This window comes from Miscanthus floridulus, chromosome 4 (assembly GCF_019320115.1).
Source record: "Miscanthus floridulus cultivar M001 chromosome 4, ASM1932011v1, whole genome shotgun sequence".
Taxonomy (NCBI): Eukaryota; Viridiplantae; Streptophyta; class Magnoliopsida; order Poales; family Poaceae; genus Miscanthus; species Miscanthus floridulus.
The window spans coordinates 100,951,123-101,022,840 of NC_089583.1; the positions used below are offsets into that span (position 1 = coordinate 100,951,123).

Consider the following 71,718-nt stretch of genomic DNA (forward strand, 5'->3'; position numbering starts at 1 on the left):
CCGTGTTTGTCTAGTATGGGAGTTGATGGCGCCCACAATACTATAGGGGAAATGTCGGCGCCTACAGCACTGCTTGGGTTCTGTCATGCCAGGAAGATCGTAGGGTACTGTCTGGCAGGTGTACAGGGTACGATCCATAGTATTGCGGTTGACTTGAGTGCCCTGCCTTACTTTCTCCATCCATTTCCTAGTCCTTACCGAGCGGGCGTCCCCGGTCGGTTTGTCCCTGTCGGCCCTGATTGCGCTAGTTGGAGAAGAGCTGTGAGCAGGGGTTCGGCGCATCCCCGATCGGAGATGCTGGTCGAAGTCAGAAGTGGTGTTTGGCTAGGCCTTCCAATCGGAGAGGCCGTTTCAGAGGCGGGCCAGAGTCAGAGGCGAGGCCTTTCGGTCGGAGAGGCAGGCCAGAGTCAGAAGCGGGCACCGTTCCTTCTCGGCCAGGCCTTCCGGTCGAAGACTAGATCGCCCTTCTGTGTCGTTTTAGGTATTTGGGCTGGCCCATGAGTTGCGCGTTGTTTGCAACATTGTCTGTTGGGCTAAGCCTTTGTTGGGAAGGTGGTCCATGAGGGACCCCGGGTTTATGAACCCGACATATAACATCTAGCAAGTTTCAAGCCTTCCACATATGCTACTTGTTATTGTGTTGAGTTTGGTCAAATCTTGTTGACCCTTGTTGAGAGATTTATCATACTCCCAAGATCAAGATCACGTACACCCACATATACATGCTGCTCCTACACTAGGATTACGCAAAAACATGCTTCCATCCAGATCCACTAAAAATTCTACTCTTACACTGGGAGTAGACAAAAATATGTTTGTTAGGCACATACTCCATGTTATAAAAAGATAATGATCTCTCCAAATACGTGGTTTAGAAAAAGAGACATGGGCTATGCAAAAAGTTTTTTTTTAAAAATGGACACGTGAAGGTCCAAGTATAAAAAATGATGAGCACATGAAGGATCATGTATTGAAAAAAGAGAAGGGAGAAAGATAGCCATGTTTCAAAATAATAAGTTATAGAGAGAGTTCATATCTACAAAAGGAGTATAGTTTTAGTTCACATTTTTCCACACACATGCACATCTTGATCTAAGAGTATGACACTTCTCTCCTTGGATCCTCGATTTGACTTTACAACATATGCAATACAAGTATGTTATTTTGTTTATCCCTACTAAAGCTCCACATAAACCTTTCTAGAAGTAGGAGAAAACAAAAGAAGGCAAAACATTGCTATGCCTTGGTAAGGATTTATACACCACTGAGTGATTTGAGAGTGCCATTTGAGGAGTATAAAGTGAACTATGCTTTTGCTTGTGAAAAACTTTCAAAACTCCAAGTGCTAAGATGTGAAATTAGGAAGATGACTTGTTTCGAGAAATGTTCCACTTTTCAACAACCCAAGAAAACATGTTAGCTAACGCCACATATCCCACTTGTGTAAAGAATGTGTTGGAATAACTTTCATGTATAGTCATATATCTTAGGATGTTATGCTCATGATTACTTTTGTCTCTAAGCTTTGCTCGAGGACAAGCAAAGAAGTAAGTGTGGGAGAGCTTGTTGGCGGTCCTTAACTCCTACTTTTAACCACCAACACTCGCATAAAATCCATTCGAATGAACACCAAACCAAGAAATAGGGCTTTAGAACTAACACTTTCCACAAGTTTTGGTGATTCGTCATTTGTAGGAGGACATGTCAGAATAACATAGAAAATGTACCTAAAGTGTACAACAAATACAACAATGCAAACATCCGATATGAGCCCAAGGGGGAGGGACCCACAACCAGACAAATCAGGGCCCGAACATAAGTAGAATCATGCCAAAAGCCCAAACAACCGACGCATCTAGGCAGAACACCAATGCAAGAGTAGTCTAGGTCCACGTAGCAACCGACCAGAGGAAGGCAGTTATGGGGCGGCTCTACCTGGGTGCGCCTGCACCGCTGCCACCGCATCTCAGGCCCACTCTCCTCTAGCGGTACCATCAATGCACCTAGGGCCAGTTTTGGGGGGTTTCCTAATTTATCTCACCAAACCGACCATGGAGCACTATATAAGAAGAAGCTACCCCCTCTATTCACAACAACACACAAAAGAAGAGCAAAGCAAGAGCAAGAGCATCCCACTCCATGGGCTTAGGCCCTAGCTAGCTCTAGCAAATTAGTAGGGAGAGATGTAAGGGAGAGTTCGGGAAAGAAGTGCCAGACTTGTTGGTAACCTTCCCCCGCTTGTACCTCGATGAATACACTCTTTGTACCTCGACGGGTATCTTAGTAAGTGTTCATGGTTTCTTTGGTTATAAAAGTCTTTTGATTAGTTAAGCTATACTTCTATTTGTTTGCGGGTTCATCATCCGTCCCCATGGTGGATACTCTAGTAGAGGGCTCCCGATAAAGACGGATAACCCTGATCGACGCTAGAGTAGTAGTCGATAGCATAGACATGGTGTCTAGGCTAGAGACTACCTTCGTTTGCCTCATACTCTACAATTGAGTGGTAGGCGGCAGGTGGTGATAGCCCTGTCCGTCCTTTGTAATCCTCCATGTTCGGGTACGACGTAGAGCTATAGGCCGACATCACTTGGCAGACTAGGAGCCATCCGGTGCCCGAAGTAAGCAAGTATAAGTAGAGTTTATCTATCCTTAGACCCTAAGCCATATGAATCCTTCTCTACCCTTATCAGCTATCCTTGTGTTGACCTTGGATGAATTAGCTAGAAGAAATACCTCCGTTCCCTGTGGAAATACGATACCCTAAATTCTTTCGGATGAAAGCTACAATGATAATTCCGTATGCTTGCGGATTCATTCTATAGACGTTAAGAAATACAACAGCTACCTGCATGGCAGCGACAGTGATGATGAGACGGCGATGGCGAGGACTACGTGTGTGCTCGACTTCATGGATGGGCTCTCCTCCTGCTGTGGCGAGGTCCACGACAAGATCGAGCGGCTCAATAAGATAACGCACACCGATGAGTTTGGGTTCCTCAACAAGGCGGCGGTGGTCGCATTGTCAGACCTAGAGGAGGTGACGAAGACGCCGCCACCGCCGCAATAGCCGTGGGGTTATCGTGGATGCTCTGCATGGTGACGCAGGTGGAGGAGCTCAACATCCTGCTGGCCTGCTCCCAATATGGGCAACCAACATCATGCTGTCTGTCGGCGGCGCACGCGTAGCTCAACACCACATTCGTGTAGCAGGGCGGCGTGATGGACATGCGGGTGATGTCGCTCACCGTCCCGGCCATGTCCATGGTGTCCTTTGAGGTGCTATGTGTCCTGGCGTGGGTGCTCATCTACGGCACCATGATCGTGCCGACGCTCTAGGCCATCTCCCCCGCGCACGGCGAGCCATCGCAACTGCAGCGAATGGGTGTCGGGCGGCTGCTCATGGCGTGCACGATGGCCGTGGCGACGCCGGTGGAGATGAAGCTCCTCGACGCCGCGTGCCACGACGAGTCCATCAGCATCGCGTGGCGGATGCCACAGTACTTCGTGCTGGCCGGCGGGGAGGTGTTGTGCTACATCACGCAGCTGGAGTTCTTCTACAAGGAGGCGCGGGAGAAGATGAAGAGCATGTGCACGTCCTTCGCGCTGCTCACCGTCGCGCTGGGGAGCTACATGAGCTCGCACATATACGCTGCCGTGGACGCACTCACCGCGACCGGCGGGCGGCCTAGCTGGATCTCCAACAACCTCAACGAGGGTAAGCTTGTGAAGGAAAAGAAAATATACGGTTTTTTATAAATATAAACATAAAACGAAGGGGTATGGACTCGTTATGCACCACTGATCAAGATTTTGGACAAAAAATTGCACTTTTCAAACCTGATAGACCAAATCGACACAGCTTCACAAGTTAGTGGACTATCCATGCATTTTACTCTAACCTTTTTATATATGTTTACTGAACTTGCAAAAAGAAAAGTATGACATCAAATAAATATGTTATAAAAATATATTTTATAGTGTATCTAAAATAATAATTTGATTCATTATACTTTTTAAAAAAATTAATTAAAGTAAAAGATAATTTAAGATAACTCTATAAATTAATTTATTTAGAACATAGTGGGTTCTTTAGTACAGTGAACACAACTTGCGTTTTAAAAAATTAATCGTACTCAACTTTGATTAAATATATATAAGAAAATATTAATATTTATGGTATATAATTAGTATCATTAGATAAATCGCTGAATCTATTTTTATAATAAATTTATTTAAAGGTATAAATATTTCTAATTTTTCTAGCAACCTAGTTACATTTAGAAAAGTTTGACCATTATAGATACCATAGCAACACTTAAAAAAGATAGAGAGAGTATTTTAGATGCTCAAGTCTTGCTGCAGTTGCTATTCATTTGTTTCATTTCACTTTAGTGCAGTGCATTGTGTGGTGTGCCGTATCGAATTCTAGGTGGCTGACAAGAAGTGGTGCAGGACCAGTTCAAAAGTTTCATTTGATTCATTGAAGACAGTGTCCCGAGAGGTGAGGCACGAGCCAAAGGTTCTCCAAACACATTCTCAGACCCGGTTTGGCAGGGCTCTGGCTCTTCTGAAAATGGTTTCGGCTCTGACTCCTTTAAAGGAGCAGCTTCTCTAGAGGAGCAGTTCCTCTAGAGGAGCTGAAGCCGTTCTAGAAAACGTTTGGCAAAACGGCTCCTTCGCACTAGACGACGTGAACTCACAGCATGGAGCCGCGCGAAGCTTGTTTTTTAGGCTTCTCCTGCGCAGGCAAAAAATGGCTCCGGCACTTGACCGGCTTCCCATGCGAAGCCCTTTTCAAAACAAACGTTTGGCACAGCTCCTGCAGGAGCCGAAGCTGAAGCCCCTGCAGGAGCCCTGCCAAAGAGACTCTCAGTACCACAAGCTAGCTTTAAGACGTCTTCACTTATAATATTAACTTATCATGTACTCCCTATGTTCCAGATTGACTGTCGTTGGGGAGTAGCATTAGAATGTCTAGATTCCCTACGTTTGCCATGCATCTGGACTCCTCTGCCTACATTTAGAGAATCTTTGATGAACTCACCCAAAAGCTACAACGACGCAAACAAAGGGACAGAGGGAGTAGCTTATAGAATGGACATTTTTTTTGAATACATGTATAAGCCTAGCTCTTGATTAGAGATACTTATATTCTCTTCTATTGCATTATAAAAGAGTTAAATGTATGACAGACCTCTGAACTTGTCTAGGTATGTCAATTAGGTCCTTGAACTTTGAGAATACATTTTTCGGACCCTTAATATTGTTAAATGATACTAAGTTGATGATGTGCAAAGTGGCTGGAAGCCACTAAGTTTAATAATAAAATGGCCTCAAGCCATTTTTGTACTTGATAACAATGGTCCCAAAACAAATGGGCCATGCAATTACACGGTCTGAAAGTTCGTGAAAATAACAATAGCCAGAGTCAACGAACAAGTAAATTTTCAGCTCCCGTGGATTGAATTTTGTATTCATAGAATTGCTCAATAATGCCGAACCACTAAGGATTTAAGGTCTATTCGGTAGCAGGGGAGAAGCAGTATCACAATATAGAGCTCAACAATATATTTTAAGGGGGCGTTTGGTATAAGGAATTGGGTGTTGCATTGGCACCATTGCCTTCTTACTACTTGCATGTTTTGGTTTGGAGAATGAGATGTGCTTTTATCTGTGGTCACTTCATCTATGACATGCACATGATTGCCTTAATAACGATACATGGGTTTATCTGTTGTCAAAAAAAGAAAGATACATGGGTTTATCCAACCAAAAAAATTATGAGATGGTTTCACAATGAGTATTGGATTGTATATCAAGTGATTCCACCAATAAAAACATTCCAGAAATATGAGATGCTTTTATCTCTTAATAGTGATAGATGCTTTTATCCAACAAAGAAATATGAGATGGACTAACAATAAACCATTCTATTATATACCGAGTGATTCCTCAAATAATAACACCCCAAAGAGTTTGAAGGTGCTTATTTCCATTGAAATTATTTTCGTTAATTTCCTTATGGCGTGTCATCATGCTAGTTACCTACCTCTTGAAACTAGGCGGTCTTCTGACTTTTGTAGCTTGCTCGAACGCATAAGCGATCTCAATCAACCTTGGCTCGTAGCCCTTGAGCCCACCAAAGCATATCGCAAAGGGGACTCCCTGCCCGTCGTACCCCGCCGGCACGGCGATGCCCGGATAGCCCCCGACGGCGAGAACAGAGGAGGCGTCGCTGTTGGGCGCCACGATTGCATCCAGCTGGTGTTCCTTCATCAGCTTCTCCAACCCATTGGTGGATATCTCCTTGAGCCGCTGGATGGCAGCTCTCTCCCTGGTGCCAATGCCATTGGTTTTCTCCGCGGCAATCAGGTCTGGCTGCCCAAAATCTTTGAGTCTCTCCTGCAACACCAACACAACAACAGGAAATAGCATCATCTGATCATATATATCTTGAAAATTAACTGGAATCGCTGATGTTGATTCTGTAAAGTGGAAGGCGGAAATAGTATTTGGTTTACCTCTACAGGATGCGCTTCGTTGAATGCTATGACTTGTGCGAGGGAGCGGACTGGAGAGTGCAGTAGGTCTGACAAATAAGCATTGATGCTTAACTTGAACTCTGCAGCCATGAGCAGAGTCTCTTGCTCATATAGGTCAGTGAAATTTGTTGCAATGTCAAGATCCTTGATCACGACAGCGCCTTGTTGCCTTCCAAGAAGAGTAGACGAAGTTAATCAATAGAGTATTAACAGCCAAGTTGGCCTATTGTTAGTATAGTTTTGCTGCGAGACACCGCCATGTATTAACACAGCTGGAAGGAGTACCTCATTGTATCGAGATGCTTCTCATAAACCGCCATTTGCATGTCATCGTATCCTTCAAAAAACACATCAGGGACACCGATTCTCTTACCCCTCAATCCATGGATCCTCAGGAACTGTGTGTAACCCCCTTGCGGGATGTACTTGGACGCCGCTCCGGTGGCTTCGGCATCAAACTCATCATACCCGACGATGACGTCCAACACATAGACGGCATCGGATACTGTCCGACACATTGGTCTGCAATGACAAAACCATTATTATTTAGGCCTTGTTTGTTTCCCCTAATAACTTTAGTCCCTATCATATCGGGTGGGGAGTATTAAATATAAACTAAAAAAATAACTAATTACACAGATTGTGACTAATTTGTGAGACGAAATTTTTTTAAGATTAATTGGTCCATGATTTTATATGTTAATGATGGATTAATTAGACTTAATAAATTCGCCTCGTGGATTACTGAAGACTTGTGTAATTTATTTTATTATTACTATCTGAATACTTTCATAGTCTCATGTGACACCCGTATGTGACACCCGACATGACACATCTAAACTTTAGCTTCAGGATTTAAACTAGGCCTTACAAATTATTAGATATGTAGTACAGATCTATATTGAACTTGAAATCAGTGCTTGGAGTTTAACATCTCGAACCATGTTGGTGTCCAAAGCAACATAGCGAACACTTTGAGTTTAATATAACCGGTGGGTATTTTCTGTTTCTTACCCAATCGTGTCTTGAAGAGGCGTAATGGGGATGACACCGGACCGGCTAGTCAACCCAACACTCGGTTTGATGCCAACCACAGAGTTGAGCGACGATGGGCAGAGGATGGAGCCGTCGGTCTCGGACCCCAGTGTCACCGCTGCCATGTTGGCTGCCGCGGCAACGCCAGGCCCAGCGCTCGACCCGCACGGCGTCGCGGACAGGACGTATGGATTCTGTAATTTCACGCATCGCAGTATCAGATTTCTCTACCAATCGAAGTTTTGAAGTAGTATTAACAATACCCGCGTCTGGCCGCCGCGGGCGCTCCAGCCGGAGTCGACGGGGCGGAAGTTGGACCACTCGGAGGGGTTGGCCTTGCCGAGGATGACGGCGCCGGCGCGCCGGAGGCGGGTCACCACGCCCGCGTCGCGCCTGACGACGGAGCCGAGCAGCGCGAGGGAGCCGGCCGTGGTGTTGAGCCGGTCGCGCGTGGCGATGTTGTCCTTGAGCAGGACGGGGATGCCGTGCAGGCCGACGGCGCAGCGGCCGCGGGAGGCCGAGCGCTCGGCGTCGGCGCGCGCCGCCTGCGCGAGCGCGTCCGGGTTCACCTCGATGACGGCGTGCAGCAGCGGGTTGAGGCGGGCGATCTGGTCCAGGTAGAACCGGACGAGCGCCGTCGATGTGAGGCTGCCGTTCTTGAAGCCCTGGTGGATGGCGTCCACGGTGGCCTCCTGGAACTCGAACTGTTTGCCGGCAGCGGCCACCAGGGCCATGCCCAGGACGGTGGCGACGACCTGGAGACGCAGGTCAACCATTGCTACCTAGCTACTGGCTAGGACTGTCGTCCGGCCGATCTGCTAGTATACTACTTTAGCGCAGTGCAGTGTGTGCCGTGTGTTGTGCAGACAATGCTTGGCTGCGTGTCTTCGCCGCGTTGGCTCGTCTTATGAGTTTACTATTTCAGCGAACCAGCAAACGTTTTTCTCTCATAACACATCAGCGAACGATACTTTCAATCATAACTTTTTAGCAAAGAGCCTTTGTCGTACTTTAGATGCTCATGTGTTGTTGTCCGACCGTTAATTTGTACGTATCTTTTCACTTTGGGCTACATTTTCACATGTTCGATGAATGATAGACACAAGAAGTAAAGGATTGTAGGGCCACTTCGAGGTTTCATTTGATGATTCATTGAAGACTTTGGACTTCTCCTTAGAGATACCAAAGGTTTTGTATCTATCTATATATCTATCTATCTACGACCTTTCATCCTCTATCCTTCGTGCACGAGCTCCCTCTCCCTCCATCATGTATCAATCGACGAAAGGACAACGAGAATTTGGTTGATGAGTCATTGAAGACTTGTAGTCGTCCCGAGAGATGCCAAAGATTTTGTATCTATCTATCTATCTATTTCGACCTTTCGTCCTCCACCCTTCTTGCAAGAGCTCCCTCTCCCTCCATCATGTATGGATCGACGAAAGGGCAGCGATAATTTGTTGATGATTCATTGAAGACTTACAGTCGTCCCAAGAGATGCCAAAGGTTTTATATCTATCTATTTTGACCTTTCGTACTCCACCCTTCCTGCACGAGTTCTGTCAGTGCGGAAAGTGACCAACAAGTAAATATTTGTAGTTTTGCCGTACGTTATGATCGGAGGTGGCCTAGCACTCAATGACACAGGGTTTATACTGGTTCAGGCAACATTCACTACATCTAGTTTGAGTCAGTCGGTGACTTTATTCCTGAGCCCAGGTGCTCGAAGTTTGCTGTGGGGTTATAAACGAGAAGGAGAAAGATGGGGGGTACAAGAGCTCACAATACTGTTGAATATCAGATGCACGTGGGAGGTGGTGGTGTCTTCTTCGGGCATGGCAGACGTCGGCGCCTGCCACACTGTTGATACCTGAGGCATGCAAGGGGTTTTTACCATGTTCGTTCGGTACAGAAAAAGCCAGCGCCCAGAACACTGTCGGTGCCTAGAGGCATGTAGGGGGCCTTACTGTATGAGAGTTAATGACGCCCATAATAATGTAGAGGAAAATATCGGCGCCTACAACAATGTTTGTGTCAGGGAGGTTGCATAATACTGTTTCTGCAGGTGTACAGGGTACGATCCCTGGTATCATGGTTTGACTTGTGCGGCATGCCTTGCTTTCTCCATTCGTTCCCTGGTTCTTACCGAGCGGGCATCCCTAGTCGGATGGTTCCAGTTGGCTCTGATTGCGCCAGTCAAAGAAGAGCAGTGAGCAAGGTTTGCCGTATCCCCGGTCGGAGACGCGGATCGGAGTCGAAAGCGGCGTTGGGCCAGGCCTTCTGGTCGGAGAGGCCGTCCGGAGGTGGGCTGGATACTAGAGCGAGCGTTCCAGTTGGAGAGGTGGGCCAGAGTAGGAAGACGACCGCCATTCCTCCTCGGCCAGACCTTCTGGTCGGTGATTGAAACGCCTTTCTGGCCTGTTGTTTAGATTCCTACGCCGTCTCGCGAGTTACGCATTGTCTGCTTGGGCCGAGCCTTTGTTGGGAAGCCGGTCCGCGAGGGACCTCGGATTTATGAACCCGACAGGAGCCCCCGAGCCCCCGGGCGATTCGGGCAGAATCGTCTGGGGGATTTTTTTGTCTTGACGGATGGTGCGCGCGAGCGCACCCGCGGGTGTAGCCCCCGAGCCCTAGGGTGATTCGGGCAGAATTGTCCGGGGTTTTTTTGTGTTGCCAGCGGGGGAGGTTTTTTGTTTTGTCAGCGGGTGTGCGCGAGCGCACCCGCAGGTGTAGCCCCCGAGCCCCTGGGTGATCCAGGCAGAATCGTCTATGGGGTATTTGTCAGTGGGCATGTGTGCGTGTTTTTAGTCAAGTCGTAGTTTGTCAACCAAGGCGTCGTTGCGCAACTGATGTGGTTAGTTTTTTAGGGATCAGGCGACGCAGAACTCATGGATCCTAGCATCGGTGCGTGCTGTGGGATCGGGCGAGTCGGAGTCATGGATCCTGGCGTCGGTGCACGCCGTGGGATCGGGCGAAGCGGAACTAGCGGATCCTGGCAACGGTGCGCGCTGTGGGATCAGGCGAGTCGGAGTCGTGGATCCTAGCGTCGGTGCGTGTCGTGGGATCGGGCAAAGCAGAACTCATAGATCCTGGCGTCGGTGCGCACCGTGGGATCGGGCGAGTCGGAGTCGTAGATTGTGGTATCGGTGCATGCCGTGGGATTGAGGTAGTTTAGTTAGGGACCAAATGAGATGGAGCTCGCGGATTCTGGTGTCGGTGCGCGCCGTGGGATAAGGCGAGTCGGAGTCGTGGATCCTGATGGGGCGAGTTCGAGGTCACAGACCTAGGTAGTTTTTTGGAGTGCAGTCGAAGTGTAGCCGGATGGGGTGAGTTCGGGGTCATAGACCCAGGCATTTGGTGTGCAGGCGAAGCATAGCCAATGGATGGGGTGAGTTTGAGGTCGCAGACCCTGGCCTTGGTGCAGTCCATGCGGTCGAGGCAGTTAGTTAGTTAGTTTTGAGATCGGACGAGACGGTGCTCGCGGATCCTGGTGTCGGTGCACGCCATGGGATCGAGCAAGTCAGAGTCATGGATCCTAATGGGGCAAGTTAGGGGTCGCAGACCCAGGCATTTTGGTGTCTTGAGCCCTCGAGCCCTATTGGGCTTTAGTAGGGGGTCGATTTGAGTTGTGTGCGTTACCCCGTCCTCGGTTCCTCACAGCTAGAGGGGACTGAGTTTTGTCGCTTGTCCTGATCGCTCGGGCTCGAGTGACGCGCTCGGTGAGTTTGCTAACGGGTATGATCGAGTGGAATCCGGGTTCGTTGTTCGTGATGGGGTTGGCATAGCCCTCTTATGACATTCCACTGCTCCTTTACCTACAACCCAATAGATACCTGGGTCATTCCAGAGACCGACCCGGGTGGCCTAATGGCCTCCCCTCGATGGAGATTTTATGGGCTTGGCAGAGGTTTAGGATCGAATGAGAAGGTTGAGATGATCCTGTCTGCTAGACTGGGCGAGGGCCTCACGGGGCTCATCTACGCTTTTCTCCCCTGGCTCTATTTGACGTGGGGCGGCAAGTCCTTCGTGGGCCAGCCTTTGTACCTCGGTCGGATCATTGCTCATGTCGAATGAGGCAACTGTCGCTTCATGACGTAACACGGAGCATTGTGATGCATTTCATTGCATGTGCGATGCTTAGTTCCTGAGCCCCCAGGCGGTTCAGGGCCTGAATCGTCTGGGGGGCACGGGCGTATGGAATGAATGCGCGTATGGATGTATGAAATGATTTATAAAGAAATAGAGGGGGTCGATAGTGTTACCTTGATGACTCGAGTGACGGGGTTTGGAGAGCTCTAGTCGAAAATGTCCGACCGAGACCCATGCTCGTCATTCATGATGGACTCGGCATGGCCTACATGGGGCGTCCCTTTGCTCTCTACCTGTCTCTCAGTGTGTTTTTTCTGAACCATTTGATCGACTTAGGAAGCCCGATGGTCTCTCTCGGTGGAGATCCCGTTTTGGGTTTTTCCAAGTCCCGCCTGGGGATGCGGAGAGCTACCTGTGTGTGGTGACGCTTCGGTTTTTGCGCCTGGTCGTGCGATAGTGGTGGGCCATACCCAGGCCATGTCTCGCCTTCACTAGGCAGCATTCCGCCTGACCAGGCGTCGTTCCATCGGTCAGCGTGTGTCCCATTGGTCAGGGTGTGTCCCATCATTTCCCATCCGCATTGAATGGGGAAGGGAGAAAGTTTTTCGCTCTGATCTTTTGCCCCTCTTCGGCTATCGCGTTTCTTCCTTAAATAGGGGGAGGGAGAGGGCTTCTCGTCGTAGTCCTTTGCCTGTTCTCCAACTATTGTCTCTTCTCCTTCTTCCTCACCAAGAGTGCCTGTATGCCGTGGTGGTTTTTAAGTGAGAGAGAGGGTAAGCGAGGGGGAGGACTTATAGATCCTTTCATGAATCTGAAGTGCAATGTCGAGATGGGGGCTGCCTAGGGGTGGTGCTGGCCATCTTTGCCTGAGAAGGGACGGCTTTCGCCAAAAGAGGTGGCGCGCTGGATTCATCTACGAGGCCTTTTTTAGGATGGAGCCGTGCATGGATTTTCTTCAGTAGATCTTCACCGGGTGAGCCTTGTCGGAGGGGAAGTTGCCTAGGGTCGTGCTGATGGAGGGTTTCGTGCCTGCAACTGCTCAGGTTGGCCAGTTAATAAAGTTTGATGAGATCTCTCCAGCCACGGTGGTCATGCCTTAGTGGCCGCATCCCTACCCAGGAGCTGCCTCGACTGCATGAGAAGGTCAGGAGCCCTATGCTCTTCTGCTGAGAATCTATGGGTATGATGCCCTTGAGGTACCCGTTGCGCTCGCCGAAGTCAAGGGAGAGGAACCAGGTGGTGGTTATGTCCGGCAGTGTGTGTCATGGCCTCTCCTTTGGCGTCAGACGATGTCGTCAAGTGGCCGCAATAGTATTTGGATTAGAAGTAGTTTAAAAAAATGTAATCATTGAGTTCATGAGTGAGTCCCCATGTGAACAGTTTTATTTCTGTATCAATGAATATATCAGCTCTGTTTTTGTGATAAAATTACTATATGTTCCCTATTTTTATCCTAGCATAGCCTTTGTTTTTGTCCTTTCTTTTTTCGCACCTGCCCGTTAGTTCTGTAGGCTGCAGCTTTTAAGAACCTGGGCATGGTCCATAGGGCTCGGCTACTCGTAACCGTAGGTCGTGGCAGGGTGCGTTCGGTTAGGAGTAAGAACAAAATTACGTAGGGCAATCACAGGAGTGGAACGTGCTTTCATTTGGGGACAAGGTTGTTTACCATGTGATAGTAAAAGAGAGAGGAAATTCTTAGTATTGTACCCTCATGGAGCCCTGAGCGACCTGGGCTGAAAGTGTTCGGGCTGGGGTGCTTTTACAGGAGTGAGTGTTTGACTAAAAAGCGGTAAGACCAAAATTAGGGGGGAAAATGACGTAGATGTTCAATGTTTCAAGTGTTGGTAAGAACGTTGCCGTTGTCGTCCTCCAGTCAGTAGGTGCCCGGTCGGATCACTTCGGTCACCATATAGGATCCTTCCCATGGTGGAGAGAGTTTGTGTTTTTCCTTCGTTGATTGGGTCCTCCAGAGTACGAGATCACCGACTTCGAGTATTCTTCCCCTAATCTTTCTTTCGTGGTACCTACGGAGAGTTTTCTGGTAGCGAGCGGAGCGGATGACGGTTGTTTTGTGGGCCTCCTCAAGCAGGTTGACTACATCTTGCTGAGCCTCCTCTGCTCGGTCATGGTCTAAAGCCTTCACTCTTGGAGCATCGTGGTCAAGGTTAGAGGGCAGTACTGCCTCAGCTCCGTAGGCCAGGAAAAAGGGGGTGAACCCTGTGGATCAGTTTGGGGTTGTTCTCAGGCTCTAGAGGATCACTGGGACCTCTGCAACCCATCGCCCGGCGTACTTATTGAGTCGGTCAAAGATGCATGACTTGAGTCCTTGGAGGACCATGCCATTGGCACGCTCGACCTGACCATTGGTACGTGGGTGTTTGATCGAGGCCTAGCCGATTCTAATGTCGTATCCATCACTAAAGTCTAGGAACTTTTCCCCGGTGAAGTTAGTCCCATGATCAGTGATGATGCAGTTAGAAACACTGAACCGGTAGATGATGTCGAGGAAGAATTTAACCGCCTCTTCTGAGCAGATGTAGTTGATGGGCTTGGCCTCTATCCATTTGGTGAACTTGTCGACTGCTATGAGTAGGTGAGTGAAACCGCCTGGGCCCTTTTAAGGGGTCCTACCATGTCGAGGCCCCAAACCACGAATGGCTAGGTGATGGGGATGGTCTGGAGTTCCTATGCCGACAAATGGGTTTACCGAGCGTAGAACTAGCATCCTTCACACCTACAGATGACCTCCTCTGCATCTTGTAGTGCAGTGGGCTAGTAAAAACCTTGCCAAAAGGCATTTCCGTCCAGTGACCTTGGGGCCGTGTGGTGTCCACAAATTTTGGCATGGACCTTGAGGAGGAGCTGCTTCCCCTAGTTGGTGGGGACACACTTCATGGGCACCCTTGATGGACTCCATTTGTAGAGTTCATTACCGAGCGCGATGAAGGTCTTAGCGCGTCAAGCGATCCATCGGGCTTCAGTCCTTTCAGGTGGGAGAACCTCCTAGAGGAGGTAGGCGAGTAGCGGCGCTCGGTAGTCAATTTGATTGAGTGCCAATATGACGACGTTGGCGGGTGATGTTGTCATGGAGGTACTAGGATTGGAGCCCCCGGGTGCTAGCTTAGCATCGGGGTCGGAGCCCCTGAGTGCTGGCTTGGCGTCGGGGTCGAAGCCCCCGGGCGCCGGCTGGGCACCGGGGTGTGTCTGGACCGAACCTTCCAGGATGCGGGTAGACGGTTTGTGGATGTCGTTGATGAAGACCCCGGCTGGGGATGGATCCCGCCTGGCGGCCAATTTTGCAAGAAAATCGGCAGCATTGTTGTCCTTTCAGGGGACGTGATGCAGCTCGATCCCCTAGAATTTATCCTCGAGCTTACGCACCTCTTGGCATTATGCTGCCATAAGGGGGCTTTTGCAGGAGGACTCCTTCATGACTTGATCAATGACCAGCTTTGAGTCACCGTGAACGTAGAGTCACGTAGCACCAAGCTCGATGGCGATGCATAGTCCACAGTGTTGTTTGAGGCTGAAAAGTGGAGGCAGATGGCGTAGCAGAGCCTACTCCTGCCCGAGGAGTTCAAGACCACTCCAGCCCTTGAGCCAGGTGCCATTATGAACCCATCGAAGTACATTGTCCAGTACTCATGGGTGACGTCCAGGCCGATAGTTGCACCTCTATCCATTCGGAGACAAAATCCACGAGAGCCTAAGATTTAATGGTGGTACGGGGGATATACCTAATGTCGAGGCCCATGAGTTCGAGTGCCCACTTGGAGATCCGTCCCATAGCGTCGCGGTTGTGGATGATGTCTCCGAGCGGGTATGAAGTGACGACCATGACTTTGTGGTCAATGAAGTAGTGCAGGAGCTTCTAGGTCACCACCAGAACAACTTATAAGAGTTTCTGCACCTAGGGGTACCAGACCTTGGGGTCGGTGAGTACTTCCCCAATGAAGTATATGGGTCACTGGACCTTAAGGTGGTGTCCTGGTTCCTCCCTCTCGATGACCAGGGTGGCGTTTACCACATGGTTGCTGGCCACGACATAGAGGTGAAGGGGTTCTCCCCGTTTAGGAGTGACGAGGATTGGGGCCGACATCAGAGATGCTTTGAGGCTCTCTAGAGCCTGCTGAGCTTCCTCGGTCTAGACAAAGGCATCTATCTTTTTGAGGAGATTGTAGAGTGGCATCCCTCGTTTGCCGAGCTAAGAGATGAACTAGCTTAGAGCGGCTAGACAGCCGGTGAGCCTTTGCACGCCCTTAACGTTGTGTATGGGACCCATGCTAGAGATGACCATGATCTTTTTAGGGTTGGCCTCGATGCCACGCTCGGATACAATGTATCCTAACAGCTTTCCCTTTAGAACCCCAAAAACACATTTTTTGGGATTCAGCTTAATGTTGAACCTGTGAAGGTTCACGAATGTTGCAGCCAAATTTGCGATCAGGTTGCAAGCTTGAGCCGTTTTGACCACTATGTAATCAACATAGATGGTGATTATTGGTTTTAGCTGCTCGACCTGATTAGGCTGGTCGAGCGGGGTGATTTGGTCGATGAAGCATTGCTGCATGCACCTTTGGTAGGTGGCGCCAACGTTCTTCAAGCCAAAAGGCATGGTTACATAGCAGTATGAACCATATGGGGTAATGAACAAGGTTGCGAGCTGATTGGACTCTTTCATCATGATCTGGTGATAGCCCGAGTAGGCATCCAGAAAGGAGAGGATCTCACAACCCGAGGTGGAGTCAACTATCTGGTCTATGCGTGGCAAAGGGAAGTGATCCTTTGGACACGCTTTGTTGAGGCCAGTATAATCAACGCACATTCTCCACTTCTCGGTCTTCTTTTTAACAAGAACGGGATTGGTAAACCAGTCAGAGTGGAATACCTCTCTGATGAATCTGGCCACCAGGAGTTTGGCGATCTCTTTGCCTATGGCCCTATGTCTCTCATCGTCGAAGTGATGCAGGCGCTACTTAGTAGGCTTCAAGCCTAGGATGAGGTGCAGTGCATGCTCGGTGACTTCCCGCGGTATGCTCGGTATGTCTGAAGGCTGCCATGCGAAGACATCACGATTGGCGTGTAGGAAGTTGACAAGCTCACATTCCTATTTGACCGAGAGCTAGGTCCCGATCCGCACTGTCTTAGTTGGGTCAGTGGGGTTGATTCCCACCGCCTTGGTTTCCTCAAGTGGGTGGAAGACCATCAAGGAGGTTGGTTTGTTGCAGTCTAGGACGATGACTCCCCAAGCCAGTGGAAGCTCGGATGAGTTGATGACCGCGGTGGTGAGCTCGTAATGCTCATGATTGCACGTGAAGGCGTGCGCTGCTCATGGTGATAACGTCGTTTGGTCCCAGCATCTTTAGCTTGAGGTAGGTGTAGTTGGGGATTGCCATGAATTTGGCGTAGCATGGCCGCCCCAAGATGGCATGGTAGGACCCTTGAAAGTCCACCACTTCGAAGGTGAGGACCTCCGAGCAGAAGTTGGCCTAGTTGCCAAACATGACGGGCAGGTCGATCTACCCGAGCAGGTTTGCCCGTGCTCCTAGGATCACTCCATGGAAGGGAGATCCCGCCAGGCAGAGTTTTGACCAGGGGATGCGCATGGCGTCAAGGGTGTCGACATAGAGGATGTTGAGGCCGCTGCCTTCGTCCATCAACACCTTGTTGAGGCGCTTCTTGCGGACGATGGGGTCGACAACGAGCGGGTAGCATCCTAGTCCTGTGATATGGGAGGGATGGTCCCTCTGATCGAAGGTGATCAGAGACTCAGACTAGCTAAGGAAGAAGGGGACGGTCGTCTCGGCGACGCATGCCTCCCTATAGCGCACCTTGTGCTGGCGTTTGGTCCAGATGGCGTCGAATCCACCGAAGATCATGATGCATTCCTCAGGGTCAGGGAAGCCGTCTTTGTCTTTGCCCGCCACTCCTCCTTTCTTGGCTGCTGCCTCTTTATCGTCTCCCTCTTTTGGCCCACCGGCCTATCGGAGGAAACATTTGAGGAGATCGTAGTCCTTGTAGAGGTGTTTAATGGGGTAGGCGTGGTTGGTGCATGGGCTATCCATGAATTTGTTGAAGTGGTCAGGCAGGCCCTATTGGGATTGTTTGCTTGTGCGGTCAGTTGTAGCAACCAACGCAGCGTTGTCTGATCAGCGTTGGTCCTTTTTGTTCTTCTTGCCCCTCTATGCAGAGGGGCTCTCATCTTGGTCCACGTGCTTGGCATTGCCTTTGTCTCGGCCTCCGTTGAAGACTGCTTTGACTACCTCCTCACCAGAGGCGTGGTTGGTGGCGACGTCGAGCAGGTCACGGGTTGTACGGGGCTTTAGGCAGCCAAGCTTGTGGATCAGGGACTCATAGGTCATCCTAGAGAGGAACGCACTGATGACATCCACGTCGACAACATCAGGGAGGGAGTTGCATCGTTGGGAGAACCTGTGGATGTAATCCTGCTGCGACTCGCTGGGCTCCTACTGGTAGCTCTTGAGGTCCTAGGAGTTCCCAGGACGAACGTACATCCCCTAGAAGTTTATGACAAAGATCCTCTTGAGGTCTGCCTAGTCACGGATGTTGTCATGCGAGAGGAATTCGAGCCATGCTTGAACATGTTCCCCTATGTAGATGGAGAGATACTGAATGACGAAAAGGTCATCATCCACCCTCCCGGCTCGGCAGGCGAGCCAGAAATCTTCAAGCCAAATACCGTGGTTTGTCTCCTTGGTGTATTTGGCTATGTTGGTGGGCGGTCAGAAGCACTATGGGAACGGGGCTCCTCGGATACATCGTCCAAAGGCCCGTGGTCCTAGGCCCTCTGGGCTAGGACTCTGGTCGTCTGGCCGGTGACCTTACCTAGGGCGTGTTTCACCACTCCCCTCGATGGTTCGACTAGGGCCCGTGTTGCCTACCCCTATTGCCGCCCCGCAGATGTCATCATCATGCCGGGCATGATGCTGGTTGCTGATGACACTGCGAGTGTCTTGGTGTGAGCCGGGCCACTCATGTATCGGTGGTCAGTGTGGGGCAGGCGCCAGGTCGGACTGTGGCACAGCCGCTGCCTCTGGAGCCATGCTTAGCAGGTTGTAGTGGTGAGCGGATGGAGCGATCCATCTGGCGCGTCCCCACTCCCCTAGTGGGGAGGGAAGGCGCGTGTCGGAGTCGCGATGCAGAGCTTTCCACTTGTTGAATGGCGGTGGCTTCTACCAGTGCTCGGAGGTTTCGGTAGACCGCCTGCTCCTAGGGATCGACGAGCTCAAGAATGCCGCACAGAAGCATTGCCGCAGCGGTGATGTTCTGGCTAGCCTGAGCGAATTGTGAGGGGTCATTTCCCTTGTTTATGATGTCACACTGGACCTAGCGGGCATGACCTCGAGCGCCACTGGCCGGGTCATGCGCATAGGGCGCAACGTGCTGTACCGAACACACCGGCACAGGCGGTGGATGGTCCTACCGCCGTTGTCATATTTCCACGGCATGTCCTTATGCAAGCGTGAGGGCCCCCACACGTGGGTCCAGAGGGTTGTGAGTCTGCACAGACTCCGCAACTATCAGTGGCTGCCCCAAAGCGTCCGCCATAGCGCACTCCTAGGACGGTTGGTGGCTAGGCACCACTTCGCCAATGCTAGAGCCGTCGTTCTCAACCTCGTCATCTAGGAGTTCATAGAAATAGGTGGGAGCATAGCTCGCCATCCCCACGAATTCGGATGTGAAAAGGGGCGGTGTCAGCATCTTTCGGAGCCCCTAGGCATACGCGTCCGTGGAGGACATGAGGCCATAGGGGAACCGGTCGTGCGGTGGTTGCGATACGGACAACGCGGTCCCTCTAGATAATTGGTGGAAGATAGTAAATAGCGAGTAAATAAAAGTATGGACATTACTCACAGCGAGGTTTGAGCAGAGAGTTTGCTCAGAATGAAGCGCAGATGCTGTGCCCTTGAAGTCATCGTGCGTCCCGAAGCCAATGGAGGGTGCCCCTCCGATGGGTGCCAAAACAAGAGCCTCCTCGTGGAGGTGCAGTACGCCGAGCCAGTCAGCGACGAAGTCTAGGCTTCCGAAGAGGAAGGCCTAGGATGGCTCTAAGACGGGTGCAACCCACATCCCAATGGGTGAGAGTGTGGGAAATTCTAGTGAGCCAAAGCAAATCATATCGCCTGAGCCCACCATGGCGATAGTGGCAGAAAAGTGGGCCATCCGATGACCAAAAAGTGTTGAACATACAGCGTCTTCCCCATGGATGGCGCCAACTGTTGGTGCAGAAAGTGATCAACAAGTAAATATTTATAGTTTTATCGTACGTTATGATCGGAGGTGGTCTAGCACTCAATGACACATGGTTTATACTAGTTCAGGCAACGTGCCCTACTTCTAGTTTGAGTTGGTCGGTGACTTTATTTCTAAGCCTAGGTGCTCAAAGTTTGCTGTGGGGTTATAAACGAGAAGGAGAAAGATGGGGGGTACAAGAGGTCCGGTTGGCTCCAGTCGAAAGGGCCTAGAGCGACAAAAGCTCCGCTATGAGCTAAGTGTTCAAGCGTGTGCTTAAGGTCTAAACCTGGTGGTTCTATGGTTGTGAGCTAGTGAACTTGATCGATCTAATGAATCTGGAAGCACTTGAATCAACCTGGATTAACTGAGTTTCTTGGGAGAGAGCGCATCCCCTTTTATAGATGAAAGGGATGGCCTTACAAGTGAGAGGAAGAGAGTATGTATGCTTCTAAGCCTTGCTGCCCACGCCGGTGGGTACAGGATGATGGTAGGCACCCACAATACTGTTGAATATTAGATGCATATGGGAGGTGGTGTTGTCTTCTTTGGGCATGGCAGACGTCGACGCCTGCCACACTGTTGATACCAGAGGCATGCAAGGGGTTTTTACCATGTTCGTCTGGTACGGAAAAAGCCAGTGCCTAGAACAGTGTTGGTGCCCAGAGGCATGTGGGGGACCTTACTATATGGGAGTTAATGACGCCCATAATAATGTAGAGGAAAATGTCGGCGCCTACAACACTATTTATGTCAGGGAGGTTGCATAATACTATTTCTGCAGGTGTACAGGGTACGGTCCCTGGTATCGTGGTTTGACTTATGCGGCATGCCTTGCTTTCTCCATTCGTTTCCTGGTCCTTACCGAGCGGGCGTCCCCAGTCGGATGGTTCCAGTCGGCTCTGATTGCGCCAGTCGAAGAAGAGTAGTGAGTAGGGTTTGCCGTATCCCCGGCTGGAGACGCGGGTCAGAGTCGGAAGTGGCATTGGGCTAGGCCTTCCAGTCGGAGAGGCCATCCAGAGGTGGGCTAGATATCGGAGCGAGCGCTCTAGTTGGAGAGGTGGGCCAGAGTAGGAAGACGGGCGCCGTTCCTCCTCGGCTAGACCTTTCGGTCGGTGATTGGAACGCCCTTCTGGCCTGTTGTTTAGATTCTTGGGCCATCCCACGAGTTGCACGTGGTCTGCTTGGGCCAAGCCTTTGTTGGGAAGCCGGTCCGTGAGGGAACTCGGGTTTATGAACCCGACAAGTTCCCTCTCCCTCCAACATGTATCAATCGATGAAAGGGCAGCGAGAATTTGGTTGATGAGTCATTGATGACTTGTAGTCATCCCGAGAGATGCCAAAGATTTTGTATCTATCTATCTATTTTGACCTTTCATCTTCCACCCTTCTTGTAAGAGCTCCCTCTCCCTCCATCATGTATGGATCGATGAAAAGGCAACGATAATTTGGTTGATGATTCATTGATGACTTGTAGTCGTCCCGAGAGATTCCAAAGGTTTTGTATCTATCTATTTCGACCTTGCGTCCTCCACCCTTCCTGCACAAGCTCCCTCTCCCTCCATCATGTATCGATCGATGAAAGGGCAATGAGAATTTGGTGTGTCAGATTTGTTGACCCTCTTCGGATCTTGGCACTTGGTATACTTATCAATAGGAATCATTTGGATGGCTTTTCGATGCGGCAATCTCAACCTCGATCTTGTTTTGGTCTTCTCTATAGCAAGATTCGATATCTTCAAAACTTAGTTGTGATGGTAAATGATTGTAAGCCTGCGTCCCTTAGAGGGTTCCTTGAGCCGATGTTCTTTCAGTGGTTTCTAGCTCTCGTTGTCAGCAACGAGTGGCTTTGCAGTCTTCAAAGGCTTATTTGGCAAGGGTGTTTGCAGGTGTCCCTTTTGTTTCAGTGCGATCTTCAAGTTCCTGCAAGCAGTGGACGATCGAAGCAAGAAGATGACCATTTTGACCTTTAATGTATTTTTATTTTTTTAGAGATGGTTTTATGTCTTGTTGTCCATCTTCTGTACTTGTCTTTGTTTTTTCGTTAAGATATATCAACTTGTGGGAGAGCTTGTTGGCGGTCCTTAACTCCCACTTTTAACCACCAACACTCGCATAAAATCCACTCGAATGAACACCAAACCTAGAAATAGGGCTTTAGAACTAACACTTTCCACAAGTTTTGGTGATTCGTCATTTACAGGAGGACATGTCAGAATAACATGGAAAATGTACCTAAAGTGTACAAGAAATACAACAATGCAAACATTCCGACATGAACCCAAGGGGGAGGGGCCCACAACCTAGACAAATCAGGGCCCGAACATAAGTAGAATCATGCCAAAAGCCCAAACAACCGACGCATCTATGCAGAACACCAATGCAAGAGAAGTCTAGGCCCACGTAGCAACCGACCAGAGGAAGGCAGTCGTGGGGTGGCTCTACCTAAGTGCGCCTGCACCCCTACCACCGCCTCTCAGGCCCACTCTCCTCTAGCGGTACCATCAATGCACCTAGGGTCGGTTTTGGGAGGTTTCCTAATTTATCTCAGCTAAACCGACCATGGAGCACTATATAAGAAGAAGCTACCCCCCTCCATTCACAACAACACACAAAAGAAGAGCAAAGCAAGAGCAAGAGCATCCCACTCCATGGGCTTAGGCCCTAGCTAGCTCTAGCAAATTAGTAGGGCGAGATGTGAGGGAGAGTTTGGGAAAGAAGTGCCGGACTTGTCGGTAACCTTCCCCCGCTTGTACCTCGACGAATACGCGCTTTGTACCTCAACGGGTATCTTAGTAAGTGTTCGTGGTTTCTTTGGTTATAAAAGTCTTTCGATTAGTTAAGCTATACTTCTACTTGTTTGTGGGTTCGTCGTCCGTCCTCGTGTCGGATACTCTAGTAGAGGGCTCCCGATCAAGACGAATAACCCTAATCGACGCTAGAAGTAGTAGTCGATAGCGTAAACGTGGTGTCTAGGCTTGAGGCTACCTTAGTTTGCCTCGTACTCTACAGTTGAGGGGTAGGCGGTAGGTGGTGACAGCCATGTCCGTCCCTTGTAATCCCCCATGTTCGGATATGGCGTAGAGCTATAGGTCGGCATCTCTTGGTAGACCAGGTGCGATCCGGTGCCCGAAGTAAGCAAGTATAAGTAGAGTTTATCTATCCTTAGACCCTAAGCCATAGGAATCCTTCTCTACCCTTATCAGCTATCCTTATGTTGTCCTTGGACGAATTAGCTACAAGAAATACCTCCATTCCCTGTGGAAATACGATACCCTGAATTCTTTTGGATAAAAGCTACAATGATAATTCCGTATGCTTGCAGATTCATTTTGTAGACATTAAGAAATACCAACAGCTACCTGCATGGCAGTGGCGGTGACGACGAGACAGCGGCGGCGAGGACTACGCGTGTGCTCAACTTCATGGACGGGCTCTCCTCCTGCTGCGGTGAGGTCCACGACAAGATCGAGCAGCTCAATAAGATCACGCACACCGACGAGTTTGGGTTCCTCAACAAGGCGGGGATGGTCGAGTTGTCGGACCTGGAGGAGGTGACGAAGATGCCATCGCCGCTGCAGTTGCTGAGGGGTCGTCGTGGATGCTCTGCACGGTGACGCAGGTGGAGGAGCTGAACATCCTGCTGGCCTGCTCCCGATATGGGCAACCAACATCATCCTGTCTGTCGGCGGTGTACGCGCAGCTCAACACCATGTTCGTGCAACAGGGCGGCGTGATGGACATAAGTGTGATGTCGCTCACCGTCCCGACCGCGTCCATGGTGTCCTTTGAGGTGCTCTGCGTCTTGGCGTGGGTGCTCATCTACGATGCCATGATCGTGCCGGCGCTATAGAACATCTCCCCCGCGCATGGCGAGCCGTCGCAGCTACAGCGGATGGGCGTCGGGCGGCTGCTCTTGGCGTGCGCGATGGCCGTGGCGGCGCTGGTGGAGATGAAGCTCCTCGACGCCGTGTGCCACGGTGGGTCCATCAGCATCGTGTGGCGGATGCCGCGGTACTTCGTGTTGGCCGGCGGAGAGGTGTTCTGCTACATCGCGCAACTAGAGTTCTTCTACAAGGAGGCGCAGGAGAAGATGAAGAGTATGTGCACGTCCTTCGCGCTGCTCACTGTCGTGCTGGGGAGCTACATGAGCTCGCACATATACGCTATCGTGGACGCACTCACCGCGACTGGCGGGCAGCCCGGCTGGATCTCCAACAACCTCAACGAGGGTAAGCTTGTGAAGGAAAAGGAAATATAGGTTTTTTTTTTATAAATATAAACATAAAACAAAGGGGTATGGACTCTTTATGCACCATTGATTAATATTTTGGACCAAAAATTACACTTTTCAAACATGATGGACCAAATCAACACAGCCTCACAAGTTAGTGGACTATCCATGCATTTTACTGTAACATTTTTATATATGTTTACTGAACTTGTAGAAAGAAAAGTATATTATTTATGACATCATATAAATATGTTATAAAAATATATTTTATAGTGTATCTAAAATAATAATTTGATATCATTATACTTTTTTATAAATTTAATTAAATTAAAAGATAATTTAAGATAACTCTATAAATTAATTTATTTAGAACATAGTGGGTTCTTTAGTAAGTGAACACAACTTCCGTGTTAAAAAATTAATCGTACTCAACTTTGATTAAATATATATAAGAAAATATTAATATTTATGGTATATAATTAGTATTATTAGATAAATCGTTGAATCTATTTTTATAATAAATTTATTTAAATATATAAATATTTCTAATTTTTTTAGCAACCTAGTTACATTTAGAAAAGTTTGATCATTATAGATACCATAGCAACACTTAAAAAAGATATTGAGAGTATTTTAGATGCTCAAGTCTTGCTGCAGTGCATTGTGTGGTGTGCCGTCTCGAATTCTAGGTGGCAGACAAGAAGTGGTGCAGGACCAGTCCAAAAGTTTCGGCTTTTTAGTTCACCCTAAATTTCTAACTTTGACACAGTGTAAAAAGAAGATTCCCCGTCACATCAAACTTGCGGTACATGCTTGGAGTACTAAATGTTGACAAAATCAAAAACTAATTACACAGTTTGGTTGTACTCTGCGAGACGAACATTTTGAATCTAATTAATCAACGATTGGACAATTATTACCAAATACAAACGAAATGCTACAGTCAGTTGCGCCCAGTATTTTTGGCGGCGCCAAATTCAGGCAACCAAAAGTTTCATTTCATTCATTGAAGACTAGTGTCCCGAGAGGTGAGGCACGAGCCAAAGGTTCTCCAAAGACATTCTCAGTACCACAAGCTAGCTTTAAGACTGACTTCACTAATAATATTAACTTATCATGTACTCCCTTCGTTACTGTCGTTGGGGAGTAGCATTAGAATGTCTAGATTCCATGCGTTTGCCATGCATGACTCCTCCTCTGCCAATATTCGGAGAATCTTTGATGAACCCACTCAGAAGCTACAACGACACAAATAAAGGGGACACAAATAAAGGGACAGAGGGAGTAGCTCATGGCATGGACATTTTTTGAATACGTGTATAAGCCTAGCTCTTGATTAGAGATACTTATATTCTCTTCTATTACATTATAAAAGAGTTAAATGTATGACAGACCTCCGAACTTGTCCAGGTATGTCAATTAGCTCCTTGAACTTTGAGAATACATTTCCGGACCCCTAATATTGTTAAATGATACTAAGTCGATGATGTGCAAAGTGGCTGGAAGCCACTAAGTTTAAAAATAAAATGGCCTCAAGTCATTTTTGTACATGATAACAATGGCCCCAAAACAAATGGGCCATGCAATTACACGGTTTGAAAGTTCGTGAAAATAACAATAGCCAGAGTCAACGAACAAGTAAATTTCCAGCTCCCGTGGATTGATTTTTGTATTCATAGAATTGCTCAATAATGCCGAACCACTAAGGATTTAAGGCCTATTCGGTAGCGGGGGAGAAGCAGTATCACAATATAGAGCTCAACAATATATTTTAAGGGGGCGTTTGGTATAAGGAATTGGGTGTTGCATTGGCACCATTGCCTTCTTACTACTTGCATGTTTTGGTTTGGAGAATGAGATGTGCTTTTATCTATGGTCACTTCATCTATGACATGCACATGATTGCCTTAATAACGATACATGGGTTTATCTGTTGTCAAAAAAAGAAAGATACATGGGTTTATCCAACCAAAAAAATTATGAGATGGTTTCACAACGAGTATTGGATTGTATATCAAGTGATTCCACCAATAAAAACATTCCAGAAATATGAGATGCTTTTATCTCTTAATAGTGATAGATGCTTTTATCCAACAAAGAAACATGAGATGGACTCACAATAAACCATTCTATTATATACCGAGCGATTCCTCAAATAATAACACCCCAAAGAGTTTGAAGGTGCTTATTTCCATTAAAATTGTTTTCGTTAAATTCCTTATGGCGTGCCATCATGCTAGTTACCTACCTCTTGAAACTAGGCGGTCTTCTGACTTTTGTAGCTTGCTCGAACGCATAAGCGATCTCAATCAACCTTGGCTCGTAGCCCTTAAGCCAACAAAACATATCGCAAAGGGGACTCCCTGCCCGTCGTACCCCGCCGGCACGGCGATGCCCGGATAGCCCCCGACGGCGAGAACACGGGAGGCGCCGCTGTTGGGCGCCACGATTGCATCCAGCTGGTGTTCCTTCATCAGCTTCTCCAACCCATTGGTGGATATCTCCTTGAGCCGCTGGATGGCAGCTCTCTCCCTGGTGCCAATGCCATTGGTTTTCTCCGCGGCAATCAGGTATGGCTGCCCAAAATCTTTGAGTCTCTCCTGCAACACCAACACAACAGGAAATAGCATCATCTGATCATATATATCTTGAAAATATGTGGAAGACAGGAATAATACTATTTGGTTTACCTCTACAGGATGCGCTTCGTTGAATGCTATGACCTGTGCAAGGGAGCGAACCGGAGAGTACAGTAGGTCTGACAAATAAGCATTGATGCTTAACTTGAACTCTGCAGCCATGAGCAGATTCTCTTGCTCATATAGGTCAGTGAAATTTGTTGCAATGTCAAGATCCTTGATCACGACAGTGCCTTGTTGCCTTCCAAGAAGAGTAGACGAAGTTAATCAATAGAGTATTAACAGCCAAGTTGGCCTATTGTTAGTATAGTTTTGCTGCGAGACACCGCCATGTATTAACACAGCTGGAAGGAGTACCTCATTGTATCGAGATGCTTCTCATAAACCGCCATTTGCATGTCATCGTATCCTTCCAAAAACACATCAGGGACACCGATTCTCTTACCCCTCAATCCATGGATCCTCAGGAACTGTGTGTAACCCCCTTGCGAGATGTACTTGGACGCCGCTCCCGTGGCTTCGGCATCAAACTCATCATACCCGACGATGACGTCCAACACATAGACGGCATCGGATACTGTCCGACACATTGGTCTGCAATGACAAACACAAGTCAATGACCATTATTATTTAGGCCTTGTTTGTTTCCCCTAATAACTTTAGTCCCTGTCATATTGGATTGGGAGTATTAAATATAAACTAAAAAATAACTAATTGCACAGATTACGACTAATTTGCGAGACGGATTTTTTAAGACTAATTGGTCCATGATTTTATGTGCTAATGACGGATTAATTATGCTTAATAAATTCGTCTCGTGGATTACCGATGACTTGTGTAATTTGTTTTATTATTACTATCCGAATACTCTCGTAGTCACATGTAATATCCGCATGTGACATCCGATGTGACACATCTAAACTTTAGCTCTAGGATTTAGGCCCCGTTTAGTTGCCAAAAATTTTTGCATAGTAACTGTCACATCGAATCTTGCGGCACATGCATGGAGTACTAAATGTAGACGAAAAAAAACTAATTACACAGTTGGTCGAGAAATCGCGAGACGAAACTTTTGAACCTAATTAGTCCATAATTAGACACTAATTACCAAATACAAACGAAATGCTACGGTGAGCCAAAATCCAAAATTTTTTGGATCTAAACGCACCCTTAAACTGGGCCTTACAAATTATTAGATATGTAGTAGTACAGATCTATATTGAACTTGAAATCAGTGCTTGGAGTTTAACATCTCGAACCATGTTGGTGTCCAAAGCAACATAGCGAACACTTTTGAGTTTAATATAACCGGTGGGTATTTTCTTTACCCAATCGTGTCTTGAAGAGGCGTAATGGGGATGACACCGGACCGGCTAGTCAACCCAACACTCGGTTTGATGCCAACCACAGAGTTGAGCGACGATGGGCAGAGGATGGAGCCGTCGGTCTCGGACCCCAGTGTCACCGCTGCCATGTTGGCTGCCGCGGCAACGCCAGGCCCAGCGCTCGACCCGCACGGCGTCGCGGACAGGACGTATGGATTCTGTAATTTCACGCATCGCAGTATCAGATTTCTCTACCAATCGAAGTTTTGAAGTAGTATTAACGATACCCGCGTCTGGCCGCCGCGGGCGCTCCAGCCGGCGTCGACGGGGCGGAAGTTGGACCACTCGGAGGGGTTGGCCTTGCCGAGGATGACGGCGCCGGCGCGCCGGAGGCGGGTCACCACGCCCGCGTCGCGCCTGACGACTGAGCCGAGCAGCGCGAGGGAGCCGGCCGTGGTGTTGAGCCGGTCGCGCGTGGCGATGTTGTCCTTGAGCAGGACGGGGATGCCGTGCAGGCCGACGGCGCAGCGACCGCGGGAGCCAAGCGCTCGGCGTCGGCGCGCGCCGCCTGCGCGAGCGCGTCCGGGTTCACCTCGATGACGGCGTGCAGCAGCGGGTTGAGGCGGGCGATCTGGTCCAGGTAGAACCGGACGAGCGCCGTCGATGTGAGGCTGCCGTTCTTGAAGCCCTGGTGGATGGCGTCCACGGTGGCCTCCTGGAACTCGAACTGTTTGCCGGCAGCGGCCGCCAGGGCCATGCCCAGGACGGTGGCGACGACCTGGCGACGCAGGTCAACCATTGCTACCTAGCTACTGGCTAGGACTGTCGTCCGGCCGATCTGCTAGTACTACTTTAGCGCAGTGCAGTGTGTGCTGTGTGGTGTGCAGACACTGCTTGGCTGCTCGTCCGGCCGATCTGCTAGTACTACTTTAGCGAAGTGCATACACTCTTTAGTATTTTTCTCTCGTAATAAATCAGCGAACGATACTTTTAATTATAACTTTTAGCAAAGCAAATAGAGCTTTTGTCGTACTTTAGATGCTCATGTGTTGTTGCCCGACCGTTAATTTGTGTCTTTTCACTTTGCGCTTCATTTTCACATGCTTGATGAATGACAGACCACAAGAAGTCAAGGATTGCAGGGCCACTTGGAGGTTGCATTTGATGATTCATTGAAGACTTTGGACTTCTCCTGAGAGATGCTAAATGTTTTGTATATATCTATCTATCTATGACCTTTCGTCCTCCATCCTTCGTGCACGAGCTCCCTCTCCCTCCATCATGTATCAATCGACAAAAGGGCAGTGAGAATTTGGTTGATGACTCATTGAAGACTTGTAGTCGTCCCGAGAGATGCCAAAGATTTTGTATCTATCTATCTATCTATCTATCTATCTATCTATCTATCTATCTATCTATCTATCTATTTCGACCTTTCGTTCTCCACCCTTCTTGCAAGAGCTCCCTCTCCCTCCATCATCTATGGATCGACGAAAGGGCAGCGATAATTTGGTTGATGATTCATTGAAGACTTGCAGTCGTCCCGAGAGATGCCAAAGGTTTTGTATCTATCTATTTCGACCTTTCGTCCTCCACCCTTCCTGCACGAGTTCCCTCTCCCTCCATCCTGTATCAATCGACGAAAGGGCATCGAGAATTTGGTTGATGAGTCATTGAAGACTTGTAGTCGTCCCGAGAGATGCCAAAGATTTTATATCTATCTATCTATCTATTTTGACCTTTTGTCCTCCATCCTTCTTGCAAGAGCTCCCTCTCCCTCCATCATGTATGGATCGACGAAAGGGCAACGATAATTTGGTTGATGATTCATTGAAGACTTGCAATCGTCCCGAGAGATGCCAAAGGTTTTGTATCTATCTATTTCGACCTTTCATCCTCCACCCTTCCTGCACGAGTTCCCTCTCCCTCCATCATGTATCCATCGACGAAAGAGCAGCGAGAATTTGGTTGATGAGTCATTGAAGACTTGTAGTCGTCCCGAGAGATGCCAAAGATTTTGTATCTATCTATCTATCTATTTTGACCTTTCGTCCTCCACCCTTCTTGCAAGAGCTCCCTCTCCCTCCATCATGTATGGATCGACAAAAGGGCAACAATAATTTGGTTGATGATTCATTGACGACTTGCAGTCGTCCTGAGAGATGCCAAATGTTTTGTATCTATCTATTTCGACCTTTCGTCCTCCACCCTTCCTGCACGAGCTCCCTCTCCCTCCATCATGTATCGATCGACGAAAGGGCAGCGAGAATTTGGTGTGTCAGATTTGTTGACCCTCTTCGGATCTTGGCACTTGGTATACTTATCAGAGGAAGCATTTGGATGGCTTTCGATGCGGCAATCTCAACCTCGATCTTGTTTTGGTCTTCTCTATAGCAAGATCCGGTATCTTCAAAACTCTGTTCTGATGGCAAATGATTGTAAGCCTGCGTCCCTTGGAGGGTTCCTTGAGCCGATGTTCTTTCAGTGGTTTCTAGGTCTCGTTGTCAGTAACGAGTGGCTTTTGCGGTCTTCAAAGACTTATTTGGCGAGGGTGTTTGCAGGTATCCCTTTTCTTTACTGTCTTTTCAGTGCGATCTTCAAGCTCCTGTAAGCAATGGACGATCGAAGCAAGAAGATGACCATTTTGATCTTTAATGTATTTTTATTTTTTTGGAGATGGTTTTATGTTTTGTTGTCCATCTTCTGTACTTGTCTTTATTTTTCCTTAAGATATATCAACTTGTGGGAGAGCTTGTTGGCGGTCCTTAACTCCTACTTTTAACCACCAACACTCACATAAAATCCATTCGAATGAATACCAAACCTAGAAATAGGGCTTTAGAATTAACACTTTCCACAAGTTTTGGTGATTCGTCATTTGCAGGAGGACATGTCGGAATAACATGGAAAATGTACCTAAAGTGTACAAGAAATACAACAATGCAAACATCCGACATAAACCCAAGGGGGAGGGGCCCACAACTAGACAAATCAAGGCCCAAACATAAGTAGAATCATGCCAAAAGCCCAAACGACCGAACGCATCTAGGCAGAACACCAACGCAAGAGAAGTCTAGGCCCACGTAGCAACCGACCAGAGGAAGGCAGTTGTGGGGTGGCTCTACCTGGGTGCGCCTACACCCCTACCACCGCCTCTTGGGCCCACTCTCCTCTAGCGGTACCATCAATGCACCTAGGGTCGATTTTGGAGGGTTTCCTAATTTATCTCAGCCAAACCGACCATGAAGCACTATATAAGAAGAAGCTACCCCCTCCATTCACAACAACACACAAAAGAAGAGCAAAGCAAGAGCAAGAGCATCCCACTCCATGGACTTAGGCCCTAGCTAGCTCTAGCAAATTAGTAGGGAGAGATGTGAGGGAGAGTTCAGGAAAGAAGTGTCAGACTTGTCGGTAACCTTCCTCTGCTTGTACCTCGATGAATACGTGCTTTGTACCTCGATGGGTATCTTAGTAAGTGTTCATGGTTTCTTTGGTTATAAAAGTCTATCAATTAGTTAAGCTATACTTCTACTTGTTTGCGGGTTCATCGTCCATCCCCGTGGCGAATACTCTAGTAGAGGGCTCCCGATAAAGACGGATAACCCTGATCGACGCTAGAGTAGTAGTCGATAGCGTAGACGTGGTGTCTAGGCTAGAAGCTACCTTCGTTTTCTTCATGCCCTATGGTTGAGGGGTAGGTGGTAGGTGGTGACCGCCCTGTCTGTCCCTTGTAATCCTCCACATTCGGGTATGGAGTAGAGCTACAGGCCGGCATCACTTGGCAGACCAGGTGCGATCCGGTGGCCGAAGTAAGCAAGTATAAGTAGAGTTTATCTATCCTTAGACCCTAAGCCATAGGAATCCTTCTCTAACCTTATCAGCTATTCTTGTGTTGTCCTTGGACGAATTAGCTAGAAAAATACCTCCGTTCCCAATATGATACCCTAAATTCTTTTGGATGAAAGCTACAATGATAATTTCGTATGCTTGCGGATTCATTCTGTAGATGTTAAGAAATACCAACAGCTACCTGCACGACAGCGGCGGTGACAACGAGACGGCGGCGGTGAGGACTACGCGTGTGCTCAACTTCATGGATGGGCTCTCCTCCTGCTGCGGCGAGGTCCACGACAAGATCGAGCAGCTCAATAAGATCATGCACTCCAACGAGTTTGGGTTCCTCAACAAGGTGGTGGTGGTCGCGTTGTTGGACCTGGAGGAGGTGACGAAGACGTCGCCGCAACAGTAGTAGCCGAGGGGTTGTCGTGGATGCTCTGCACGAGGACGCATGTGGAGGAGCTCAACATCCTGCTGGCCTGCTCCCGATATGGGCAACCAACATCATGCTATCTATCGGTGACGTACGCACAACTCAATACCATGTTTGTGTAGCAGGGCGACGTGATGGACATGCGGGTGATGTCGCTCACCGTCCTAGGCGTATCCATGGTGTCCTTTGAGGTGCTCTGCGTCCTGGCGTGGGTGCTCATCTATGGTGCCATGATCGTGCCGGCACTCCAGGCCATCTCCCCTGAGCACGATGAGCCGTCGTAGCTACAGCAGATGGGTGTCGGGCGGTTGCTCATGGTGTGCGCGATGGCCGTGGTGGCGCTGGTGGAGATGAAGCTCCTCGATGTCGTGTGCCATGGTGAGTCCATCAGCATCGCGTGGCGGATGCCGTGGTACTTTGTGTTGGGCGGCGAGGAGGTGTTTTGCTACATCGCGCAACTTGAGTTCTTCTACAAGGAGGCACAGGAGAAGATAAAGAGCATGTGCATGTCCTTCGCGCTGCTCACCGTCGCGCTGGGGAGCTTCATGAGCTGGCACATATATGCCGTCATGGATGCACTCACCGCGACCGATGGGCGGCCCGACTGGATCTCCAACAACCTCAACGAGGGTAAGCTTGTGAAGGAAAAGGAAATATAGGGTTTTTTTTACAAATATAAACATAAAACGAAGGGGTATGGACTCTTTATGCACCACTGATCAATATTTTGGACCAAAAATTGCACTTTTCAAACCTGATGGACCAAATCGACATAGCCTCACAAGTTAGTGGACTATCCATGCATTTTACTCTAACCTTTTTATATATGTTTACTGAACTTGTAGAAAGAAGAGTATATTATTTGAACTTTTTTACTATGGTTGGGGAGGTTCCAGGAAGCGTTAGCTGTGTCAATAATTGGTGGACCCATATGAAGGAAGGTGTCGAGAGGCATCAATGAGGGAGGCGTCGGGAGGTGTTGGATGTGTCTATGGTCGGTGGACTAATATGCGCCATAACGCCTCCCAACGCCTCCAAAGTTGAGAGGATTAGGACTTCAAATAAAAGAGTGGCAATTCCTTTTCCGTAGCTATTTTTTTAATCAAGGGTAAAATGGTAAATCCACAATTATAAAAATAATGTTTTGAGTAGTATAGTTGGGATGTATGATTTAAGTACTATAGTTAGATGAATATTTGCTTTTAAAAAAAGTTGAATATTTTTGTCTCTTTAGGGTTCATTTGCCACCGCTGTCCGCCATCCGTTCGTGGGAGGACCTCGACGCGTTGCGCCGCTCCTGCATCGTCTTCAGCGAGATTTTGGCCCGACCCGTCCTCACCAGCCCTCAGCTCCCCAACCGAGCACATGGAGACCGCGGCGACAACTGTGCTCTCGGTCATAGCGGTGGCGGCCATCCTAAGGAGTTGAACTAGGATTGCGCTCCAGGTCACAGCGACGGCGGTTGTCCCGCTGTCGGGAGGATCTCGTTGCGTGCTCCTAGGTCCCATCGTGTCCCTCAGCCTCATCCGCACTGGCATCCATGGCTCCCTGTGCCTCGTCCATGATGGACCTGCCGTGCAGGAGACAAAGGCTGCGGTGGCGGTGCGAGTGGCCCCGGGTGGGCTAACGGCGCGGTCGTGCGGGTCATCAAGATGTTGCCACAGAGTTCTTCAGCCTCTCATCGTCCTTCCCTTGCTCATGGAGCCCTAGAGGCAAGGAAGGTGACTCTATCTGAAGGTTGCCCCTGTTGTCTCCTTAAAATCAATGCATCCATACTTGACTAGAGCACATTCAAACTAATAGATATGTGAACAGTGACATTCATAAACTTATTGATCCCTAAACTTAGCTCTGAACTTTATTTGAACTTAGTTCTAAACAAGATTACTCTGTTCTTAGCTTTGTTCTTATTAAGCTTCTTGTGAATTGTGTATATGATAATGTGTATATGATAATCTTGCTGAGAAAAAGCTTGAGTTGTGTATGTGATAATGTGTACCTGACCAAAAATTGTAGTTTAGATAAATAGCCTGTATTTCCACTAGGTAAATAGCATGTTGTCTCTTATCTATTTTTGTTCAGATAGTAGTAGTTGGCGCTGCTGCCATTCTGAACACGACCAATTGTGCTTATTCTATTCCCTGTGTTTGCTTTATATATAGTACAACTATATATCAGAAAAATGATACATGAAGTAATACATATAGGAAGTAGTGTGTTCAATCAGTCTCTGAATTTGCCAATTCATGTTGCCTATTGCCTATATGCTTTTTGAAATTTCAGTACAGAATTGTTGGTCTGTACTTTCAAAACTCATGTTATTTTCACTAGTATGAAGCTAAGTGCACAAGCGTAAAATATTTTAGTTGTGTTATTTGGACGTGATCTTTTTGCATCGAGAAGCAACAAAACGGTATATAGAGATCTTATTCATGCTTGATCATGGTTACATGCATGCATTAAATAGTTTATAGATATGTAAATAGATAACCGTTGTACAGGTAAATAGTCAGGATCATCTATGCGAATTTGTAGCTATTTAGCGTGTTTATGAGCATAGGTAAAGTGCTTCTAAGAGCACGCATTCATGCTTTTACTAACATGGATAACATTGACCTACCATCAGTTTCAAGTCATGCATATTCAAACACAACACAGCCAAATACTATAATGGAAGACCCACAAGGAGACACACAAGCACAACCCCTTTCCCATTTTTCTGGCTTACTAGTACGTTCCTCTTTTTCTCAGAAGAGATAGGATCATAGGATCACTGATAGTTCTATTATGATGAAATAAGAGCTAGAAACTTAACTTTCACCAATATAAAACTTGTCCTTTTGATTTGTTGCCTTGATCACAGAAGCATTAAGTTAAACAATATTAGCTTTGATGAAGTTTTAAATTTATCTGTTTATCTTAGGTTGAGGAAGAAAATAATAGCGTGGATGTTCAGTAAGTCTTTGCTTGCTATTTGTATTGCATTAATTGCTTTAACGGTTTTGGGGTCTTTTTGTTTTAACAATCCCCAGGGGGTTCCATCCCAGCCATCGCACCAGCTCTGGTAGCACAGCTACTAAACCTTCTGTGCTCTCTTGGGAGATGCCTCTCTACGCTACCAGGTAACCTGCAAGCCTTGGCACGCTGTGTTGTGAAGTGAGCAGACTAGCTGAGCTAGCGTCTTGAGTGCTGCTGAGCTGAGGACGATCCATCCAACAGCAACGGCTACTGAACTTGTGTTATCTCTATGTAGACTATGTTAGGTTATCCTTGAATTGAGGTTAGGAATCAAAATGCTTACGTAAAAATCATTTCTGTTGCTAATGCTTACTGTATTGTACATTAAATGGTTAGGGAAGGTAAGGATGATGACATTTTCTTACTGATCCAAAAACTATGAAATTATTGTTGTCAGTCATCCAGCAGTTCTGTTAATCAATGCACTGATTCGGTCATAGGGCAAAAGGGCCAAAGTTGATTTATAGTGTATTCTTTTGAGTGGTTGGGCCTTCACTTTTTGGTAGGACAAAAAGAAGATATCATCTGTGCCCATGGATCTGCAAATGTGCAATGCAGCTGAGGAAGGGAGGTCATGCTTGGAATGTAGTGCCAGTGCGCTAGCTCTTCAGAACATTATGAAGATGCTGATCAAGACTAAGTGAGAAAATAGTGTTGCCCTCTAGAAATCTGGTAGGGAGAAATGAGATGAAATGATCCGCTTAATTTCTGCACTATGCGGTGAAATATGTTTTGAGGTGCTACCTGAATGATGCTTGAATGCTTTATACTAGCAACTGTAGTATGATGTGCGGACAATTGAAGTTGTACCAACACGCCCTGCACTGACAGTAGATGAGGCTAAGCTTATCAGTTGCCTCCGCAGGTTTGACATAATTGCAAAGCACTATTGTATAGTCGATTAATTAACTTTGTTTGCAACATATTTCTTCTCTGATCTGTGTGTTGGAGTGCTTGCAACATATATGTTGGGGTGCTATGTAAATTAATACAGTGATTGGATAGTGATTAGCAGCACCAATCGAGATGGAGCAGCAGCAGCACAGCAGCATTAGTGACCCATACAAATGCACAGAAACACAAAAGCAGCAGCATCACCACCATACAAATGACTCATCAAGAAGACTTCAATAAATTGAAGAGACCACCATACAAACGACTCAAAAAATTCTTTGAATGGTACGCAGGGGGTTCCAAGGGACTGTTACTTAAGACAAGAACAAAAAATTCCCTTCAGATTGCCTTCATCAACACATATCTCACATTCCACAGGGTATTCTATGTCTCCTTTATCCTCCCTGCCAACAATATACTTAATCGCATCATAGTCATCTAGAATCTCTCTCGCAAAACACTTTTTGACTGCTTTTATGCTGAACTGCACCGTGGCAAAAATTCTTGGTGTGAACGATTTCGCAGCCTCTTTCTCAATAATTGAAGCATCTAGTTCTAAGCATAGCAAAGAATTCGATGCTTCAAAGTCCATATTCACTTCAGTACTGCGCAACCGCGAAAGGCAGTGGTCAAAGTGCTCAACCAGCTCGAACAATGTCATTTTATGATCTAGATTTACCTAAAGCCTAGAGTTTAGGCTCTCACTCTGCTGGTTGCTCCTCAGTCCTAAATAGCACTTATCAGCATGGTACGCAACACACCAGATTTCCCTCCTCTCATACATCTGATATAGCCATGACTCTTTATCTGTAACGTTATGCTTATCCAAGAATTCCAGCCATTTCCTCTCAATCTCTTCTATGGAGCAACAATCATAAAGGAAATACCTAAAATCAGCCTTCACACCATCATCGTGAAGATTACGCACAATGTTCTGCTCAATATGCCATATGCATAGCCTATGCAATGAATTTGGCCACACCAGCTCGATTGCTCTCTGCATAGCAAGGTCACCATCAGTGATCATGGAAACCAGATGCTTCTAAACCATGGCATCAGAGAATGTGCTAAGAATCCACACATATGACTCAATTGTCTCCTAGGAAATAATTCCACATGCAAAAAGAACTATGCTGCCATGGTGATTCACCCCAACAAAAGGAACAAGGGGCAGGTTGTACCGATTCGTTTTGTATGTGCTATCAAATACGATGACATCACCAAATGCTGCATAATAAAGCTGAAATTGACTATCACACCAGAGCAGTCCCTTGAGGCGCCCTTTCCCATCAGTCTTGTAGTCGATGAAGAAAGTAGGATCCCTATGTCTGCACTCTGTTAGGTAACTGATGACTGTTTGAGCATCACCAGCAGCAAATGTCTCCACCTTATTGCAATGGCAGAAATTATACAAGTCCCTTGTTGTAAATCCAACCTTATCATACCCACCGTACTGCATTTCCATAATATCCATTATCTGGTGTTTGCGGATCCCAGAAATCTACATCACCACAATATCAGCTTTTTGCTCATCGCTGATTCTTCTATGTGAACGTAGAAGACAAGCAAGGTCTCGTTCCACCATTGGATGGTTGTGTTCATAGATGAAATCCTTCACATACCACTGCCCTGTATTCTAATCCCATGCAATCACAAATTTAGCAGGGCATCTAACACGAGTAATATTCCGTGGCTTTCGCTTCTTAATCTCCCTCTTTAGCTCCTTCTCTTCGCGGAAACCTTCACAACTGCAAACAAACTTTCGAAGGGTCCTTTCATTGTGGCCATTGCCCCACTCACAATAGCTTTTCCTAACACTAAATCCTTTCCCCTTAGCATATTTGTTATAAAATAGATATCTTTCTGTTTCACTACCAAATATCTTCCTAACAATTTCATTGTACTCCAGCAAAGAATCAAGACCCGGCATTTCCTCCTGCATCAATCCAAAAAAAAATCGAGTACATTAGTATGCCACGACCAGATAGTTGCATCATCCTACAAGATATCTTATGCATAACAGGTTCTTTGCCTATAGGTTCTTTGTCTATCCTTTCTAGAGACAATGCGGCATTTTGTCTGTCCTATATGTCCACCTGCAGGGATTGTTGTCTGCTCTTTTTTTAAAAAAAAATTGTTATCTGCTCTCTAGGGTGCACAAATGCTTGCTGCACCCTGCATGTGGACGATGGTGCACAAAAAGGATTACACGAGAAAACCTTATCTCAGTTTAAAGTAAATAGTAGCGAGAAGTTATGATATAGGTAACAGAGAAACCAAGCTTCACTAAAAGATGATGATACACAAGTTATCACCATCTGATCAGGATTCATTCAATGAACATTACCACTAAAATTGATTATATTGCAAGTCACTAACAGGTAACAGGGAGCAATACTACAGCTCCAACTCACATTAAGAAGTACTGGGGAAAAAAGGTCAACTACAAAGTGCTTAGGCTTTAAAGGTGTTGACAAATTTTGCACAATACTACTTTTTCTCAAGATTGGATTATTGCTCCAAAGGAGGCAAGGCGACTCAAGTCAAGGTCAAGCATCATGTTATTTTTTGAGCTAGGTTGTTAACCTTCCCGAGCAGTTTGGCATAAGGCACAAAAATCTTACATGTGAGATACCATTCTGAACCTTGTTCAAGTTAAAATGAATAGGGCTCGGCTGCATTTTTTGTTACTTAGCAGATGGAACAACCAGAATCCTAATTGTCGTAACTCAACGTCAAATGAAGAACACAACAAAGTGAACTGGCTCTGGGAATTTCTTCACAGCCCAACTGTCCATTTGAACCAGAACATAGGAATTAGGACAATTCTTGCTTGCAAGCAATTAATTAAACAGCTAATGAGATACTATAACTGTGCCTGCTATCTATTCACTGACTTGACTCTAATTCAGGATAATACATGTGGAACAATGGCACTAGCAACAACGCTAGCATTATAGTTTGATTGGCGCGATTGCTGCAGAACAAAATCAGAAATCACTGGCGCTGCAGCCCGCTGCAACAAAAGAAGCACCGCAAGCAACCGCAGGGCGGCATTGGGATAGAGACAGGATCAGGCCATCAGAGGGACTTACCCGCATGGTGTCGCGGCGGTGCTCACGGGCGGCACTGCAGGGAGCGCGAGGGGCAAGAGGGAAGCGGCCTACAGAGGCGGAGGTGTCGCTCGCGTCAGGCGGTAGCGCCGGGGAGGAGGGAGGAGCGATGGCGCTAGGCACGGGCGAGGGTAGGCCAGCGACGACGGTGCCGCGCAAGGGCGAATGCAGACCGGCGACGGCTAGGGATAGCGCAAGAGATGGGCGTTGGTGCTGTGGGGAGGCGGATGTCGGGCAAGCCGGCGACGTTTCTTTTCGCGTGGGTGTGTGGGTGAGCTGGGAGGTGGGCCGGCAGGGGGTGGTGAGTTGGCTTTGCGAAATGACCATAATGCCGTTGAATGAATAAAATCAATAAAAATAGCTATTTTAGGTAGGCATCAGGAAGCGTTAGGAAACATTTCCAACCATTGTAAAAGAGCTCTATTATATTATATTGAAAATGATAATCATTAGGTATGTTCTATTTTTAATATCACCACTACCATTATGTAAAGATAGACTAAAGCAGACCTCTAATATTCATCTGAATCACCACATATGCTATTATGAAAAATAATGTAATGTAACTCATAAATTTGTATCTAAACTAACCATCTGCATTATATCATTAACAATAATATAAATGATTCATAAATCTAAATTATCTAGGATGATGATTACGAATAAGTTTCCAAAAATACTTCTATAATGATCTGCAGGGGAGAGGGCGATGGTGGGTACGCGGGTGGGTAGAAGTTTTTGTGTAGAAAAAATTGCGTCGGGAGCAGAGATCGCAATGTCGGGAGCAGAGATCGCAATGGCGGACACGTCGTAAACCAAAAGAGTTTCCGACTAGGTCCGCTGATTAGGTTACGGTGGGAGATTTAGATGCGTTTGATCTGATTTTAATGTATATCTAAGGGATAAATTAAGGTGGGTAGGAGGTGTTAGGGTGTGTCGCTATGCATATATGTACATGAAGCGAGCATGCTGATTTTCAAGCCAAATATATAGTTAAGGTTTTGAGAAAACATATGTTGAGCACATATGAAGGTACAATGCAAAGGTGAAAAATATGAACGGGGATGGAAAAGTATAAAAAGTGGTTGGTAACTCGACTATAACAAGCGAAGAATGATAAGAAAATACTTATACGAGTATTATGTAAAAATATTAACACATAAGAGTCAACTAAACAGACATCAAAGAAAAATGGAGGTATGATGCAGTATGAATGTAGATGGAAAAGTAGATAGGGTAATTGTATTAATGCCATGATAAAAGAAAATAAAAATATATGGGTTTTGTATCTAATACAAACAAAACTTATGTCTAATACACATGGAGCTAAGATGCAAAGCGGACAATCTACAAATTGAGATGGAGAATTATATATATAAATAAATGGTTTCTAGCCCAATACTCATAAAAATGCTTTCTAATATAAATCCAGTTGTGAAATATTTAAACTGGAGGAGAAATCAAAGTTGTGGTCCCTAATTTTTACATAAAATTTAATGTCTATATGCCTTCGAATTATTTGTCCACAAACTTGTGCTCCCGCATGGATTAATCAGGGGATTTTTAAGCAATAGAATTTCTTGGGCATCTTTTTGTAGACACTATCATGCTCAGGCCTGCATCTATCATCAGGCAACATCATATACCACAAAATATCATGTTCCTTGATGATAGCATTTGCTATTATTAAATATTCAAAATAGGATGATGCCTGAACTTCAAAGGAGATCTGCCTGTGTGAAATTAGTATGAAGATTACATGGCAAACATATTAAATACCACCTCTGTTGTTTCATAAAAAAACATAAAGTAAAATATGACTCGATATTTAAACAACTACCCACATATGCCATTAAGAAACATGGTATAAAGTATATATAATTTGCAACTCACTACCCACATACTCTTATTATGATAGATGATTTACATAACCTAATTTTATCTTATTATTTGAAAAATGTAATATCCTATAAAATTTACATCTAAAAATTATCAACATCTCCTATTAAAAAATTACTTAAATAACCATGTATATGTTTCTACATTATCTACTTCTATCAATATCAACATATTAAGATTTGACTAAAGTAAGCATACATGTCATGCCAACATGCATGAGCGATAAACATATATGTTATGTCTCATCGAAAAAGATTTCCTTAGCAACTCATATAGTAATAATGCTATCAAATTATTGAAAAAACATATTAGTAACCATGACATATAATTTATATAGGTTCTTACTTTAGATATATTTATATAATTTAACTAAATGTTTGACACTTCTATATTCATAGTGTAACCATAACTGCACATACAATTTCTTGATTGGAAAATTCAATCATCTTGAGAAGTATGAGAGACCACTGGGTCCTTTAAGATTAATTTAGAGTAGAAAGGTGATCATTAACTTATGTATTAAGATGCTCTTGAAGTTAGCATTACTACCCCATACGCGATCTCATTTCAAGCTCTATCACTTATCTTAAGTGACGTGATGTAGGTTTCAAATGATTGTTTATGCTATTGTATTATTTAAGAGCGTACTCTATGACCTAAAATCTTTATTTTTAAAAAGTGTAAAAAGTAGAGTTAATAAAAGATACAATAAGCCCAAGAGTTTCAACTTGAGGACAAAAAATCTATAGCGGTCAATAAGAATAAAATTTGAAAAATCTAAAATTAGATTCATGACTTTATAAGATATGTGATGCACCAAGGCCGCCAAAGTTAATGGCAAGATTCCAAACTAATTCCATATTTAAAATGTATAAAAGATGCCATGCAATATGAATATGGATGAAAAAAACATAAATTAGTCCCTTGCACATAAGTTATTAATAAGTTTATGATAATTTGGATATAGACTATGATGTATCTATTATGTCTATTTGTAGAAAATAAACAAAGAGAAAATATATAATTTAATATAAACAATTCTTCATCAGTCAGATGTGTTAAACAATGTATCTCTTAAAATTCTGGCCCGTGCGAGAGCACGGGTTGATAGACTAGTGGTATGAATCAGTAGTGGATTTGGAGTGAAATTAATGTGTGCCATCTATCTGCGTTATTATGATTATGATTCTTTAGACACTTTATCGAGTCAGACTCGGATGTTTTCCATTGTGTTTAATTTCCCCTTTGTTTGCTACTTGGGAGCTATTATGCTCGTAATTAATAATGTAAACGATGATTACTGCATTTGCAGAAATAGAATGCTTTTGCATGTCCCGATGATATTCGTGGAAAATCTGAATGAGGCACAAACGATCATTACTGAATTTGTAATTCAGATAGTCACACCGAGCCAATTGTGCTAATGCGCCGCCATGGCTGGCTGACCTCTTGCTGCCTTCTGGGTGGTATAAAAGAATCCCAATAATTGGCCGATCCCAAGCTTTGAGGCTTTCTTTCTACTGTACTATACATACTCTTCTCAAACAGGACGATAATGCTGATTGCTGACTCTTCTCAAACACGGGTCGGGTCTGCAGCAGTACATACCTATAAACAGAGTAGCAGTCTCTGTTCTTTGCCACTAACACGTTTTCCAGGACGTACGCTATTGTCCCTCTGTTTTTTTTCTTTGGCTCTTGTCTAAGAACAAATTGTTAACCAGGGACAATCTTGCTAAGAGAAGGGGGTAAGTGATCCCACTTGTCTCTTGTGTGCTGAGAATGAATCAATCAATCACCTGTTCTTTGAGTGTTGCATTGCTAAAATAATTTGGGAATGCATATCTGAGTTGCTGAACTTGAGTTTGGGTCAAGATTTTGAATCGGTTGCTCGTTTTTGGTTAGCCAATAAGAGACATAAAGTTGCAAATGTTGTTTCTTCTGCTGTCTTATGGTCAATCTGAAAATTTCGGAATGAACTGTGTTTCCAGGGTTGCAAATGGATGGGAGTCAAGGATATGCTGTTCAAGATTGCTAAGATGTTAAGAAGATGGGTACCAATGATGCAACAAGAGATGGGAGAATGTATAGTGAGGATGGTCGTCCAGCTGGAGCTAAAAGCGTCATCACCGCCTCAACTGATGTGGCACAGCCAGGAGAGTTCGTCATCAAGGTCGGAACCATTGGATGTTCAGCTTACGGCTTCCAACGTTGCAATTCCAAATCTGCATGAAGGAAATGATGTGATCCCTGGCTAGGAGCCTTTAGCTGACAGGGTCTCTTTGAATTGTCTGAATTGTTGCCATTAGGCTTGAATTTGTAAGGCGGGCGCGCCTATACGCAGGACTTAAATGCTTTGTTTGCCTTTTGAAATATAAAAGCAGGGGAAACCTCCTTTTCTAAAAAAATACAGCCAAAAAAAAGGCAGACCAAACTGTACCTGTCAATGTCAGGTTGCAACAACCAAATTGACCATGATTTGCTTCTCTTTCTCTCCCCAGCCAGGCAGCCCTAGCTCTGTACATGACACACAGATGCATGCTGTAATCAGGGTACAATAGACTGACATCCACAATTTTCCAGCAGTGGACCTTCTTGCTCTTCGCCAACAACTCAGGATCAGTGAGGTGGAAGTTATACGATAATGATCGTTGCAAACTCAGAAAGTCGACAAGGTGTCCCATGCATCTTTGTATCAGAATTTTTACAATAGTATGATTCATCAATCAGATGGCAGCCATCTACTATTCCCAAAGTTGCAGAAAACAAGTCTTGATCCCTGAATCTGATGACCTCTTTCAGCTATACCTTCTTGAAAGAGAAAGATGCACAACTGTTAGTGTTACACACACAAATAAACTGATGGCGTGGAAATGAAATGGTCTGATGGGGCATATGGATCCCCATCTGCTAGCACTGGCATCCTCTGGCTCTTCTGAGGAGCTGCAAACGCTTCTGAACGGGGAAGACGGTCAAGCCTCTGGCCACGTCACCGACGGAAGCATGACTACTCTGTGAGCTAGCTCTTATGGTGGTGACATGGAAGCAAATGAGAGTCGATCCTGGCATGGACGACCGCTCAAGGTGACTCTGCACTCCATGCGGTGGCCTCTTGTGGTCAGGGCTGATAGAGCGGAGAAATGAACTCTGTATTCCGTGGAAAGGGGTGGGACCCCAATATGTGTATATGTACAGTATGCATAAAAGCCCTTATAGAAATGGAAATATACAACACACATATCTCTAACACCCCCCTCAAACTCAGGGTGGATCGCGAAAAGTGAGTTTGGAGAGGAAGAACCGATGCTGAGCTCACGTATACGCCACAGCGAAGAGCAATGACATTATCCTGCACATGAGCCCAAGTATAATATGCATCAACTCCAATATGCTTTGTGAGCTCATGCTTCACAGGATCACGAGCTATGGCACTGTCAGACAGAAGAGGAGTGGGCATAGAAACTGAAATACCGAAATCCTCAAGTAACCATCGAAGCCAAGTAACCTCTTTTGTCGCAAGAGCCATAGCTCGCAACTCTGCCTCTGCACTCGAATGAGATACCGTAGCCTGCTTCTTTGTATTTCAAGCAATGAGAGAGCCACCAAGAAAAGTACAATAGGCGGAAAGAGAACAACGGTCAGAGTCGCTAGCCCAAGTAGCATCAGAGTAGGCTTGGAGTTGAAAATAGCTAGAACGCGGAAAGAACAAACGACGAGTAATGGTCCCACGAAGATAATGCAAGACATGAAGAAGATGGCTATAATGGAATGGGAGTAGAAACAAATTGACTAAGAATGTGGACAGTATATGAGATGTTAGGACAAGTCACACCAAAATAGACAAGACTCCCAACAATATGACGATACCGAGTAGGATCAGCGAGACGTTTAACATTAGTGGCACGAAGTTGAAGATTAAGCTCAATCGAAGTCTCAATAGTGTGATGATCAGTGAGGAAAGAACAAGCAAGAAGATCTTGAATGTATTTCCCTTGCGATAGATAAATGCCATTAGAGGTGGAAGAGACCTCAATCCTAAGAGAATAACGAAGAGGACCAAGATTAGACATAAGAAACTACTCACTGAGACGTACCATGACAAAGGCAATATAATCATAATCATTGCCAGTGATAATCATATCATAAACATAAAGAAGAAGAAGAGTGCAACCATGAGATAAAGTATGAATAAACAAGGGAGGGTCATGATCGCTCGAGGAAAAACCAACAGCGGTGATCACAGAGGCAAATCACTGAAACTAAGCACGAGGAGCTTGTTTTAGACCATAAAGAGAGCGACGAAGACGACAAACCATGCCATCAGGAAAGAAAATACCCAGAAGGTGGTCGCATGTAGACCTCCTCACAGAGTTCACCGTTAAGGAAGGCATTTTTGACATCAAGTTGAGAAATGGACCAAGCTCGAACAGAGGCCACAACAAGGAGAGTGTGAACAATGGTCATGTGAGCCACAGGAGCAAAGGTCTCATCATAGTCATGACCATGCTCCTGTTGAAAACCACGAGCAACAAGACGGCCTTATAACACTCAAGAGAGCCATTAGAGCAAGTCTTGATCTTATTAACCACTTGCACGTGATGGGACGAGCATGAGAAGGAAGAGGAACAAGGTCCCAAGTGCTAGTGTGCTCAAGAGCGGCGATCTCCCTAGCCTTGGCATGTTGCCATTCTAGATGACAAATGACATCATGATATGTGGTCGGTTCACAAAGGACAGTGCCAGCAAAACCATACCGGTCGGTAGGCTTTAGTGACCCATGATCACAAAGATCATAACGAGAGGATGGCTGAGAGGAAGAATCATCACCCGAAGATGTCTCAATAAGAGGTGAAACATTAGAAGATGACTCAACAGGAGGCGAGGGATTTTGGAGGCAACGACTGTAGGTGTAAATCACAGGAGGATTGGAATCATATACGGACCTAGGGATGTGTGAAGGCGGCTCAGAGGACAGTGAAGGCGATGGTGGAGGAGGTGAAGATGGTGGAGGAGATGGAGATGGTGGGGGTGGAGGTGGAGGAAAAAGCACAGTGAAGATAGGTGTATGAGGAAAAGTCAAGATAGACAGAGGCCCAACAACGACCTAAGGAGAAACATCAAAGGAAGGCCGAGGATAGAAGGAACGAGACTCATCAAAAGTAGCATCCCGAGAGATCTTCATATGATAGGTGCTCAGCACTATAGCCTAAGAAAACACACTCGATAGATTGAGAGGTCAGTTTAGTGCGTTCACGAGGAACAAGCAGAACATAGCACAGACATCTAAAAAGACAAAGACAGGAGTAATCAGGTGGATGTCCCATAGAGGCAGGTCATACGGGATGCCACCTTTAAGAGCGGATAAGGGCCAAATGTTGATTAAATAGGTGGCAGTGGAGATTGCCTCAGCCCAGAAATGAGGTGGAACCGAGGAAGCAATCATAAGAGCACAAGCAGTTTCAAAAAGGTGGTGATGCTTGCGCTCAGCAACACCATTCTAAGCGTGCGCACCAGGAGAAGAAAACTGAGAAAGACTACCCTTCTCAGAGAGAAATTGGCGAAGAGCACATGCAAGATACTCCCCAGCAGAATCAGCATGAAGAACATGAATAGGAGCATCAAAATGAGTGCGAATCATCCGAGCAAATGTTTTATATATAAATAACATCTCATTACGATGTTTCATGAAGTAGACCCATGTGAAGAGAGAGAAATCATTGATAAATATGCAATAATATTGATGACCCCCTTTAGAAACAAAAGGTGCAGGACCCTATACATCAGAATGAACAAGGTCAAAAGGATGTTGTGACATAGACCCACTAGAGGGATATTGATGTGACCACGCCAGCATCGGGGACCTCTCCGACCACCTCAGCGATCTCTCCGACCACCTCGGCGACCTCTCCGACCACCTCGGCGACCTCTTCGACCACCTCGGTGAGCTCTCCGACCACCTCGGTGACCTCTCCGACCACTTCACTGACCTCAACAACCTCTCCGACCACCTCACCAGCTGATACACCACTCCAAGTCCCTACTAGACCAATCACCCGTAGCCACGCCCAAAAGATACAGCAAGAGGTGCACGCGCTACTTTGTGAATTTCAAATAAACATTGATGGTAATTTCAAGCTACCTATGTCATGCATGTTGTTATTACTTAGGTTCTCTGAGAAGGAAGACAAGGATACATCAAGAATGGATCAAAGAGAAGAGCTACGTTCAAGTCAACCCAGCATGACAGAACCATCTAGAAGAAACAGTCATATCTTTTGTCTCCCAAAGGCTATGAAGGTGAATGAGTACTTGTTGGAGAGATCTTGAAGCCTAGTTTCCAATGCTGTCATGTCGACCAGTTGGAGTGTCTAGCGTGGCATTTGACCAGTTTTAGTGAAGACTGCTCCGAAGCTCAATAGTCTGCATGAAGCTAAAGATCCCATGCAAAACTATACCATTCTACAATAATTCATGGTGCATAGCATACATGGTTGGAAAGATGATGAAGTTAGCTTTCCAACGCATCCAACGGTTCATCATTTGGACTTCCCAAAAAGGAGTTATGACCAAAACATTAAAGACAGCACAGAAGCCCAAAAGACGCGCGGAAACTGAAGACCACCTCATGAATGCTCTAGGCCGTTGACCTTCCACCTCCCAACCTGGCTTCTTCAGTTCACATCTATCTTAGAGACTTCTCATAGTATAAATATTACCTCTAGGCTACTAGAAAAGTACTTTTTGATGATTTGATAATTTAAGTGATATTGCAGCCGAGCTGCCGAGTGTTTACTCAAACCCTTGTTCTTCCTTGTTCTTCCTAGACTTGTGAAGAGATTCCTCTAGGATCCACTAGTTCGTGCTTTGCGGGTTCCAGTACGGCTGCCCCGCCTTATGTGGATTAGCTCCGGTTGTGGTTCTATGGTCGTTTGGAGATCGAGTCGAAGTCTTCGTGGTTTCGGTGTTTCTCTCCCCGTCGCTTGGTCGCCTCCAACCTTGGCCAGGTATAAAGCTAGTCATTCCGCTGTTCTTCAGCAAGTTACCATTTTATCCTCGCTGCCTTGTTGCAAGTTATCTTGATCGTGACCTACTATCGTGAAGATCGGGCCAACTCCCGTACTGAAATAGTTCAGTACCTATCATCTGGTATCAGAGCTTCAAATTGACACGGTAGGTCTTGCCGTCATCCACATCATTATCCTTGATTAATTTACTTCATATATTTGTGTTTTTCAGATCCTATAGTCCAAAGCCACACAAAAAAACCTATAACCATTTCGCGGTACTGTTACGTTGTGTTTTGTGTTCATCGAGTTGCTAGTCACCACCGTTTATATATAAATTGAGTTGTTTCGTTCGTTTCCACTGTCAGTGTTTAAAAAAATATAGATCAAAAAAAAGAGGAAAGATTAGTTTCAAAAAAAGAGAAGTGAAAAGAAGTTGAAGGATCTGTGTTGCGATGTATTGCTGAAAATTTTAGTTTACATATTTTGAGTTGGTGGTAATCTTGTTAGCAGCAACGTCGTATCTTTGAGCACATCAAACCACTTGGTTGACAGTACCATAGCCCTCCTTGCTAGCCACCTATAGCTCCACCAAAAACCTAAACCAGGACGTTCGATTCGTAATCCTTACGACCTCTCTACCACCTCCGTTGAAGCTGCCACACTAGCACCGTCACGGTCTTTGAGATCAGGAAAGAACTTGGATAAGTAAGATGTTAGATTGTGTGTTTCCACAAATTTACCTATTCCACTTTTTTTTCTTGCAACTGGTCTAACATGGTAGGATCCAATTCGAGTGTTCATGGTGGGAACCATGGAGATGAAGAACCCCCTGTTGCACGGGTGGAGCTACGCCAAATGGCTAACTCACTCTTGGAAGCGATGGAGAGGATGTTCAACGAACGTCTCCCTACAGTGGGTGGTTGAGGTCCACAATATCAACATGAAGACAATCACCATGAAGAATTTGGTGATGAAAATTCTGGTTTGGGTGCTGGATTTCATGGCCACGACGACAATGGTCATGGTGGTCATGGTGGAGGGCGTCGTGATGATTTTGATCAGTGCGATGGTGGACGGTGTGCTGAATTTGATCATCAGCATGGAGGAGGACGTGGATGTGATCGTCGTGTACATTTTGACGATGAAGATGAGGTTCATGATGAGTATGAGGCGAGATTTGATGATAATGAAAATCCTTTTGGTCACCATGGGCGTTTTGGACAGCCACATGAACATCGTCGTGGTGCTGGTCATGATGGGGAAAATCATCATGGTCGTCGCAATAGAGATGATCCGGATAGCATTGCTCGTGTAAAGTTAAGTGTCCCAAAATTTTTAGGGAAAGAAAATGCTGATGCTTATCTTGAATGGGAGGAGCAATATGATCAGGTTTTTAGAGTGCATAATCTTTCTGATCAGAGGCGTGTCAACCTTGCTTCTATTGAGTTTTTGGGTTACACTCTCACATGGTGGAACCAAGTTCAAGAAAATCAACATGTGTTGGGACGTGATCACATCAACACATGGGCTGAGATGAAGAGAGTGATGAGAAGATGCTTTGTGCCATCAAGCTATCAGCGAGACCTCCGCAATAGGTTACAAACATTGAGACAAGGATCAAAATCTGTTGATGGCTACTTCAAGGAGATGGAGTTACTCTTGGTGAGATCCGGAATTAGAGAAGATAAAGAGTCAAAAATGGCAAGATTTTTGAATGGTCTCAATGAAGAAATTTCAGGTTTTGTTGAGATGTTTCCATATCATAATTTGCAAGACCTTGTTGATCAATCTATGCACACTAAGAGGAAAATTTAGCAAGAGGGACGAAGGTCTTATGGGAGCCAATCAATTTTAGCCCCATGGCATCGGCAGTAGCCTGGTACCTCTGTTGGTGGGGGAAGATCACAAGGAGTTGCTACTAGGCCTTCTCCATCCATTGGTGCTGCAAAGACAATGGCTTCTACTGCTTCTTCACCTGTAACTCAGCAAGAAAAACGACGTCCTGCTGCAAACACAACAACCCCTTCTGTTGCATCAGCTGCTGCTTCTTCTTCCCATACCCAAGGCATTGTTTGTCACAAGTGCCAAGGTCGAGGACATATTGCTGCTCAATGTCCTAGTCGAAGGACCATGATTATAAATGAGCAAGGTGAATGGGAATCTGAAAGCGAACCTGAGGAAGAAGCTCCAATATATGATGAAGAAATTATGCAAGATGAAGGTGATGAAATTCAACCTGATGATGGAGACAATAATTGCTTCATTTCTCGTCGAGTGCTTAGTGTTACTGCTGTCCAAGAAGAGAATAATCAGCGGCACAATATTTTTCACACCCGGGGCATGATCAAGGACAGGTTGTGTCAAATTATTGCTGACAATGGTAGCTGCAATAATATTGCAAGTTAAGAATTAGTTGAAAGATTGGGACTGAAACAGCGGCGCCACCCTTCTTCATACAAGATGCAATGGTTAAATGATTGTGGTGCGCTACGTGTAACAAACATTGTGACCGTTCCCTTCTCCATTGGGTGGTACAATGATCATGTGGAATGTGATGTGGTGCCTATGCAAGCATGCCAACTGCTGCTAGGGAGGCCATGGTTATTTGATCATGATGTTCAGATCTTTGGAAGAACCAACAAGCTATCTTTCATGTACAAAGGAGAGCGAATTTCTTTGCTTCCTTTAACACCGGAAGAATTTTTGAACGATGATCTTAAGAAGAAACAGCAAGAGAGCGAGAACCACCTATGAGTGACCCACAAAAATAGTGAGGGAGAGATTCCAAAGCCAAATAAAACCCCACAGCCTCAAAGAACCAAGACATCGAGAAAAGAGGGTTTAGTTATGATGGCTAGGAAAGGGGATCTAAAAGAATTGAGTGAATCCAATTCCATGTTCTTCGTACTCCTATACAAGGACACTCTTCTTTCTACTAACAACTTACCCTGTACCCTGCCAAGTGTTGTCTTTGATGTGTTACAGAAATATGAGGATGTCTTTCCAGATGAAGTGCCACCAGGACTACCACCTCAGAAAGGAATCGAACATCAAATTGATCTTGTGACCGGTGCTTCACTCCCAAACCATGCTACCTACCGCACCAACCTGGAAGAAACCAAGGAGATTCAGCGATAAGTAGAAGAATTGATGAAAAAGGGTACGTACGAGAAAGTCTATCACCTTGTGTTATTCCTGTCCTTTTAGTTCCTAAGAAAGATGGGTCTTGGCGGATGTGTGTGGATTGCCGAGCAATAAATAACATTACCATAAGGTATAGACACCCCATCCCTCGGCTAGATGATATGCTTGATGAACTTAGTGGTGCTATCATATTCACTAAAATTGATTTAAGAAGTGGATACCACCAGATTCGTATGAAAGAAGGAGATGAATGGAAAATAGCTTTTAAAACAAAATTTGGGTTGTATGAATGGTTGGTAATGCCTTTTGGGTTAACCAATGCACCAAGTACATTTATGAGATTGATGAATCATGTGCTTAGAGCTTTCATTGGCAAGTTTGTTGTCGTTTACTTTGATGACATCTTAATTTACAGCAAGTCTCTTGATGAACATGTTGAACATATCCAATGTGTGCTTGCTGTCCTACATGAATAGAAATTGTATGCTAACCTTGAGAAGTGCACCTTTTGCACCGACAAGGTAGTCTTTCTTGGATTTGTTGTTATAGGACAAGGAGTGGAGGTAGATGAAGAAAAGATCAAGGCTGTACGGGACTGGGCACCTCCACAGAACGTGAGCCAAGTAAGAAGCTTCCTTGGACTTGCTGGTTTCTATCGGCGGTTTGTGAAGGATTTCAGCACTATTGCTGCACCAATCAATGAGCTGACAAAGAAAGAAGTGTTTTTTAAGTGGGAAGAAGCACAACAGAAGGCATTTGAAGAATTGAAGATGAAGTTAACAACAACCCCAGTCCTTGCACTCCTAGATTTTGGTAAGTCATTTGAAATAGAATGTGATGCAAGTGGAGTTGGGATTGGAGGTGTGCTCATGTAAGGACGAAGGCCAATTGCATACTTCAGTGAAAAGCTAAGTGGTCCAACTCTAAATTATTCAGTTTATGATAAAGAATTATATGCTCTTGTTCGGAGTTTGGAAACTTGGCAACATTACCTTTTTCCTAAAGAATTTGTGATACATTCAGATCATGAATCATTGAAACACCTTAAAGGACAACTAAAACTGAATAGAAGGCATGCAAAATGGTGTGAATTCATTAAATCATTTCCCTATATTGTCAAGTACAAGAAAGGAAAAGAGAATGTTGTAGCAGATGCTTTGTCTCGACGTCACACTTTGCTAACCCAACTTGATGCTAACATTCTTAGATTAGAAAGAATAAAAGATTTATATACAACTGATTCATATTTTGCTGAACCATATTCCAAGTGCCGAGATGGCAAAGGATGGAAAAAAATTCATGTGCATAATGGGTTTTTGTTTCAAGCTAAAAAACTTGTGCAGGAAGCCCACGCAGGAGGACTCATGGGCCATTTCGGCGCTAAGAAGACAGAACAAGTCCTTACCGACCACTTCTTTTGGCCAAAGATGAGAAGAGATGTGGAGAGACATGTTCTTCGCTATGACCCATGCCACAAAGCTAAGTCTCGTGTGAACCCTCATGGATTATACACTCCTCTGCCTATCCCTAGTGTGCCTTGGGAAGATATCTCCATGGATTTTGTTCTTGGTTTACCTCGAACCAAGCGAGGAAGGGATTCCATCTTTGTTGTGGTTGATCGTTTTAGCAAAATGGCACATTTTATCCCATGCACAAGAGCGATGATGCTTCACATATCGCTGAATTGTTTTTCAAAGAAATTGTACGACTACATGGAGTGCCACGAACCATTGTTTCTGATCGTGACACCAAATTTTTGAGTTACTTTTGGAAAACTTTGTGGGGAAAACTTGGAACACGGTTGCTGTTCTCTACGACGTGCCATCCATAAACGGATGGACAAACTAAAGTTGTGAACCGTACTCTATCAATGCTACTACGAGCTATCCTCAAGAAGAACTTGAAACTTTGGGAAGAAAGTTTGCCACATGTCGAGTTTGCATACAATAGGGCAGTATACTCGACCACTAAAATTTGTCCATTTGAAATTGTATATGGGTTCAAACCCACTGCTCCCATAGATCTTTTGCCTCTACCTATGCAGGAACGTGTAAACTTCGATGCAAGCAAGCGAGCCGAGTTTGTCAAGAACCTTCATGATAGAGCTCAGACAAACATTGAAAAGATGACAAAGATGTATGAGAAGCACGCTAATAAAGGTCGAAGGAAGGTGTTATTTGAACCAGGAGACTTGGTTTGGGTGCATCTACGCAAGGACAGATTTCCTGAACAACGCAAAAGCAAGTTGCAAGCCCGAGCTGATGGTCCATTCAAAGTGCTACGCAAGATCAACGATAATGCTTATGAAATTGATCTGCCTAGTACTTATGGTGTGAGTACCAGTTTTAATGTGGCCGACCTATCTCTATTCTTTGGATTGGAAGAGTTGGGGATGACTCTTTTTCAAGGGGGGGGGATGATGTGACCACGCCAGCATCGGGGACCTCTCCGACCACCTCGGCGATCTCTTCGACCACCTCGGTGAGCTCTCCGACCACCTCGGCGACCTCTCCAACCACTTCACCAACCTCGGTGACCTCTCCAACCACCTCACCAGCCGATACACCACTCCAAGTCCCTACTGGACCAATCACCCATAGCCGCGCCCAAAAGATACAGCAAGAGGTGCACGCACTACTTTGTGAATTTCAAATAAACATTGATGGTAATTTTGAGCTGCCTAAGTCGTGCATGTTGTTATTACTTAGGTTCTCCGAGAAGGAAGACAAGGATACATCAAGGATGGATCAGAGAGAAGAGCTACGTTCGAGTCAACCCAGCATGACAGAACCATCCAGAAGAAACAGTCATATCTTTTGTCTCCCAAAGGCTATGAAGGTGAATGAGTACTTGTTGGAGAGATCTTGAAGCCTAGTTTCCAATGATGTCATGCTGACCAGTTTGGAGTGTCCAACGTGGTGTCTGACCAGTTTTAGTGAAGACTGCTCCGAAGCTCAATAGTCTGCATGAAGCTAAAGATCCCGTGCAAAACTGTACCATTCTACAATAATTCGTGGTGCATAGCATACATGGTTGGAAAGATGATGAAGTTAGCTTTCCAACGCATCCAACGGTTCATCATTTGGACTTCCCAGAAAGGAGTTATGACCAAAACATTAAAGACTGCACAGAAGCCCAGAAGACGCACGGAAACTGAAGACCACCTCTTGAATGCTCTAGGCCGTTGACCTTCCACCTCCCAACCTGGCTTCTTTAGTTCACATCTATCTTAGAGACTTCTCATAGTATAAATATTACCTCTAGGCTACTAGAAAAGTACTTTTTGATGATTTGATAATTCAAGTGATATTGCAGCCGAGCTGCCGAGTGTTTACTCAAACCCTTGTTCTTCCTGGACTTGTGAAGAGATTCCTCTAGGATCCACTAGTTCGTGCTTTGCGGGTTCCAGTATGGTTGCCCCGCCTTGTGTGGATTAGCTCTGGTTGTGGTTCTACGGTCGTTCGGAGATCGAGTCGAAGTCTTTGTGGTTTCGGTGTTTCTCTCCCCGTCGCTTGGTCGTCTCCAACCTTGGCCAGGTATAAAGCTAGTCATTCGGCTGTTCTTCAGCAAGTTACCCTTTTATCATCGCTGCCTTGTTGCAAGTTATCTTGATCGTGACCTACTGTCGTGAAGATCAGGCCAACTCCCATACTAAAATAGTTTAGTACCTATCAGATATGGAAGCTAGATCTGTTTGCCAAGCTTACAGCCCTGACACTGGTCTAAAGAAGCATCACTAGAGACATTTCCCAAAACACCACGATGAACAAGAGTAGATAACTGAGAACCACATAGATGTCCCAAGCGATGATGCCATTGAGCAAAAGAGGAAGATGCCAATGCAGAAGAAGCAGAGCCCACAAGACTGGCAGAGGCAGTGGAAGGAACACAAAGCCAGTCAAGCTCCAAGAGATGCTGAGAATCATGATGGCAAGGGCCAGTTCCAACAAGGAGACATGTGCTGAGATCCTAGACATGACAAGAGTCAAAATAAAGAATAACACGACAACCATGATCAGTGAGATGGCCAGCAAAAATAAGTTGCATGGTCAAATGAGGAACATAAGAAACATTGGGAACATGAAATGAAGAAGATGAAAGAGTGCCACGACCAACAACCGAAAGAGGTGATCCATCGGCAGTTTAAACAAGAGGAATAGAAGGAGAGCAAATAGAAGAAAGATTGGTACAATTGGGCGTCATATGAAAAAAAGCACTAGAGTCAAGAATCCATGGCAAGATACCTAAAGTAGATTGTGGTCTCTCAATAGAAGACTGAGAAGTAGCAGCAGAGAGTGCTAGGGCAGGAGTGGTAGAACCAGCAGAACCAGTAGCTCCAATAGGTGCAGGGATAGTAAGGCGTCGAAGCAACATGAGTATCTCTCGTGTATCATTATGTTGAGACTGAGCCTGTGGAGGACGCCCACCTCAGCGAGGCTGAGCCTGCTGTCTCTTCTTCTTAAAATAGTGAGCCTCGTCATATCCATCTCTGTCACAGTGATCACAATGAAGTCCACCTAAACTGCGAGTCCCAAAGCTAGAGGCAACTAAAGAATACCCTTTGGGAGCAGGACCAAGAACTCCAAAAGGTGCAGATTGAGTAGCCAGAACTGAGCAGGAGGTCGACTGAAGTATACCAGCAGAACAAAGGCGAGTCTCCTCATTACAAACAGCAGCAATAGCCTCCATCAAGGACACACATGGCTCACGAGCAAGTAACTGAGCATGAAGAGGCTCAAACTCGGTGCACAGATGAGTCAGGAAGTCATAGGTATGACAAAGCTCAAGGTGGCTCTGTTGCTTCCTACAAGAATCACAAGTGGTCGGAGACAACTAAGGACCAAGAGTGTCAAGCTCACCCCACACTGCAGATAGCTGTCGAAAGAAATCCTCAACTGAGCTATCACCCTGCTGTAACAACTGCTCCTAACGTAGTGCAGCAATATAGGTGGACTGACCGGATGGCTTAAACCCCTAGTTTGGTTTTGGATAATTGATGAAATCTATTTGGACTAATCCTTGCATCTAAGTGTGTGATTAGATAGGATGGTCCAATCCAAGTGATGGAGCAAGATGAAGTTCATGGTGATGGTGATGGACATGTGATGATGATGATCATGCTCTAGATTTGGAAAAGAAGAAAGAGAAAAATAAAATGGGCTCAAGGCAAAGGTATATTTGATAGGGCCATTTTGTTTTACCACTCAACACACCAAGTGGGTGTGAGTGGGTTTAGGATAGTTAGTCGTACTATCAAAAGGGGAGAATCTCGGTTAAAACGGTTGTCAAGTGCCACTAGGTGAAGTGATTCATGCATATGCATTAGGACCTAGTGAGCTAACTAATTAACCCTTGAAAAATATTTAAAAAATACTAACACATGTGCACTATGATGAGACACTTTGTTGTTAGCCATTTGGAATCAAGGGTGACATAGTTTAGTTGCTAGAAAAAGAAAAGTAGGAAAGAGAAGGGGACCAAACTCTGGTCCTTAGAAGGACTGAGTCCGGTCTTCCTTTGACTGTGCAGGGGCGCGGCAAGGGGCTCGGCCAGGGGCGTCAGACCCTGGGGCGTTGGACCTAGGGTCATGGGTCCGGTCGGCCAGTTATGGTTGCGCGACACAGCGACAGTTGCAGGAAGCGCGCGGGGCGGCTTGGCGCGTAGGCCCTTCGGACCGAGGTGGCACGGGTCTGGCTTGTGCCATGACTGGACACCGCTGCTACGTGTGCGCGCATGGGACCATGAAGGAACGCGGGTCTATCGATGGCGTTCCCGGGTCCGACGCGGGCAAGCAGAAACGGGTGCGCTCCTAGGAGGCCTCGAACCCGATCGCGTGGGGGCTCCGGACCAGCTTTGCTTGGCCCTATTGCGGCACGCACGCGCAAAGGGGAGTTGGACCCAGGCGGAGGGGGCCCTAGACCCTGTCCCCTGCGGGTCTGCTCATTCACTCGCGCGAGACCGAGCACGCGCGTCGGTGTCTAGTTCACCAGAGGCGGCGTCAGACCCTGGAGTTGGTCCGGAAGCTAGGTCCGAACCGGGTTCGGAGGGGATTTCCCTCTCTGGAACCTCACTGGACTCCTCTGGACCTAGAGTTGGTCCGGATCTAGGTCCAGATCTAGGGTCTGGATCCACGTAGATAGGCACGGTTTTTAGTGACCGTTGAGATCTAACAGGCACGTTTGATCGTGGGGACACATGGCGTAATCTGGGGGTTCAGACCTTCACTGTAGATGGTTCGGAACCTGGGTCCGGAGCCTGAGTCCGGACCTCCTCGATGGCATAACGGCTATAACTTTTTGGGGGCTCTATAAATAGAGTTTGGGCATGTTTGGATCACTCTCTTGGCCATTTTTACATGTGATAGTATCCTTTGAGCTGAGCAAACACCCTCCCACTCATCTCCTTGCTTGATAGTGCAAATCAAAGTGAGATTGAGTGATTCCAAGTGTATTTGCTTGAGTAATTGCATCTAGTGGCATTTGGGGATCGATTTGCTGCGGTTTTCTTGTTACTCTTGGCGTTTGTCAATGCCTAGACGGCTTGGAGCAGCGAAGGAGTGTTGGCAAGAGTTGGTGATTGTTCTTGGCCACCTCCCAGTGATTGTGAGGGGTTCTTGTGCCTTCCCCGACGAAGCGCCAAAGGCAACTCTAGTGGATTGCGCGTGGCTTGTGTGATCCCCATCTTATGTTGGTTGTGTGGCACCCAGTTGCGGGTTAGACGTGTGATGTCTATTAGCGCATGAACCTCCAAGTGTGTCAATCGCCACAACAGGGACTAGCTTGCCGGCAAGCAAGTGAACCTCGGAGGAAAAATCTTATGTCACCTTGTCTCCGAGGATTTCTTTGGTATTCTTTGATATATTATGATTGATCACTTGTCATGGCGGTATAACCCTCCTACCTCTCTTGTATTTACTTTCTAGTATAGCTAAGCTCTTTAGTGTAACTAGTTTTGAGAGCTAGCTTGTGTCTTGTTAATTTAGTTAGTGAGACTCTTTAGTTAGTCTTTGAGAGCTCACTAACTTAGAAAGTAGTGACTTAGCCTTTGTGTGATATAATGATCATAGCAACTAGAATTGTGGATAGGTGGCTTGTATGTTTAGTAGGCTAGCGCAACGCTCGCTTCGCCACTAGTATTGTTGTAGAAATTTTTATTGGGCTATTCACCCCCTCTAGCTATTTAGGACCTTTTAACGGCTCATAGCGTTGGCGAAGAAGAGACCACATTTGAGAAGCATGATCAAGACGAACAACATCTGCAGCCAGACACAGATCCATACTAGCAACAAGGACAGCACCAGCACGGGCATCCTCATCCAACCAAGTCTGATAAGCCTGAAAATGAGACGCATAGGAGGTCATATCATCGTCATAAGCTTCTCACAGCTTCTTTTGATCTTCTTCTGAGGTTCCTGTAGGAATCACTGGCTGCACTGAAGGAGTAGGCAAGGGTAGACAGGGTAGCTCACCGTTGAAAAACTCCCAAAGTCGAAGACCACATATATGCAACCGCATATGAGGAACCCATTCACGATAATTGTTGCTGGTGAAAAGTACCAAACAACGTGGAATTTGAGCACTAGCAGAAATAGGAGGGGATGGCATCTTTCCCCCTTTTTTGTTTTTTTTTTATTTTCCATTTTTTTAACCAAAAAGGCTTAGCCGAAGGGGACGAAACAGAGCACTTGCATGCAGGCGGGTCGCACCAGCAGGCGGGCACAACTGGCCACAGGGGTCACGGGCCGCGCAGGCACGAGCGAGCGCGAGAGAGAGAGGAGAGCGACGCGACAGGAACAAGCTGCGGCAAGAAAAGCCGGCGGCAGCAGGAAGAAGTCGACGGCGACAGCAACAAATCATCGGCGAGGTAACCCTAACCCTAGCTGCTAGGGAACCTGGCTCTTTGATACCATGATGACAGAGTGGAGAAATGAGCTCTGTATTATGTGGAAAGAGGTTGGACCCCAATATGTGTACATGTACAATATGCGTAAAAGTCCTTATAGAAATAGAAATATACAACACACATATATCTCTAACAAGGGCGACAACTTCTTTACCAGGTTCAGAGAGGCGAAACACCTCCTCCTTGTGGAACAAAACTACAACAAGCGGCATAGCGGTCATAATTTCTTGGAGAGCGCTCGCATCATCTACGGGAAAGCGAAGTACCTCCTCTCTGTGCAAAACAACAAGGGTGACACCCCTTTGCACTGCGCTGCACGGGCGGGGAAATCCAACATGGTTGCTTGCCTCATTGATCTTGCTTCCGCTGAAGGTGAGGATAGGATCAAGGAACTGCTGCGGAAAGAAAACAAGCACAAGGAGACAGCCTTGCATGAGGCTGTCCACGTTGGGAACAACGACGTAGTCGACCTGCTGATGGGGAAGGACTCAGAATTGGCCAGCTTTCCTTAAGACGACGGTGCATCACCTATGTACCTAGCCATCATGCTAAAACGGGATGAAATTGCGAAAACACGGAGTATATGATACGACTAGTCATGGAAAGCTTTCCTTCTCCGGACCAAATGGACAGAATGCATTGCATGCTGCTGTTCTCCGACACCAAGCCCGAGGTACACTACAAATGCATGCATCTTTCCCTTTTCCAACTTACAAACTTGGTTCACTGACTTCTCCTTCATTTTGAAACATTGCCATATATAGTTTTGCCACTCTCTGTTTATCTATATTCTATGCATATCTGTACTAAAAGTTGTGCTACTAGATTCATGTAAGTTTTCAAATCGTGTAATTATTCCTAGAGAAATCCTAACACAAGGATGGATCGGTTTTCACCGGTTCCGCAGATATCAAGCTATGGAACCTCGTTAAGTTTTAATGCAACGGCTTGATCTCAGTTGTCAAACTCACCTAAGTGCCTACTTCCTTTGATCCATTCCAAATTGTAATTCATTTTACTTTTCTGTTAGGTACATAGTTTTTTCTATGCATTTAGATATATGTTATGTCTAGACACATAATAAAAACTTATGTATTTAAAAAAGCCAAAACGACTTACAATTTGGAATGGAATACTATTTTCTAAAAAGGGTCTGCATCTTTTGTTGGGGTGCAGTGCACACATAACAGGACGCCACTAGACATTTTTTGAAAGTTTAAGATGGCATGAGTTAAAAAACGTGACTAGTTCATTAATTTTTAAGTCCTCGGTCACTTGGAAATGCCATTGAAATTTAGCTAGGTACACTCATTGGCAGTTTCTTCTAAATAATATTTTGAGGAAAACCGTAGCTTTCCTTGATCTGGTAGTGTATTCCAACTAATAATTCCTTTATTCGCATAGTTTTTTTTCTCACCTTGATTAGTCTGATAATAAAAGAAAGGTGTTTGCAGACCTTACGAAATTGTTAAAATGGAATGAAACACACTGCCCGCAAAATATGGACCTTACCACACAACGGGATGAAAATGGGAGTACTCCACTTCACTTTGCCGCAGCTATAAAGTTTGGAAAAATTGGATCCATACCATTAAAAGATCCTGACTTTGAAAAAATACCATCAAAAGATTCAGCTTTAGAGAAATAGCAGTGAAAGGTTGCTCCGTTGTTGATTTCTACCATTCTGTTAACTTGCCGTTCAGTCCGGCCTGGGCTGAGTCAATGACGACGACCATCGACATGAGCGCCACCGTGCTCACCATGGTGCTTAGTGAAGCTTCGCCTACCATTCCTAAATCTGAAATCCAGTTCTAGGCTACCATTCCTGAATCTGAAATCCAGTTCTAAGCTACCATTCCTAAATCTGAGGGTATAGGGAGAGATAGAAGGATGAGGGGTTTCAATTTTGGGGGTTCACAGCGTGTGTGTGTGTTGGGGTGGGGTGGGGGGGAAGCAGGGGAGTATCGACTATCGAGCGCTATTGGCGGCCATTGTTGCGGCTCTGATGATCCAGAGCAGTTCGGTACAGACAAGGAGAGGAAGGGGCACGGCTTGGAAAAGGTGGAGGAGAGTCTATGGATGCTCACTGTCGAAGGAATCGGACCGCGCGGTGGTCAGGCGTCACGGATAGACGGGTGTGAACTCCTTCTGTGCTCGACAACAGAGGAGGAAGAAATTGGAGATGATGGATGGCAAGCAGCAGCTCGAGATGGCACGACGAGCTTAGTGTGGTGAAGGAGAGGGGAGAGGGAGCAGCTCCATGGGCTGTGGGCCGTGGCCGTGAACTGCAGCGCAGGCCGGACTGAATGCGAGCAGTGGCGTTGCCGACTGCTGATGGCTGTGGATTTGGTCATGGCAGCCTTCCTGCGAGTCCTGCGTTCTTTTTTCTTACGAGCAACTTGAGCAAATCAACGGCAAGTTAACAGAAAATGGTTGAAATCAACGAAGGAGCAACCTTTCAATGCTATTTCTCTAAAGCTGAATCTTTTGATGGTATTTCTCCAAAGTCAGGATCTTTTAATGGTATGCATCCAATTTTCCCATAAAGTTTCTATTTAGGCCATCAAGCATTTGCCGGCAAGTATTGGAAGCTAATCCCGATGCCCTGTATCAACCAGACCATGCCGGATTTTTTTTCCCATACACGTTGCTGCCTCTGTAGGTGGTTCCGGCAACATTGATTTTTTTGTTAAAAGATGCCCTGGTAGTGCCAGTCTGTGCGATGCTAAGGGATTAAGGGAAGGACATTTCTGCATGTTGCTGTTGAGAAAAAGGAGGCGAATGTAATCAGGAGTGCCTGCAGAAATCTATCACTATCATGGATTATGAATATGGTAGACAATGATGGGAACACTGCACTTCACCTCGCTGTTGAGGCAGGGAGCCTTCAAATGTTTTGTCCTCTATTGGCGAATCCACAAGTAAACTTAAATTTACCAAATAGTAGAGGGGAGACTCCATTAGATATAGCAGAGAATATAAGATTCCTGAAGATGGATTCTACTATGCTGAGGTAATCCATATGCTCAGTTTATTTTACAAACTGATATTTTGCTTCTGCTCAGCTTCTATTTGTTTTGCTTTTGCAGAATAGCGATGTACAGATATGTCGCACACTCAGAATTGCCGGTGCTGTGAAGGGTGCCCGTCGCCATGATCACTTGAAAGATAACAAAACTGTGACAGTAAAACATGATGAAAGTAAAGAAATGGAGGTGGTGAAAGACTCGAGGGGAACTATGCGTATTGGTTCAGTTCTAATAGCAACAGTGACATTTGGCGTAACTTTTGCTGTCCCTGGAGGTTACATAGCTGATGATCACAATAATGGAGGCTCACCAATACTTGCACGAAGGTATGCTTTTGATGCATTCATCGCGTCCAACACATTGGCCTTCATTTTCTAAGCGATGGCTACCATTGGTCTCATGTATTCTGGAACTCCTTTGTTGAACCCTCTGAGCCGCCAAATACACCTAGGCACAGCCTTCTACCTCTTATCCATTTCACTTACAAGTTTGGCAGCTGCCTTTGCACTTGGTGCATATGTGGTGCTAGCTCCGGTGGCTCATAAGACTGCAGTCGCCACATGCGTCCTCCCTTGTCTCGTAGCGCTATATAAAAATGTGGAACTTAGTTCGAGACGTCTTCTTCTACTACCACCGTTACGAACGAGGAAGGGGCTAATTTGGGCATGGGGACATTCAGTAAGTGTTATCATGTTTACAATATTATTTGATTACTGGCCCTTATTAGTCATATCTGGTTGGGCCGCGTATACAAACCCGGCTCCAAAAATACAAGCACCAGCACCAGCACCAGTACCACTGGCTTGTGTGGCCACGGCAGAGATATGGCATGAATCAATGACATTCTTATGGATTTGGAGTAGGTGTTGCCAGCCTGCCTGTGGATAATGTGTGCCATCTATCTGCATTATGATTCTTTAGACACTTTATTCAATCAGAAGAATCGGATGTTTTCCATTGTGCTTACTAATTTCCCCTTTGTTTGTTAGTTGGGAGCTATTATACTCATAATTAATAATGTAAACAGTGATTACTGCACTTGCAGAAACAGATGTTTTTGCATATTCGGATGATATTTGTGATTCGTGAAAAAGTCTGAATGAGGCAGGCATTTGAATTTGTAATTTAGATAGCCATGCCGAGCCATTGTGCTCCTCGCGCCATGACTGGCTGACCTCTTGCTGCTGCATGCTGGGTGGTATTAAAAAAAATCCAAGCTTTGGCTGCCGATGTGCAATAGTTGGCCGATCCCAAGCTTTGAGGCTTTCTGTACATACACTCAACAGAGGTAAGGAAAGTTCCAAGAAGGGAATGCAATGCTGACAGGACGGCAGCAAAAAATCAGACAGATAAAAAACCGGTACCTGTCAGGTTGCAATAACCAAATTTTCCATGCTTTGCTTCTCTCCCCATCTACGTACATGGACAGAGGTGATCCAGGCTACTGGTACTCAAAACCTGAAAAAGTGAACAAATGCATACTATATTGCAAGATGGAATCACTAATCATACCACAAAAACTAAGCGTATTCGGGGATAATGTGGTTCTATGGAGGCTCAATATATTCTAATCCAACCAGATTATGTAACCATGCTCAATATATTCCATGAGGCCACAAAAACAGACAACTGGTATGCAAATTTCAAGCAGTGGACCTTCCTGCTCTTCACCAATAACTCGGGATCAATAAGATGGAAGTTATATGATGAGGATCATTGCAAGCTTAAAGAATGCACAAGGTGTCCATCTTTGTGCAGAAAACGTCACATCATAATTTTTCACAGCTGCATGATTCATACCATGCATCATCGAGCAGATGTCAGCCATTTACTATTCCTGAGTTGCAGAAATAACACAGTCAACATTTGATCCCTGAATCTGATGACCTCGTTCAGCTGCACCTTCTTGAATGACAAAATGGTGGAAAATGGGAATATTCAGTATAAATTGCCTGGGAAATTGAGACTTTGATGAAGATGCAGAAATGTCCACACAAAAAACCGAAGATTCAGAAATGAAATACTCTGATTAATCAATGCAAATTTAATGCATAATCACGCCTAGACGCAAGGGAAATGCCAAAAGTAGTCTGATGCTACAACAGAAATACTAGTACCGATTTTTTTAAGGCTTTAAGCCTTCGACACATGAAAGGTCAAATTGCGTTAAAGAAAAACACATGAAAGGTCAAACATTGCTTATCAGCTAGACAGCTACTGGGTTTTAAATTTCAGTGCAAGTTACCATAAACTCTGCAACACATCCACAACTATATCTACAACCAATATAGCTCTAAGCATCTCCTCATTTCTAACATACAAGTTTCAGCACTCAGTATTGCGCTGACTAAACGAATTGCAGAAATACCATGAAAATTTTGGATACAGCCATCTCCTTTAGCTGCACTTGTCTCAAAAATAGAATCAGAAACTGCCTGAGAAATTTGGAACTAGGGAGAAAATGGGTGGATGTACTGTATCGATAATTTTGTATTTCAAACCATCTCCAAAACAATGAAAATAAACAGAAATCAATGCTCTGATGAACAACTTTAATACTTTACCATGCTTCTTTTAATATTCTTTTCAGATGAAAGGGAAGCTCCAAAATTCTGATGTCACAAGAACTTCACACGACAGAAATCTCACCACACTATATTGAAATAAGTAGCCTATAAATTTGCAAGAATACAGAACAATAAAGCCATATACTAGCAATGAATGAATAAACAGGGTTCTTCAGTTTTGTTGTACATTTTCACAAGTTCTGCACCAGCACACAGGTAACTATATCTATTATCTAAGACCCTGTGTTGTTCTAAGAAATACATGTATACCACTATAAATTACATCTCTAGTCCAGGCCGTCTTGCAAGAATGAACCACAGCTGCTGTGCAGTTCAAGAGTTCATCTTTTTTAGAGTTCCGGAGAGCCAAATAGGACAAGTCTTTACATCAGTTTTTAGGTTCAGGCTCTGCACCCAACCAGGGAAATATCAATCACATAGCACAGATTTCCAGTAGACAATGCAAGCAATTAACTGGACACACCTATTAGGTTCATGAGTTCATTCAGAGGAAGTCAGAAACATTTGTACAGTTGCCATTTACCAACATCTCTGCTACCCTCTATAACAGAAACTTCAAAAAACGTCTGATATGATCATCTTTTACATTGTGCAATTACTTGTTTTGTGGTAGTGTAATCTTGAATCTAATCACCTCCTTCAGTTGTACCTGCCTGAATGAAAGGATTAAGGAAAAATATTCAGTACAAACGGCCTGGTAAGTTACTCAGAATAACATATATAACTTTAATGCTAAACAGCCTTCTGTTTACCATTTTCCATAAAAGGAAGCACCAAAAAACCATGTCACAACCGAAATGAACATCACAAATCATATATCTCATCACATGAGAGTCAAATTTGCTTTTCGGTCACAGAATAACATACAGCAACAAAACAAAAGGAGGGTTGTTCTCCAATTTGTTGCACATTAACATAAGTTCACTATCTGTACATGTTTCAAAAAAAAAAAGGAAAAAGAAGCAGCAGCTCAGCATAATCAACACTCAGGAATCATATCTAACATACAATGTAGCTCAAGCAGCAATAGGACCATCTAATCTAAATAAACATCGAATGTTATGTCTGAACTTGTTTCTACCTTGTAAATGTCAACTCTAGTCCCAGTCATTTTGGAACTAAGTACCTTGTAACATACAGCTGCTGAGCAGAACCAGTTCATTGACAGACTAACTTATATATAGATGCCATTATCTAGACTATATCTCTGAATCCAGTAAATTAAAGCAGCTAAAAATTCGAGATAGCATCAGCTGCAGCCCATGTCGACATTGCATAGAGTATGCGTCCCTTCCACCCTCCCAGGAGCCACTGATGATCCACATCAGTGACAAAGTCCTCGTGAAACTTGTCCCTGATGCTCTCCCGAACGGCCATGACAATAACCGTATCCAATGTCAGCTGTCTCAGCCCTGCCCGGTGGTTCCGCAACTGCCACTTCTTATATGTCTCAGGGCGCTCCACCCTGTCCAAGCCTTCACAAGCGATGACATTCTGGGCACACTGGACAAAGAGATCCCGCTCAACCAGAACGCGTAGATCACTATCTCGTGGGGTCGTGGCATCCATCATGTCAAACATTGCAGAGTAGTGGAATAGCGCCTCCCGGAATCATGGTACAAAATATGGTGAGCTATATGTGCCATTCATGATGAAAAGGATGAACACATCTGGTCGCATCTTCCGGATGTTGCTGAGGACAACATCCCTCGGGCTTGGGCTACTCGTGTCGATACCTTCGTGGCTTCGTCCATCAAGTTTCCAAAATGGAGGATGCTATTGACAATGAGTACCTCATCAGGGTCGATATCCAAATCATCAACGCCAACCGTCTCCCACTTAGCCGCAATGCCACGGTACTTGAACGGCACGCCGAACTAAGAGGCATAATTGCTAAGCCGCCGCCCTATCTCCTTGACCCGAGAAGCTGGACGGAACCCAGACTGGGGAAGATCAATGCCAGTAATCCTCACTTCCGGTGGCCCACCCGGCCATATAGATAAAAACTTGAGCAAACCAGGCCACTGGGACCCGTAATGTATGCCGTAATCCACAATGTGCACCTTCTTCCTCCCTGCAATAGCCTTGCAGATGGTCAAGTTGGCAAGCTTGAACGCCATCACTCGGAAGCAGCAGGCTGCCGCGTACAGCCGGTAGGCTTTGAGGAAGTCCACGACTGAGGTGCGCTTTGCCATGATCGAATTGTACACCAGGCTCCCTGAACCAGCCAGCCGCGCCTCCAATCCCTCAGCGAAATAATGTGCCAGCCTTTGTGTGGCGTCTCCCAATGGAGAAGAATGCTGCTTGATCTTCCTAAGCAGTTCGGCCGTGCTCCGGCGGTCGTCCGTTGCCATGGCCTGTGCACAATGTATGAGCAAGGTGCACAAGTCCACCATTCTGTTGGTGCTCTGCGCAATCCCTTTCCTGCTCTTCTTCTCGGCCTCGCTGCCCATACTGATGCGGAGGCCCTCCACCTCTCGGAGGAACAACTGAAACCCATTGGCAATCATTTCGTCTACCACCTCACCAGATTCCTCCGCCTCAGGCGCCATCATCTTCCTCCCCCTGCCAAAATTGGACTCCAGGACATCATCCCAGTTGTGCCGGTTCTTGCGGCCCCTGCAATTGGCACTTCCCTCCTCTGCCTCTTCCTTCACTTGAAGGACGGTGGCAGAACCGCGCAGCAGGTCGATGTCTCTAGGCAGGAACTTGTTGGCCTCTTCCATGCCCTTGAGGAATGCCAAGTTGAGCATGGCGTTGCTTCCCCCGTCCTGCTGGGCGCTGAAGAACGCCGAGGCCAGCGCGGCGTGGTCACCATCGACGGCTGTAAGCATGGTGCTGTTGGCCTTTTTCTCCATCTCCTCCACGGCGGCAGCGTCACTCCGGACGCCAGCATCCCCCAGTTGCGCTTGCGCCGGGCACAGCTCGGACGCGGTGATGGCATCCGTGGTGAGGTCGTCGGAGCCGGAGGACACCGACACGGTGGGGATGCCGTCCGAAGAGGAATCCGCGGTGGAGTCGGAGGACCCGCGCGTACGATTCCTGGGCTTGGAGGAGCGCAGGGTGGTCGGGGTACTGGTAGAAGAACTCTTCGTGGATCCCCTCCTCCATGAGCATCCGCTCGATGAAGGGGAGGACGAGGTCATCGGAGACCGGGTCCTTGCCCTCGCCATTGCCGTCGGGGGCAGGTCGAGGAAGATGGAGGGGGAGAAGGGCTCGGCAGGGTCAGCCACGAAATCGTCCGGCGAGGCGGCCATGGCTGCCAGGCTGGGTAGTCTGGGTTGGGTGGGATAAAAAAAAAAAAGGCTTTTACACGTGTGTCGTTAAAAAAGTTTAAAATTACACATAGACTATTAAAAAAGTTGACCGCACGTATATGCCACCGTTCTGAACTTCTTTGCTCTCCAAGCCATTTCGTCCACTTTTCTACTTAACGGTGTCAAACAGACAGGTGAAATGACCATTTTACCCTACGATAGGGTCCGTTTGTCGGCCACCCAAACTCTCTTTTTCTCTCTCTTTCTCTTGCGCCTCTGTCTTAACGGTGTCAAACAGACAGGTGAAACAGACGGGTGCAGGCGCGCCTCCCGCGCCGCCGTGGCCAATAGGGAGATGGCGGGGATGGACATGGTGAGCAAAGGGGAGCTGCAGCAGCCAAGGGCGGAGCTCCCCCGCGCACACCGACACGAGCCCCGACGGCGACGGCAAGGGCCCCAGTGTGCAGGGAGGCGGCCTCATCCCCAACGGCGGCGGCGAGAGCCAGAAGGCGGCGCGCGTGGAGCTGCCGCAGCCGGTCCTCGCCGTGGATCTGCCGCAGCGTGCGTGGAGGTGACGCGAGGAGGTGAGCTCCGGCCGCCGCGGGCGCGCGCGGGCGAGTTCCGCCCCGGCCAGCCGCCGCGGGCGGGGGCGGGGGAGCTCCGCCGCGGGCGCGCGCGGGCGAGCTCTGCCCTGGCCAGCCGCGGGCATGGGCACGGGCACAGGCGAGCTCCGTCGAGGGCGCGCGCGGAGAAGAGAGATGAGGTCGAGTTTGAGAGAGAGAGAGAATAAGGATGAGAGTGATATTATGGACGTTTTGACTGACCTGACCCACTTGTCAAGACTCCCAAACGGTGAAAAACGAACAGAATGCGGATGTAATGGCTTAGAGAGCAAAGAAGTTTAGAACGATAGCATATGTATGCGGTCAACTTTTTTTATGACCTATGTGTTGAATGTTGTGGTAGACTGGTGGATGGATAAAAACGAAATCTTTTTCTTTTCTTTTCAGAGGGAGAAAGGAGGGGAGAGAAGCTGGGAGTGGGAAGGGAAAGCGCCTAGAAGTTCGTTCTGAAAATTCTGATGCGACCTTGGCGGCTCCTAGATGAGACGAGGGGCGAGGCCAAACGCAACTGTGATGGACCCTGCTGGGACTCTTCTTTTGTCTTCTCCCGTCCATGGATGCAAACAGTCCTCTGTTCTTCTGCCTGAAATTGCCAAGTTTCTTCCTCCATCGGCAGGGTGGTTGACAAGAGTCTGCAGTATCAGATACCTGCTACAATTATTGAAACAGATAAAGGACTCTTCTCTTCCTACAAAAAGTTCTTTTTATTTTCTTATTATTAGAACGCAGCAAACACACAATGCACTCACCTGATATATGATTAGGTAACGGAGGTCGGTCTCTGTCACCTGGCATAACAAAATTCTGAACTTGCTCATGCTGAATAATCTATATATAAATATGGATGGACAAAGCAAAAGACAGACCAAGTTGCACCTGCTTTCAAATCTGCATATGTCAGCCTCTAAAAGTCAGACTGCCCACATTTCCTCAGATGTTCATACCCTGCTCCAAACATGGACTCTTGAACAAAATTATTACTGTACCAAACCTGAAAAGTAAACTAATAAACATGACAGAGCTGCATAGAGTGAACCTATACACCCTCCAAAAAACAGTACGATTCTCTATGCTAGAACACTCCATAGAAAGAAACTGTCTTCGGAAAAACAAAGTGATAAATGACCAAGGCAAGCAACAAACATCTCTAGTCTGAACTTAGTTCAATCTTCAATATTACTTTAGTTTGATCAAAAGCTCAAAAGTCTTACTAGAATCCTAGCCTAGGTGCTTGACATTTGACAAGAGTCTCTGCAGTATCAAACACCTGGTACTTGGAAACAGAGTAACTGACTCTCCTCTTCCTACTAAAGTTTTTCCTTTTCTTACTGGAACGGAGCATAGACACAATGCACTGCACATGATTCATGAAACTAAATTATGGCCTGTCAGCTGGGTACAAAATAATCCTAAATTTGTTCATGCTTTGGACAAACATAAAGTCTGATCAAAGTACGTGGCCCTCGTCAAGGACATGTACAACAATGTTGTGACTAGTGTTCGAACAAACGATGGTAACACAGATTACTTCTCGATTAAAATTGGACTTCATCAAGGGTCAGCCTTAAGCTCGTATCTCTTTGCCTTGGTAATAGATGAGGTTACCAGGAACATACAAGGGGATATCCCTTGGTATATGTTATTCGCTGATGATGTAGTGTTAGTGGACGAAAGTCAGGCGGGAGTAAATAGGAAACTAGAGTTATGGCGGTAGACCCTTGAGTCTAAATGTTTTAAATCGAGCAAAACTAAAACCGAATACATGAGATGCGACTTTGGTGAAGCTGCACAGGAGGAGGAAGATGTGAGTTTGGAAGGTCAAGTAGTGCCTAAGAAGGATACCTTTCGATATCTGGGATTGATGCTATAGAGGGATAGAGATATTGATGCTGACGTTAGCCATAGAATCAAAGCAGGGTGGATCAAGTGGCGACAAACTTCTGGCATTCTCTGTGACAAGAGGTACCACAAAAGCTAAAAGGCAAGTTTTATAAAACGGCGATTAGACCAGCTATGTTGTATGGAGCAGAATATTGGCCTACAAAGATTCGACATGTTCAATAACTGAGTGTTGCAGAAATGCATATGTTGCGATAGATTTGTGGTCACATAAGAATGGGCCGAGTTCAGAACAATGATATACGTGATCGCCTAGAGGTAGCACCAATTAAAGAAAAACTTGTCCAACATCGGTTGAGGTGGTTTTGGCCATGTCCAAAGAAGACCTCCAGAGGCACCAGTGCATTGTAGAGTCCTAAGCCAAGCTAATAATATGAGGAGAGGTAGAGGAAGACCGAAATTGACATGAGGGAGGTAATAAAAAGATATTTGAAAGCTTGGATATACCTAAAGATCTATGTTTGAATAGGAGTGCTTGAAAAGCAGCTATTGAAGTACATGAACCATGACTTGAGGCTCTTGGTGGGTTTCAACTCTAGCCTACCTCAATTTGCTTGGGACTGAAAGACTATGTTGTTGTTGTTGTTTGTCCATGCTGCATATGCATAGGTCATATAACATATATATAAGTGAACGGACAGAGCAAAAAACTGACCAAATTGCACCTTCTTCAAATCTACATATGTCAGCTTCTAACAATCAGATTGTGCACATTTGGTCAGGTATTATTGTACCAAACCTGAAGAGAAACAAATAAAAATGATAGAGAAATGCATACTGTGAGCCTACACCCTTCCAAGAAAGTTTTTCAGTATCTAAGCTAGAACACTCCATAGAGAAAGAAACTGTCTTAAGAAAAACATAGACTGAGAAATGATTGAGGCAAGCAACAAACATCTCTGATCTGAAGTTTGTTCAATGTTACTCTAGTTTGATCAAGAGCTCAAAAGTCT

At 45.9% G+C, this 71,718-nt stretch overlaps 3 protein-coding genes and 5 pseudogenes across 3 annotated transcripts; 3 read left to right on the forward strand and 5 right to left on the reverse strand.

Annotated features, from left to right (window-relative positions):
- The first annotated feature begins 3,414 nt into the window (after positions 1 to 3,414).
- On the forward strand, positions 3,415 to 4,949 carry LOC136548925 (protein NRT1/ PTR FAMILY 8.3-like). Its single transcript, XM_066540280.1, has 2 exons — positions 3,415 to 3,718; positions 4,945 to 4,949. Exons 1-2 carry the CDS (start codon positions 3,415 to 3,417, stop codon positions 4,947 to 4,949), a joined length of 309 nt encoding a protein of 102 aa, XP_066396377.1.
- Positions 4,950 to 5,843: 894 nt separating this feature from the next.
- Positions 5,844 to 8,453, reverse strand: LOC136550154 (probable amidase At4g34880). The gene is made up of 5 exons (XM_066541643.1): positions 7,844 to 8,453; positions 7,560 to 7,774; positions 6,831 to 7,067; positions 6,525 to 6,714; positions 5,844 to 6,405 (listed from the first exon to the last, which is right to left on the reverse strand). Exons 1-5 carry the CDS (start codon positions 8,354 to 8,356, stop codon positions 6,049 to 6,051), a joined length of 1,512 nt encoding a protein of 503 aa, XP_066397740.1. The 5' UTR covers positions 8,357 to 8,453; the 3' UTR covers positions 5,844 to 6,048.
- Positions 8,454 to 17,407: 8,954 nt separating this feature from the next.
- LOC136548926 (protein NRT1/ PTR FAMILY 8.3-like) lies at positions 17,408 to 24,183 on the forward strand (annotated as a pseudogene).
- Positions 24,184 to 26,328: 2,145 nt separating this feature from the next.
- LOC136550155 (probable amidase At4g34880) lies at positions 26,329 to 29,073 on the reverse strand (annotated as a pseudogene).
- Positions 29,074 to 32,719: 3,646 nt separating this feature from the next.
- LOC136548927 (protein NRT1/ PTR FAMILY 8.3-like) lies at positions 32,720 to 33,052 on the forward strand. The gene has a single exon (XM_066540281.1). It carries the CDS (start codon positions 32,720 to 32,722, stop codon positions 33,050 to 33,052), a length of 333 nt encoding a protein of 110 aa, XP_066396378.1.
- Positions 33,053 to 37,163: 4,111 nt separating this feature from the next.
- LOC136552992 (protein FAR1-RELATED SEQUENCE 5-like) lies at positions 37,164 to 37,890 on the reverse strand (annotated as a pseudogene).
- Positions 37,891 to 64,948: 27,058 nt separating this feature from the next.
- LOC136550157 (scarecrow-like protein 30) lies at positions 64,949 to 68,281 on the reverse strand (annotated as a pseudogene).
- Positions 68,282 to 69,199: 918 nt separating this feature from the next.
- Positions 69,200 to 71,718, reverse strand: part of LOC136548928 (scarecrow-like protein 9) — an 8,570-nt pseudogene continuing 6,051 nt past the window's right edge.

What these genes read in the sequence shown, in the direction of transcription:
- LOC136548925 (XM_066540280.1), top strand. Translation starts at nt 3,415, where the DNA reads ATGGCCGTGGCGACGCCGGTGGAGATGAAGCTCCTCGACGCCGCGTGC.
- LOC136550154 (XM_066541643.1), bottom strand. Translation starts at nt 8,356, where the DNA reads ATGGTTGACCTGCGTCTCCAGGTCGTCGCCACCGTCCTGGGCATGGCC. An exon ending in AAGCATCTCGATACAATGAG is followed by an intron (nt 6,715 to 6,830) that starts GTACTCCTTCCA and finishes TCTTCTTGGAAG; the next exon opens with GCAACAAGGCGCTGTCGTGA. An exon ending in ACGAAGCGCATCCTGTAGAG is followed by an intron (nt 6,406 to 6,524) that starts GTAAACCAAATA and finishes TTGGTGTTGCAG; the next exon opens with GAGAGACTCAAAGATTTTGG.
- LOC136548927 (XM_066540281.1), top strand. Translation starts at nt 32,720, where the DNA reads ATGGCCGTGGTGGCGCTGGTGGAGATGAAGCTCCTCGATGTCGTGTGC.